At 47.7% G+C, this 71807-nt stretch overlaps 1 protein-coding gene, 1 long non-coding RNA gene and 1 other non-coding gene across 3 annotated transcripts; 2 read left to right on the top strand and 1 right to left on the bottom strand.

The window, feature by feature from the left end:
- On the bottom strand, nt 29431-37807 carry TRIB1 (tribbles pseudokinase 1). The gene is made up of 3 exons (XM_018058560.1): nt 36729-37807; nt 34225-34517; nt 29431-31766 (listed from the first exon to the last, which is right to left on the bottom strand). The coding sequence occupies exons 1-3, from the start codon at nt 37086-37088 to the stop codon at nt 31301-31303; spliced, it is 1119 nt and encodes a 372-aa protein (XP_017914049.1). The 5' UTR covers nt 37089-37807; the 3' UTR covers nt 29431-31300.
- Nucleotides 38115-38532, top strand: LOC108637499. The gene is made up of 2 exons (XR_001919104.1): nt 38115-38345; nt 38460-38532. It is a non-coding gene; the product is annotated as an uncharacterized LOC108637499 (long non-coding RNA).
- TRNAC-ACA lies at nt 43091-43162 on the top strand. The gene has a single exon. It is a non-coding gene; the product is annotated as a tRNA-Cys (tRNA).

Here is a 71807-nt window from a genome sequence, read left to right as displayed (position 1 = left end):
TCAGTTGTGTCTGACTCTTCATGACCCTGTGGACTGCAGCACACCAGGCTTCCCTCTCCATCACCAACTCCCGGAGCTTGCTCAAATTCATGTCCATCAAGTCAGTGATGCCATCCAACCATCTCATCTTCTGTCGTCCCCTTCTCCTCCTGCCTTCAATCTTTCCCAGCATCAGGGTCTTTTCCAATGAGTCAGTTCTTTGCATCAGGTGGCCAAAGGATTGGAGCTTCAGTTTTAGCATCAGTGAATATTCAGGACTGATTTCCTTTACAATGGACTGGTTTGATCTCCTTGCAGTCCAAGGGACTCTTAGGAGTCTTCTCCAACACCGCAGTTCAAAGCATCAGTCCTTCGTCACTCAGCTTTCTTTATAGTCTGACTCCCACAACCATACATGACTACTGGAAAAACCATAGCTTTGACTAGACAGACTGTTGTCAGCAAAGTAATGTCTCTGCTTTTTAATATGCTGTCTAGTTTGGTCATATCTTTTCTTCCAAGGAACAAGTGTCTTTTAATTTCATGGCTGCAGTCACCATCTGCAGTGAATTTGGAGCTCAAGAAAATAGTCTTTCACTGTTTTCATTGTTTCCCCGTCTATTTGCCATGAAGTGATGGGACCAGATGCTATGATCTTCATTTTTTGAATGTTGAGTTTTAAGCCAGCTTTTTCACTCTCCTCTTTCATTTTCATCAAGAGGCTCTTTAGTTCCTCTTTGTTTTCTGCCATAAGAGTGGTGTCCTTTACATATCTGAGGTTATTGATACTTCTCCCGGCAATCTTGATTCCAGTTTGTCCTTCACCCAGCCCAGCATTTCGCATGATGTACTCTGCATATAAGTTAAATAAGCAAGGTGACAATAAACAGCCTTGACACACTCCTTTTCCAGTTTGGAACCAGTCCATTGTTCCATGCCCGGTTCTAACTGTTGCTTCATGACCTGCATATACATTTCTCAGAAGGCAGGGAAGGTGATCTGATATTCTCATCTCTTTAAGAATTTTCCACAGTTTGTTGTGACCTACACAAAGGCTTTAGTGTAGTCAATGAAGCAGAAGATTTTATGGAATTCTCTTGCTTTTTCTATGATCTAACTTGGATCATAAGGGTGGACACTATCTCCATTCCCCGCTGGAATCTGGGAAAGTCATGGGCCATCAAGGACAGCGGAACAGGAGGAGGAGCAGAGAATTTTGAGATCTGGGGAGAAAGCGCAATCGTTTGGGGATCTCATGTCTCTCTTGTCCTTTGCAAAGTACTTTCACTGGTATTATTTTAATTTTGGAAGGATTAGTTCCATTGTACAGAACTGGGAAACAGCTGGCTTATTCAAAATAACACAGTGGGGAGTGGCAGGGCTGGGATGGAGACCTCTATTTCTGTGATTCATGGTTCAATTCTCTCCCTACCAGGGTGCTTCTGAAATCACCCAAACATACATTTCTTAAGTACTCTTGTGTGCTAGGCACCACGTGAAGGCATTGACAATGAATTTCATGAGTGGCAGATGTGTTAGTTGTTTGCCCAACACCCACTCCACACTCTTTGTTGCTACTGAACTCTGATTTAATTTGAGGTATCAACATGTATTTGACTGGACCAAACAGTGCACGACGATCCTACTTCTCAGTTTCCTTGCAGCTTAAGGGTGTAAAGTGACCCATTTCTGGCTAACAAGGTATTAGGAGAAATCCCCCAGGCGGGGTTTCTGAGAAGACCATATGTTAAAAATTTTTTTTGGCCATCTTAGTTCTCTGACTAGGGATTGAACTCAGGACACAGCAGTGAAACCACTGAGTCAGTGCTGGACAGCCAGGGAACTCGCCTCTACTTTCTTGAGAAAAAGGGACAGGCTCAGCTGTGTCCCCCAGCTTCCTTCTGCTTCCCAGTCCCCTTTCCCCTGCCTCACTCTTGACACGAGGCCTCGGGATGTCAACCTTGCATCCTGTAACCATGAGACCACAACACCAGGTTGTGGAAGATGAAGAGAAGAATTCATACCTCTGGCAGCATTGTTGAACAGCTGAACCAATACCTGCGTCCCCCACAAAACCTTTATTTACTCTAGCCATTGGTGCTAGACTTCCTATTACCTGCAGATGAATGTATTATAATTGAAAAACAGGCCCACTCAGTGAGGCAGGCCCCAAAACCGATAATCCAACTGGATTCTACTCCATTCTATTTATTTGTGTGTTTACAGATACCAGGTGCCATGGTCGATTTTCACCTTGACTGGATCACAGATACTTAGTCAAACGTCAATCTGGTTGTTTCTGTGAAGATGTTTTTGGATAGGATTAACATTTAAATTTGGAAGACTGGGTAAAACAGATTGCTCTGCCTAATGCTGGTAGGCCTAATCCAATCAGTTGAAGGCCTGACTAGCTCAATACCTTGACTATTCCCCCAATGAAAGGGAATTCCTCCTGCTTGACAAGCAAGGACATTGAGGGGTTTTTTTTTTTTTTTTTTTTTTTTTTTCCTGCCTTCAGGCTCAAACAGAAACATCAACTTTCCTGGGTCTCCAGTTTGCCAGCTGCAGATCTGGGAACTTGAGAGCCTAGATAATTATGTGAGCCAATTTCAATAAATAAATAATAGATAGGTAGATAGACAGATAAATCCTATTGGCTCTGTTTCTCTGAAGGACCTTGAATAATACATCAGCTGTCTTTTTTTTTTCCCCTACAAACACTTGTATCTAGAGAGTCAGAGCAGTTATTTTCACAATAACCCAGAAATGGAAATAGCTCATGTGTCTATCAACAGGAGAATGGACAAACAAACTGTGATATATCCATACAATGGAATACTGCTAAGCAATAAAAAGGAACCACTATTGTACATGCAAAATCATGGAAGCATCTCAAAAGCATTACGCCCAGGAAACAAAGCCAGACCTAGAAGACCACATACTATACGGCTTCATTTATATGAAATTCTAGGAAAAGGTGACTCTGATATATAGTGGTTATAAGCAGATGAGTAGTAGCCAGGATCAGGTACAAGGCAACTTTGGCATCATAGAAATATATTCCCTATCGTTATTATAGTGGTGGTTACATGAGTGTATACACTTGTCAAACTCATTAAACTTTAGTTAAAATGGATGTACTTTATGTATATAAATTTTACCTCATTAAATTTGATAATGAAAAACAACATTTTTTAAATTTGTGGTGGGTCTCATAGATAGAGATAATCCAAATACATATAAATAAAGAAGTAGAGGAAAGAAACACTGAATGTCAGATAAAACCAGGGAGAAAATCACTTCACAAAATATATACATATCATTCACTTATCCAGGTGCAGCTGAAAGTTGGGATTTGAGCTTCCCAGAAGCCAAAGCAGAAAAAGAAATATTCACAAGCTTTCATATGTCCATAAGAGAAAATCATAGTGTGCATAAGATACAGCATGCTTGGAGCTGGTGCATGGGGATGACCCAGAGAGATGTTATGGGGAGGGAGGTGGGAGGGGGGTTCATGTTTGGGAACGCATGTAAGAATTAAAGATTTTAAAATTTAAAAAATAAAAAAATAAATAAAATTAAAAGAAATTTAAAAAATAAAAAAAAATAAATAAATAAATAAAATAAAATAGAAGTGGATCACAGATGGGGACTTTGCTGATAGTTCAGTGGCTAAGACTTGGATCTTCCAACGTAGGGGACCCAGGTTCGATCCCTGGTCAGGGAACTAGATGCCTCATGACGCAGCTAAGAGTTGGCGTGCCGCAATGAAGATCCCACTTGCCACAGCTGAGACTCGGCACAGCCAAATAAGTAAATAAATTCTTTTACAAAAGTTGGACCATAGAGATACGGTGGCTTCTGCGTATGACAAGAACACAGAGAAGGAAGTGACCAACTCTGTTTGGGAAAACCAGGAAATGCTGCAGAAATGAGGGTAGGGGGGAAAAACAGCTAATGCTGACTATTCAGGGAGCATGGATGTGAGACGGGTGGGACTGGACTTCTGCATGGGAAACAATCAGCCTAACTCATTTCCTAGATGTCCTTCAACTCTGAAGTGCTGGGATCAGAGGTCACATTCTCAGGAAGCAGGAAGAAGGCTGGGGCCTCAGGAAGGAACCGTTCCCCCCGCAGCCAGGAGGGGCATGTAATCTATTTACCCATGAGTGGGCCACAGACCCATCCAAAAGAGGCGCAGACCCCAGCCAGTCCTGGTCTGGAAGGCCTTTGTCAGGTCAGCACTCACCCTTTCGCAGCTGGATGGTGGGGTGGTGGGGGTCCCCAGGAAGGCTCAGAGCCTTGGGGGAGGCAAAGGAAGCGGCAGACCCTACAGAGCATTTTCGTATTTTAGCAGGCACTCCCTGCCCACACGGATGACCTCTCCTCCCTTCCACTGCCAGAGTCATGCCTGATTATCACCAGCTAATGAGAATTCCTGGGCTTGGTCAACGGCCCACATTCAGGAATTTGCTATTCATGAGAAATGTCAACTTTACGAAAATGCGCCCTGTGGGTCAGCTCTTTTTCCCACATTCAGGGTTTACAGCTGACGGGAGTTTGTTTCACATGATCTGCTGATGGGGGAAGAGGTCGTAATCCAGGAAACTGCTCTGGCAAATCACCCCTGAGCCAGCAGAGCCTTCTGGAACATTCTTTTTATGTTTCCCCTTAGAAACCACTTGGAAAGGGAAGCGTTGGGATTTAAACAAGGCTCCAGTGGAAGACGTGGTGCCCAAAGGGATAACAGAGCAGACACAGGAAGCCACCACAACCTGAACTCATTTTTCCCAGTGTGCACACAGAATGGCTGCTGGATTGAGAGGAATACTAGAAACTTCACAGGAACTGCAGGGTGATAAGACGAGAACTGGTATTCGGGAGTATAACGTTTCATGATATGACATTACTTTATTCATTGATAGGACTGAAAGTATTAAGTCCCCTTTGCATAAGTCAGACAGAGGAGAAATATATGGCATCGCTTATATGTGTAATCTAAAATAAAATGATATAAATGTGCTTATAAGACAGAAAGAGACTCACAGACTTAGAAAACTAACTCAGGGTTGCCAGGAGGAAGGGACAGTTAAGGACTTTGGGAGAGTCATGTACACACTGCTATATTTAAAATGGATAATCAACAAAAACCTATTGTATAGCACAGAGAACTCTGCTCAATGTTATGTGCCAACCTGGATGGGAGGCGGGTTTGGGAGAGAATGGATACATGTATATGTTTGGCTGAGTCCCTTCACTGTTCATCTGGAACTATCACAACACTGTTAGTCAGCTACACCCTAATACAAGATGGTTTGGGTGTTAAGAAATAAAATTAAAAATAAAAAATTCCACTTTGTATCACATGCACACTTTCTGGCCCTGAGTAAATGGCGGGACTCATTTCAACAAAGCACCCACCCCTTGGAGAGCACTGTCCTACGACTGGTCACTTGACTTAACTCTTCCGCTCATAAACTGACTTCTGGACCAACAGACGAATACCTGCGTAAAGATAACAGTGCCATCATACGGAGTCCAGCAGGGCCTGTCAGGGTATTTCTGAAGGTGAACTTTCTTTTGGGAGGAGACTCTGGATTTGGGGGGTTTGGCATAATAATTCTGGATGGAGCCACGCACAGGAAATACTAAAACGCTACAAGCTCTCTTGGAGAGAACAGGAAGTGCTGGGCTCCCACTGGCCCCTGCCCCGTTGCCCACACCCTTCCCCATCAAGCAGCGCTGGCTCTCCCCAAGGGCCCACCAGCCACTGCCAAGTTCCAAAGAACCGCAACAGCACAGAGTCAGCTAAATCCTAATGACTGGGTTTGTATGGCACCCCGAGGTTGACAAGGGCTCTCAACCAAGCCCTTGACAGCCCAACAAGGAAGGTTCAGAAGGCTTTACCAAGACTGGGAAACGGGGGCCCAGAGATGCGCCCCATATCACACAGCTAGTTGAGGGGGAAATCATCTAGTTATCAACACGTCGGTCTGTGCAGTCAGAGGAATCTCGCTGAAACCCTGGCTGGCTGCGCTCAGCTTATTACCTCACTCCCTGGAGCTGGTCTTCTCCCCTGCAAGAGGGCACCAGCTCCAGGAACAGAGTTTGGGGGCCACCCTGCCAGGGGGCTCAGCTCCATCATGTACCAGCTGTGTGATTGTAGGCAGATTACTTAACCTCTCTGTGCCTGAGTGTCCTCTATAAAGTGGGGATGATATTGGTACCCACAGCACACATAACACAGTAACTCTCACAAGCATATGTAGGGAGAAAGAAGCCAAACCCAGAGGGCCATGCTGTGTGATTCATTATATTTGATGATCAAAAATAAGCCAACTGCTTAATGAGCATAGGATTTCCTTGCAGAGTGTTGACAATGTTTTGGAACTACATAGAGCTGGTGGTTTCACAACCCCGTGAATGAACTAAACACCGCTGGATTGCGCATTTTAAGTGGGGATTTTTGCTATGTGAATTTCACCTTAATTAAAAACAATTTTTTTAATAGACCAAACTCATCTTCAGTGATGCATGTCAAAAGAGAGATCACTTGGGGATGGGGAGATGGTAAAAACTTGGAGAGGCCACAAGGGAGCCTGCTGGGAAATGTCCTGTATCTTAATGTGGGTGCTGGTGATAGCAGAGGTAAAAACCGATCGAGCTCCATGCTTGAGATGCATGCACTTAGAGGGCTGTTATAAAAATTAAATGAGGGCACCCTCAGCAAGCTCTTTAAACAGTTCTGGCACATAATAAATGCTCAATAATTTGTAACTCCCACTCGTAGCATTATCTCTTACTGTTAGAAGGACTGGATGATGCAATACACACAGGCATTTAGTATAGGAGCTGGCTTTTCATACAGCCCCCCGATAGAGGCAATTTTCACTCACTTAGAATTGAACCCAAACTTTCTGGCTTAAGATTCAGAGTGTTTTGCAAAGCACCATGCTGCTCACTCCTGGGGGTCGGTTTGACATTAGTTCTGTGGGGAAAAAAAGCCCAAGACTTAAGGACTAGGGGTTGGTACCACATAGCACTGCCTCTAGACAAACTAGGTTACTTCCCCCTGGCCCAGGTACAAAGCAAACCATTTGCCATCACACAGGCAGAACATGGAAAGGAAAGGCTTCTCCCATTCACCTGAAGGCCGATGGTATATGGGGAGAGACTGTCCTGGTTAAATCCTGCTTTCACTGGGCCCTGACGAGCAGAGCCTATCCAGCTTGTTAACATGCTCGTTCTGTTTGCCTCCTATGCTGCCGGGTTACATTTGATTGGCAAGCTTCACACAAACCTGAAAGCTTGACACCCTCCCTCCGTTGAGCCACTCAGTCTCAGGTGTCAATACATCCTCACCTCTCAGCCTTCATTCATTGTGTGTCTGGCCTTCCAAATTCAGCTCTCTGCAGACGTCAGTTCTGCTTTAGGGTTTGGTTGTCTTTTCAGCCCAAGAAGAGCTCCTGGAACTTAATAATAGTATCTTAAAAATGCCCAAGGAAGGAAGGGAGAGAGTCGGGGGCTTCCTGGCCAGGCAGACCTTTCAGAACAGAGTCATTTCCCTACCTTCTGATCCAAAGAAGATTTGTTCAGGAAGAAAACCCTGAAGCAGAAAGAGGCTGATCTCAGGTGCAAAAGGCAATGGCTTCCTGGTTCATTCTGAGTCCATTTAGAAAAAGTTATCAAGATTCAGAAATTGCAGTAATTTTTGCTTTGAGTGGGCGGGAAGTGGAGGGGAGGGTGCTTAGGTACAAAAACAGTTTGTGTAATTTTTTTGTTTGTGTAATGTTTTTGTTTTATTTTCACCCTTATCTCTTATCAGCATGATAATTTCACAAGCATAGAGTGTCAACCACAACACATTTTCATCTAAACTAACTGAATTTAGATCTTAAAAGTAAGTACAACCTCTTACTCCATGGTCTTCCTCCCCAAAACCCAGAACTCCAGAACTGAACATGAGAAAAGCATCAGGCAAATCCCAATTGAGGAACAGTCTAGAAAATATCAGACTGTTACTCCTCAAACCTCATTAAAAGGTCAAACTCAAAGGGTCATCAAAAGCAAAGAAAATTCTAGAAACTTTCATAGTCAAGAGGAGCCTTAGGAGACACTAAACTAAGTGTAATGTGTTATCATACATGGGATCCTGAAACAGGAAAAGGACATTCAATAAAAACTAAAGAAAGCTAAATAAACCAGATTTTTAATTATTAATATTGGTTCACTAGTTGTACAAAAAAGAAAAAAGTCCCATTCTAATATAAGATATTAATAATAGAGAAACCTGGGTGTAGAGATTATGAGAACTCTCTGAACTATCCTTACAATTGATCTGTAACTCTAAAACTATCCTACAAAAACTGAAGCTTATTAAAAATTTTTCCTCCACAGAGCATTGTCCAAAATGTCAGTAACCCAGTCCCACTCCCCACTCCCTTCCAAAATGTACCTGGTCGTCAAGACTTTAACACCTCAGAGATGTCACCTCTCTTGTGTTTCTAACCCCAAAGTGCCAGACCACCACTCACTTAAAGTCAAAGACAATTGGTGGGGTTGGGGGGTGGTGTAGGATGGGAAAACAACCACTGCCTGGACCCGCCATTCCTTCATTTCAAAAATTAAAATGAGTTTAATATGTATAGCTGCAAACTAACAATTTACTTATTCCAGGTGTCCAAACTTGACAATTTTATCATGTACAAGACATGGAAGCAACCTAGATGTCCATCAGCAGATAAATGGATAAGAAAGCTGTGGTACATATACACAATGGAGTATTACTCACCCATTAAAAAGAATACATTTGAATCAGTTCTAATGAGGTGGATGAAACTGGAGCCGATTATACAGAGTGAAGTAAGCCAGAAAGAAAAACACCAATACAGTATACTAAGGCATATATATGGAATTTAGAAAGATGGTAACAATAACCCTGTATGCAAGACAGCAAAAGAGACACAGATGTATAGAACAGTCTTTTGGACTCTGTGGGAGAGGGAGAGGGTGGGATGATTTGGGAGAACGGCATTGAAACATGTATAATATCATATAAGAAACGAATCGCCAGTCTAGGTTCGATGCAGGATACAGGATGCTTGGGGCTAGTGCACTGGGATGACCCAGACGGATGGTATGGGGAGGGAGGTGGGAGGGGGGTTCAGGATTGGGAACACATGTACACCCGTGGGGGATTCATGTTGATGTATGGCAAAACCAATACAATATTGTAAAGTAAAAAATAATAATAATAATAAAATAAAAATAAATGAAAGCTATTGTGACTTTATTGCATGCCAAGCATCAAGAAATATCCATGAGAAAGACAGACGCAGATTCTTCTCTCCTGGGACTGCAGGTTACATTCTAGGATGCATGATAGACATTTGGGCCAGGGAGGGGGTGAGGGTATGGTGGTGACCAAGAGACCTTCTGCTCAGGGTTTGCTTCAGGTGCAATGACAGGTGGTCAGGCACCATCTGCACCCTCTGCCCTGACCTCTCTTTGGACCAGAGATATGGTTGACTGAGGTTTGATACCGCCTACAGATTACAGATTTTATCAGCCCAATTGATTGGGGGCTGGAACTTGGCCCTGAAGGCAAGGAAAAACTTCTTCAGGTATCTCCATTACTTCAGCAAGTCATTAGCAACTTTTCATTAGACAAATACTCTTGAGTGTCCACTGAGCACCAGCCACTGCGCTAAGTGAGGGTGATCCTGCAAGGTAAGTCTCATGGAGATCCAAGTCTTAGCATGAGACACAAACCGGAAAACAGACTGGGAAGACGCGGCCTGAGGGTGCTGCACTATAGCAACAGAGACCTGCAAGCCTTCCCCAGGCCGGCACCCAGGAATAACGCTTTTTAAAAATCAACTTTAGGTACCTCCTTGGTGGTCCAGAGTTTAAGACTCCATCCTGCCAATTCAGGGGGCACGGATTTGACCCCAAATCAGGGATTCCATGCGCTGTGGGGTGTGGCAAAACAAATCAACGGGTGTCACTTACAAAAGTAAAATGCACACTTGAGTGAGTCGATGAGTCTGGCATATGTATAGGCCTGTGTAACCACCATCACAAGTATGATCTAGAGTCATTTTATCACCTTAAAAATGTCCTTTGTTAGTTCTAGAAGCCCTTTTGCAGATTACCTGTGAATAGGGCTTCCCTTGTGGCTCAGCTGGTAAAGAATCTACCTGCAATGCGGGAGACCTGGGTTCGATCCCTGGGTTGGAAGGATCCCCTGGAGAAGGGAAAGGCTACCCACTCCAGTACTCTGTCTTGGAGAATTCCATGGAATGTATAGTCTATCGGGTCACAATGAGTCAGACACAACTAATTGACTTTTACTTTCACTACCTGTAAATAAAGAGTTTTACTTCCTTCTTTTTCAAAAACAAATTTCCTTTGGGTATCTTTGTACTCATTCCCCGTCTCCCCCACCCCCAATCCCTAGAAACCACTGATCAGCTTTGCTATTATAGTTTCGCCTTTCCTAGTACTTCCTGGAATCACACAGTCTTTTGTTTCTGGCCCTTTTCATTTAGCCTCCTGCCTCTGAGAATCATCCACATTTTGGGGTATCAGTACAGTCCTTTTTGTTGCTAAGCAATGTTCTGCCTTATGGATGGACCACAGGTGTTTTATCCATTCACTAGCTGATGGACACTTGGGTTCTTCCAGTTTGCGGCTGTCGTAAGTAAAGCTACTACTGACCTCAGTCTTAAAGGACAGTGAGGGTTAGTCAAGAAAAAATATTCTAGAAAAGGAGGTCAGCAAAGGGAAGAAGATGAAGAAAGACTGCAGGAAGAGAGAGGAATGGCCACGGCAACAATGCTAAGGGAAGACATTGAGAAGACACGGCAGGATTTTCAGCAGGAGGTTTGCGGTTTGGAGTTTGCAGATTGGAGTCTGAAGATGACCTGTGAGGGTTGCACCTAGTTGTTTGTGATACCACCAGACATCCAGGAAGGCAGGTTTAATGAGAAAGGAGACTTAAGGAGAACTGTTGAGTACACAGTTGGCATACAATGGTTAAAGCCATGGGTGTTGGTGAGATCACCTAGGCAAGGAACATAGGGTGAGGAGTTATTTGAAGGCTCATCCATCTAACCCATGAGCACAGGCTGAGCACAGGACTGCGGTTAAGAACCTGGATTCAGGGCCCAGACTTCTGGGCTTCAAATGTCAGCTGTGTGACATGAGGCAAGTCGCTTGATTCTCATTTCCTTTTCTATAAAATAGTTTATAATATACCTACTCATAGGGTAGGTATAAAGATTAATAAAGATTAACTGATATTCATTCAAGCATAGTTCTTAGGACACCATTAGACACTTGCCCATGAGAGGTACTATATATTAGCTACTGTTAATACAAAAAAGAAATAAAAATAGGTTGTAGGTAGCAGGGAGAACTAAACTTAATGACATCTCCATGCATGGCAAGCTGAATGACACTGAGAAATTTAACATCTCTGAGCTGAAAGTCCCTTACCTGAAAAATGAGGATAACTTTTCCTACCTTGCAAATTTATTGAAGGCATAAGTACGAAGTCAAAAGTAGAAACCATCAGAGACTTCTCTCTACAGGGTTAATCTTTGTTCCCTCCTTGCCTCCTCTGTGTTCCCATGGAACACAATAATTTCCAGAACTTCCCGCTCCACTGCGATAGACTGTTTGCTGATGTATTAGTCAGCTTGAGCTGGGTTATGCTGCTGCGACAAGCTTCCCCCTGATTCTCGGTGCCTTGCAAGAACCCAGACCTACTTTTCACTCACCCTACGTGTCCAGCAAGGATTGCTTGCTCCTCTGGTCAGTTTCACTCTGGAACCCAACTGGACAGCACATCCCATTTTGGGAACATTGCTGGTCATCATGAGAAAGAGGAAAGAAAATCATGTTAAGTAAGGTACTGACTTTTTTTTTTTAAATATATTTATTTATTTATTTATTTAAAAATCTTTAATTCTTACATGTGTTCTCAAACATGAACCCCCCTCCCACCTCCCTCCCCATAACATCTCTCTGGGTCATCCCCATGCACCAGCCCCAAGCATGCTGTATCCTGCGGGTACTGACTTTTAATAAGGTATTTACTTCCACCCAGAAGTAATACACACTCAGCCTTTTCAATGACAATTGTTCAGAAAGAGTGAAACTGCCCCATGGGTGTTAAACATGGGCAATGATGTGCAATCTTCCTAAAGGGGGACAGGAACGCTCTATCCCAGCTGGTTGTATCTGCTGATAAACCAAGAGCCTCTGGAAGGCAAGGACCGGGCACAAGTCACAGCCACACTCCCAACCTGGCATCCTGCTCTCAAGGTTTGGTGAATTAAGTAAGACTGAGAGTTCTTTTGTTTGGCCTGGAGCATCTAGGTTTCCCCTCCTCCAATGGAAAGCCCTTCTCCAGTCACTGCTCCTGTAGAAAGGGAGACAGCCTGCTGTCAGTGGAGGGCAAAGCAGTCCCCCTTCCAGGTCACCAGAAGGCAGTGTGTCTGCTAGTGAGGAGCCTCCCTCAGCTGCCAGCGGAGCTGTACCAAGCCCCTTCAGTATGTGGGCACAAGACAATCACTCCTCAAGCACTTTGCAAGCATTGTTTCATTTGGCCTTCAACGCATGCTTGTGAACCCTCCGAGGCAGACAGGTGGCAGCATCCCCAGTGGGCGGATGAGGCCAGCAAGACAGTGGAAACCAGGACTTCTCTGGCGTCCAGTGGTTAAGACTGCACACTTTACTGCAGCGGGTGCAGGTTCAGACCCCTGGTTGGGGAACTAAGATCCCATGCACCGGGAGGGCTTTGTGGGCAGGAAAAAAAAAAAAAAGACAACAACAACAAAAAAGACAACGGAAACCCTTGTACACAGCTTCCTCCTCCCATCTGTCCATCCTCCGAGGAGATTGTCCTCTGCCTTGAAGCTATCTTCAGCCTGTCTGGCCCACAGGGGTCTGATCTCCAGGCCAGGGATGGCATTGGCATGGACACCACACAGCACGGCTTCCCAGGTGGCACTAGTGGTAAAGCATCTGCCTGCCAAAGCAGGAGACGTTAGAGACGCAGGTTCAATCCCTGGGTCAGTAAGATCCCCTAGAGAAGGAAACGGCAACCCTCTCCAGTATTCTTGCCTGGAAAATGCCATGGACAGAGGAGCTTGGTGGGCTACAGCCCATAGGGTCCCAAAGAGTCAGACACAATTGAAGCAATGTGGTACGCACACGCAGCACGACCTTTAATGCCACACTGCTGTTCTTCATGGTCTGAGCACGTGTCAGAGCTCAGCCGTTTCCGATTAGCCTGCAGCTGGGCAAGTCCCCTCTGCCACGGCTAGCCCTGCTGCAGGCTTGGTGCCCTCCAAAGTAAGGATGGCAGCCTCCCAAGCCACCACCCACCTACAACCTTTCCTCCTGTCATGCATTCCACAGCCTTCCACCAGAGTCATCTGCCTAAACACAGCTTGCTGACTTCATTCCCCTACCTCAAGGCCTCCTGAGCTCACCAAGGCAGCAGGACAAAGGCCAGATTCCCATGCCTGGCATGTGAACTCTGGGAGCCAGCCCCAGCCTCCCTTTTCAATCTGACCCTCCGCCCTGCTGCCCCCACAAATATGACACTCCTGGCTGACTTCACTTCCCCCTCCAGAGGCTGGGTTTCTACCTGCTCTATCATCTGCCAGCTGTGTGACCACAGGCAAGCTATTTAACCTTTCTGGCCTTCCGTGAAACAAAGATAATAAACATATCTGCCTCCTAGGACTGCTGTGAGGATTTAATGAGTTCAAACTCGCAAAGCATGACGGGTCTTGCCGTAGAATAATGTGCCCTTATGGTCCCCTCCGTGTTCTCTCCCTCCAGCGTCTGCTTCCCCAGCCCCACTCCGCAGAGCACAGGCTTCTGTCCTTCAGAACCCCTCTGACATGCCACCTCCTCCGCAAATGCTACCCACACCCCCCGGAGCCCCACGGCGCTGTCTACATTATCTCAACATCATAGTTAAATCTGCTCTCCCTTCACCAGATATCAAGGGCCTGTAGGTGACCCCAAGGCTCGTTCCACTCTGTGACCCCTACAAGCCGCAGCTTGGCACATAGTGTGGCAACATGATAAGTGAAAGTCCACAGGCTCTGGGGACTGACTGTCTTGGGTTCACACCCTGGCTCTGACACAACTAGCTGTGCAATCCTGGGTAAATGACTTAACTTCTCTGAGCCCCAGTTGTCACAACAGAAAATGAAGATGACCATCTCAGCCTCACAGAGTTACTGCAGGAATAAACCCAATAACCTTTGGACCCCCTGACACAGTGTCTGGTACAGAGGAGACCCTCAATGAAGGTCAGTCTCCTTTTCACCTTTAACCAGGTAAATTCACATCCTCCATGGTTTGAGTGTAAAAACCTAGAGGGCAGGGATCATATGTAGCCCCTACAAATGGGAGACTTTGGGAGCTCGAAGCAGATGCTTCCCAAACACTTGAGCATCAGATATCTGAGTGGTCTGATGAAGGGCAGCGTTGCGGGGACTGGGAGTGAAGGGCAGGATGCAAGCAGGACGACTGGAATGAATTTTTGTTTGTTGCTAACTTTCCTCTGGGCAAAGCCTCTGCATCATACCTCCTTCTTTCATTTTTAATAGATAATTTTAATAAGTCTATATTCATTTTGAAAACTGAGTCAATAGTCAAAACCTTCCAAAAAAGACATCACCAAGATCACTAGATGCTTTCACTAGTAAATTACACCAAACATTAAAGGAAGAAAGGATATAGATTCTCCACAATTTTTTCCAAAAAATAAAAGCAGAGGAGCACTTCTTAATTCATTATATGAGGCTAGTATTACTGCAGTAATAATCATATCAGGTTGACGGGCCGTTCTGTTTAGATCATCTCTGTCCTAATGATTTTCTGCCTGCTTGATCTATCAATCGGAGAGGGATGATAATGACTCCAACTATATTGGTCAATTTGTTCATTTCTCTTACATTTCTAAATGTTTTCCTCATCTCCTTAAAGTGGAATGAACTTCACGGCTGCCAAGGCCTTCCTGTCCCACTGTCACCTCCAGAAGCTGTGAGATACTGAAGCTCCAGAGAACAGCCAGATCCAGCAGAGGCTGCCTTGCGGCTGCAGGAAGGAGAGGGAACGCCGTCCCGTCTCGGCTGCAGCTCTATCTGACTTGCTGGGCATGGCCGTCCCTGCAGGCTGCATTCCGTGGCCCCATGCCAGGCTGGTGTGTAATACTCTCCAGTCACCCTCTTGTTACCTAACGCTTTCCTAATCTGCAGTTTACGCAAGACGAGTACAAATCTCTGAGAAACACCAAGAGAAACACGGACCAGGCACCTCCCCAGCTGGCCTGCACCCTCCTTTGGAGCTGGCAATTTCATCTTGAAGGTACTTGCTTTTCGTTACCATGTGGGCTACTTGGTACGTGGCTTGGAGCCCCACTTCTTACACAAGGCTCCCCCCAATCTGTACCTTCAGCCCTTCTCAGCCATCACTCACACTGGACTAAAAAGTATGCTACGTGGAACGGTGGGCAAAGTTTTATATCATTCAATCAGATCTTTCAATCAATGGTGCTGGAAAAATTGGCCGATCAAAATTTAAAAAAAAAAAAAAAAAAAAAAGCCTTAACCTTTAGTTCACTTCATGTATGAAAGTTTGCCCAATCTCAAGATGGATCATTGACCCAAATAGAAAACCTAAAACTATAAAACTTTTACTAGAAAATAAAAGTAGGATAAAATCTCTATAACATTGAGCTAGGCAAAACTTTTCTTAGAAAGTACATGAACCATAAGAGGAAAAAAGGGGGTAAATTGGGCTTTAAAAAAATGTAAAACTTCACCTCCTCAAAAAACATTCTTTAAGAACATGAAAAGACAAGTTATATTCAGAGAGGAACTATGTATTTACACAACATGTATTGGATAAAGAACTTGCATCTGGAATATGAAAAGAATTCCTACAAGTCAGTAAGTAAACAAACATCCCAACTGAAAAATAGGCAAAAGAGTTGAGCAGATAGTTCACCAAAGAAGAGATGGCAAATAAGCACTGGAAAAGATGCCAGGCCTCATTAGACATTAGGGAAGTGGAATTTAAAACCACAGTGAGCTACCCCTACCTGTCTACTAGGATGACTAACACATTAATTAACTGACTAATGAACTAGTTAGATGACAGTACAAAGTCTTGGTGAAGATGCAGAGCAACTGGAATGCTCATACTTTGCTAATGGGGATGCAAAATATTAAAGTATAGCCACTCTGGAAAGCAATTCAGTGATTCCTTATCAAGTGAAGCAAATGAGCCAACAGTTTCACTTCACAAAGACATATACATGAATATTGATGGCAGCTTTACTCCTAATAACCGCAAATTGGAAACAACCCAGGTGTCCTTCAACTGGCAAAGAGATAAACAAAAGGTTTCCATCCACACAATGGAATACTACTCAGCAATAAAAAAGAACGAACTAGGAAACATACAACAGAGTAAAGAAATCTCAGAAGCATTCTGCTAAGTGAAAGAAGGCAGACACAAAAGTTCACATCTACGTGATTCCGAATCTCTAGAGACAGAAATAGATTAACGATTGCTAGGGGCTATTGAGAAACAAAGCTTATTTAACTTATATACAGAGGACATTATGTGAAATGCTAAGCTGGATGAAGCACAAGATGGGGAAACAATGAAAATAGACTTTATTTTCTTGGGCTCCAAAATCACTGCAGATGGTGACTGCAGCCATGAAATTAAAAGATGCTTGCTCCTTGGAAGAAAAGCTACGACCAACCTAGACAGCATATTAAAAAACAGAGACATTACTTTGCTGACAAAGGTCCATCTAGTCAAAGTTATGGTTTTTTCAGTAGTCATGTATGAACAGGAGAGTTGGACCATAAAGAAGGCTGAGCGCTGAAGGATTGGTGCTTTTGAACTGTGATATTGGAGAAGACTCTTGAGAGTCCCTTTGACTGCAAGGAGATCAGACCAGTCAATCCTAAAGGAAATCAGTCCTGAATATTCATTGGAAGGACTGATGCTGAAGCTGCAATCCTTTGGCCACCTGATGTGAAGAACTGACTCTTCAGAAAAGACCCTGATGCTGGGGAAGATTGAAGGCAGGAGGAGAAGGGGATGACAGAGGATAAGATCACTGATTCAATGAGTTTGAGCAATCTCCAGGAGTTGGTGATGGACAGGGAAGCCTGGTGTGCTGCAGTCCATGGGGTGACAAAGAGCCGGATATGACTGAGCGACTGAACAACAACAATGGAAAAACACGGAGATTTGCTACAAAAGGCACAAGGGAATTTTTATGGTGACAGAAGTGTTCGAAATCCTGACTGTGGTGGGACTCATACAAGGGGAAGCATTTGTCAAATCTCATTCCTGTGTATACTAGACAAGGGTGAATTTTACTGTAGGGAAATTATACCTCAATGAATATGACTTTTTATTTTTTAATTTTATTTATTTGACTGCACCAAGTTTTAGTTGCAGCATGGGGGAATCTTTTAGTAGCTGCATGCAAACCCTTCGTTGCAGCACGTAGGATCCAGTTCCCTGACCAGGGATTGAACACAGTCCCCCTCTATTGGGAGCACAGAGTCTTAGCCACCAGACTACCAGGGAAGTCTCAAATATGACTTTTAAATAACAAACAGTAGAATAAAATAAAACATAAATCTGTTGAAACTTGTCCTCAGCATGAAGGTAAAATGACCGCAGTAATAGTAACAGCCAGTGTTTAGCATCCACTAGCCTACGAAATTTACGCCCATTGTCTTATTTAAGCCTGAAACAATCCTTGAAGGTCCTCAGACACACCAAGCACTTCTCTGTCTCAAGGCCTTTGCATTTGCTATTCTCTTTATCTGAAAGGTTCTTCTACTAGGCGACTCCATCTCCCATATCCCTTGGGTCTCTATTCAAAGTCAGCTCCTCAGGAGAGACCTTCTGTCCCCATTCTGTCTAGAAGAGTCCCTCAACCTATCACTCTGTATCTCCTACCTAGTTTGATTTTCTTCCCAGAGCTTAGACCACCTGCAATGACACTGTATATGTTTTGTTTCTATCTCTCCATAAGTATCTCATTTTCCATTCACTTTTTCTTCCATTCCAACACCCACTGTGTGCCTACCCTGGAGTGTGTGCAGGCAAAGTGAAGTTGCTAGAGGCGGAAACTTCCCATAAAACCAAGATAGTATGGAGTGGCCCTGTCTCCCTCCAGCACGCCCTCTCATAATCTGGGACAGGGTTTCTCCAAGAGCCTTGCCTTTTAAGACTCTCAGAAGTTGCAGCATGAAAAGAGCACTGGTCTTGAAGTTAAGACCCCCTTTACACCAGCCTAGGAGACCCTGACCCAGGCACTTCATGTGACAAGGTCTCAACTTCCCCAGTTGTAAAATGAATAGAAGCGTGTTCTTTGGACATTAGCATGAATAGGAATCCACCAAGAAACCGACTTAAATGCATGCCCTGGGACTTCCCTAGTGGTCCAGGGTTAAGAATCTTTCTGCCAATGCAGGGGACACGACTTCAATCCTGTTTCGGGAAGATTCCACATGCTGTGGGGCAACCAAGCCCATGTGCTACAATTACTGAGCCCGTGAGCCTAGAGCCCTTGCCGTGCAACAAGAGAAGCCCCCACAGTGAGAAGCCCGAGCACCCAAAAATGCACAAATAAATGAACAATACAGTCGCTTTATTAAATAAATAATAAGATAAAATGCATGACCTTGCCCAAGAAAATGCAACTCAGCCAATCATTGGTAGAGTCAGGAAATCAGCACTCTTAACCCTCACCCAGGACAACTGAACAGTTCAGGGACAAAATTTTGAATACTGATGATTTCAAATAATTTTTCAGCTGCAAAAATCTTATTCCAAATATAATCTTCTGTAGAAAATCATATATCCAGCACATAAATCAGAGAGGCTCTGGGCAGGAAAGAGGAACAGAATGAGGCTGACTTCTCCTCCATCAGCTGTTTCTCCCTCACACTCCCTCCACCTCACCATGCAGAGGCCCCAGGCACCCCAGGGTTCCTTAGAACACAGTTGGAAAACCACCACTCTAGACGCTTTCTGATTCAACATTGTACAGCTATTCATGAGCATTCACCATTCTAGGCATTCTTCCAGGTACCGGTATCCAACAATAAAAACAAGTCCCATTTCATATTTTAGGGAGATGCATGCTTAGAACTGCCATGTGCCAGTTCTAAGGGCTATTTGTGTATTAATTCAAGCAGTTCTCACCACATCCTTACCAGACAACTACTGCCACTAGACCCATTTTACAGAAAAGGAAACGGAGGCTCAGGGAGATTAAATAAATCGCCCAACATCATATACTAGAAAGTGGAAGAGCCAGGATTTTGAACCTGGAGATTTTAGCTCTGGCCAACACGTCCTTCTGAAAACCTGCCCAGTTCTCAGAACCTCTGCTCTATGAGCTCAGGAGGTATGTGTGAGCCTTCCTGAGGCATGTAGATTTCTCTGCCTGTCTCTCCACTTATGTTGTTGTTTACTCGCTCAGTCTTGTCTGACTCTTTGTGACCCCATGGACTGCAGCCCACCAGCTGCTTCTTTCCATGGGGTTCTCCAGGCAAGAATACTGGCGTGGGTTGCCTTTCCCTTTTCAAGGCGATCTTCCTGACCCACGGATCGAACCTGGGTCTCCTGCATCGGCAGGCAGTTTCTTTACCACTGAGCCACCAGGGAAGCCCTCCCCACCTACAGGTTCAAACAAATCCCTTTCGCACCCAGGCCCTGCAGGGTTAAGACACCAAGACTGGGCTCCAAGATGAAATTGGACTCTGCAGGGCTTCTAGTTGATGCAAGCGGCCTTCTCTACCTGAGGAACGCTGAAAGGCTCATCTCTGGGAGTGTGGAAGAATGTTCTTTGGCCCAGGTGCGGAGTTATTCTGGTCACCGCTGCACTGCTTGGCTGGCTGTTAGGAAGATGAGTGGCCCCAGCAGCTCTGTGGTGTTCCCAACTTGACAGGGTGACATGGATACGTCAGTAAGCAGAGCATCAGCACCAAATTAGGAAGCTGCGTGGGGACACAGCCAAGTGAGTGCTGAGTAAGAGTAGAGAGCACACGGACCGGGAAACTCTTCCAGCAGGAGGCTGGGGAGGGAACTCAGAGGACATTTACACCCAGGCCACTCATTCTGCCAGCCAGGAAACCGAGGGCCTGTTGCAGCTATGTTCTTAGGCTCCAGCTGTGGCCTCTGAGGTCGAGAAAGGAGATGGGATTGAAGGTAAGCAGACAAGTCCATATCTCAGTCCTGTCCTTTACTGGGCTCTGTGGCCCTGAGCACATGACATCTGAGTCTCTGTTCCCCATCCAGAAAAAAAGGACATGATATTATCCCTCAGATACACTGTGAGGGTTGCAAGAGATAATTCATTCAACACATCCAATGCCAAGCAGCTACTCAATAATATTTGTTCCTCTCCACTCCCCTCTCCTGGATTGGGTTTCCCAGGTAGCACTAGTGGTAAAGAACCCACCTGAAAATGCAGGAGACGTAAGAGACGAAGTTCTATTCATGGGTCAGGAAGATCCCCTGGAGGAGGGCACAGCAACCCACTCCAGTATTCTTGCTTGGAGAATCCCATTGACAGAGGAGCCTGGTGGGCTACCATTCATGGGGTCGCAAAGAGTCGGACATGACTGAAGTGACTTAGCACACTCATATACTCGTTTTCTGGAATAGGCTCATTTAATTGAGACCTAACAGGCCTCTGTTTGGAAATGGGTTCCAATCTCATGTTTCTCTAATTGGCCAACAGCATCAACTTCACCCAGAAACTGGTCGAAAATGCAGACTCTCAGGTCCCACTCAGCCCAATGAACAGAATCTGCATCTTAACAAGATCCCTGCCCCCACACATGAGAAGCACCATTAAGCATATTTTTAAATGAATAGGCTTATCTTCCCTGGTGGCTCAGAGGTTAAAGCATCTGCCTCCAATACAGGAGACCCGGGTTTGATCCCTGGGTCGGGAAGATGCCCTGGAGAAGGAAATGGTAACCCACTCCAGTATTCTTGCCTGGAGAGTCCCATGGACAGAGAAGCCTGGTAGGCTAAAGTCCACGGGGTCGCAAGAGTCGGACACGACTAAGTGACTTCACTTACTTACTTACTTACTGCTCTTGGCCATCGTTGATCCCATTTATCAAACTGCAGTGTTGGAGAAGACTCTTGAGAGTCCCTTGGACTGCAAGGAGATCAAACCAGTCAATCCTAAAGGAAATCAATCCTGAATATTCATTTGAAGAACTGATGCTGAAGCTGAAGCTCCAATACTTTGGCCACCTGATGTGAACAGCCAACTCATTGGAAAAGACTCTGATGCTGAGGAAGACTGAAGGCAGGAGGAGAAGGGGACAACAGAGGATAAGATGGTTGGAGGGCATCACCAGTGCGGCAGACATAAGTTTGAGGAAGCTCTGGGTGTTGGTGATGGACAGAGAGGTCTGGTGTGCTGCAGTCCATGAGGTTGCAAAAAGTTGGACACAACTGAGCAACTGAACAACAAGAACAATGGATAGCCTACATTTGCTGAGACTCTGTTGCATGTCAGGCATGTGGGAAATGTTTTACAGGCATGGTCTTATCGATGCACAATCTCAGGAGGTGAGAATTCTCTCCAACCCCATTTCACAGATAAGGCAACTGAGGCTGAGATGGGTGAGTTCCCTTCATGGGTAAATTCTAGAGCCACACTGCAAACCCTGGGCCACTGGGACCCTGGTTTCCTCACTTTGCCACCCTGCTAGTTGGGACTAAGCTTACCCCTGCCTCTGTACAAACTGGCCATGGGTTAATTTGTTTACTCCTTGCTCTCCTCTTGTGGGATCCCAGTGAGGTCTCTTAGGAATCTGTGAAATGGCAGTTTCAAGTCCTCCCTGGCCCCCAAGGTGAATTTCTGAGACCCTGGAGGAGCTGGTCGGTTGAACCAAGTCAGAGAAGTCAAATGGCTCTCTGCTCACCTGCACTGACTAATACCAAGGTCAGCAACCCCCAGGCAGCAAGAAGTGGGTAGGTACAGATGGTCTGGGTCCTGGCCTGCTCCCTGCGACTGGCCCTCCCCTCCAAACTGTCCCCTAGAAGAGTCAACACTTTGACCTGGTGAGCCTGCAACCCAGAAGGAAAAGAATGTGTACGAAAAAGGAAAGAGGAGTTCATGCATGCACTCCCATGACAAAGGGAACACTAATCTTGACTGAAACCCCAGGCCAGGCTCTACGTGTTTTTATCGCCCATCCTGCCTGCAACCCAGCAACTCCTCAAAACACTGCAATCTTGTAGTTCCATTGAGCACCGCCACCCTGGCATTTCTGCAGCCCTGGAAAACACTTATTTTTGTATCCATTATATACATCAGGAAATGATGGCTCAGAGAGACCTTGCAACTTGCTAAAGGTCACAGAGCAAGTTGTTATTATTGTTTAGTCGCTAAGTCATGTCTGAGTCTTTGTGACGCTATGGACTGTAGCCCACCAGGCTCCTCTGTCCATGGGATCCTCCAGAAAAGAATCCTGGAGTGGGTTGCCATTTCCTTCTTCAGGGGATCTTCCCAACCCAGGGATCGAACATGTGTCTCCTGCATTGGCAGGTGGATTCTTTACTACTGAGCCACCAGGGAAAGCCTGTAAGGAAGGAGCAAGGCTGGGATCCAAATCCAAGTCTATCTGACTTCCCAGCATGGGTTCTTTTCACACAGGTGGCACCTTGAACCAGGCTCTGAATAGGCTTACCTCATGTAATCCTCACCACCCCACCCTTGGGGGCAGATGGCATTATCAATGCAACTGAGGCAGAGAGCAATCATAGGAACTGTCTGGGTTATACAGCTAGTTAGCTACAGAGCTGGGTTTCGCTACCAGGTTTCTCTCACCCTGTAGTTCAAACTCTTTCTCCTGCCAGCCCTGGGAAGTATCAAATCTAAAAAGCTTTCTCCAAGTTTCCCCAGGAGGGTACAGGGTTTACTGACATGATAGAACTCTGTATTTATTTGTGCGAATAAATATAAAAGATGAACATCTGCCAAAACGGGGGAGCGGATGAGCCACACATCAAGAGCATGTTCTTTAGAGTGAGCCTCCCTGGGTTGAGAGCTCATATTCTAGCTGTGTGACTAGAACAAGTTACTCACTCTCTCTGGGCTTTCACATACCCATCTGTAAAACAGGACCAATAAGAATCCCTTACACACAGAGCTGTTATATGAATGAAATGAGGGGGCTTCCCTGGTGGTCCAGTGGTTAAGAATCTGCCTTCCAGCGCAGAGGGTATAGGTTTGAACCCCGGTCAGGAAACTAAGATCCCACATGCCAAGGAATAACTAAGTCCACCAATCTCCAGAGCCCATTCACCACAACTGGAGAGTCATAAATAAATAAATATTGAAAAAAAAAAAATGGAACGAGGCTGTGCCTATAAAGTGCTAAGGCAGTGTTGGGGAAATACAGAGTACTCAGCCCGCCTGGGTCCCTATCTCCACTGTCATTTGAATTCCTCTCTTCCTGCACCCATAATTTGCCCAGGGTATCCAGCAGTGAGTCAAAGACAAAGTGAGGAGTGTTTGAGGCTACCTGTGAAATGTAATCCCCAAATTCACTTCCCCAGTGAAGAAGTGAGAATGATACCGATCAGTGGGAACCTGGAAACCAACTCTAACTGCAGCTATCGAGAAAGAAAACCTCAGATACAAGATGAGCGTTGGCTGTGAATTGGCTGTTCTTTCCCCTCTCAGCCTTGGCTTCTTCCCCAACCATAAAATGAGGGGCTGGAGGGTGGGCGAACCTAGCCCCTGGCTGCTGAGGGCTACGGCTCCACAGGCAGCAGGTTTGGTGGCTCTTCACCTCCCAGAGGCCAGACAACCCCTTGACGTGGAGCAGGGATGCGAAAGCTGTTTGACGTGCACTTGAACCCTGACCCCACAGGCTCTCCCCTTCGGGCTGAGGCCAAGTCCTCTCAGCAATGCTCACTGCAGCCTGCTTCTGCCGCCTTCTAGCTCACGGTGTGGCCTTGAGGTCATCACTGAGGGGCACGGCCACGGGCCCGGCTCAGCTGGCTGTGCTGACGGAGGGTGACGGCCACATGAGAAACTGCTGGGGACACTTTCAGTCACCGCCCCAAAGGCCAGACCTCAGAACCTATTTCTTCAAAATGCCACGTCCTGCCTCCAAAATGTTTCTGGCACTTTCCATGGAAGTGCCTGACATTCACCTCATTTGGCTCCAGACACCTTCCAGAAGGTCACGCACAGCAACCAGCCAGCACCCAGGATGCTGAGCCGTGGGTGGCAGGCCTGACGGTGGCAGCTGGGTCGAGAGTGGCCTTTTGACGGAGGCTTCCCCAGTCTCAGCCTTGGTGCCCCACCAAAATGAGAGAAGTGTGGACTAAATCTTGCTTTAGTTTTGACGTTGGAATAACTTGAGATTCACAGAAAAGTTGCAAAGATAGTACCGATCGCTGGTTTCCCCCAGTGATACCATTTTACATCTCCACGGTACTCTAGTCTCAACTAAGAAGCCAGCAGTGGCACATTATTACTGATTGAATTCCAGACTTTATTTGGATTTCACTCATTTTCTCACAAATGTCCTTTTGTCTGTTCCAAGATACCACACTGCATTTAGGACTAAATCATTTGCAAAGTCTCCCGGTTCTGAAAACAAAGAGGCAGGAAGCCTTCATGTTTAAGGACTCCAGATGAATGCTGTGCTGGGTGACTTCGGGTAAATCCCTCATTCTCTCTGAACCCCGGTCTCTTTTTGTATAAAAAGGGAATGATACCAGTACTTCTTTATAGGGATACTATGAGGTAATTATTTGTTAATTCATGTGAAGCACTTAGCCAGGCTCATAGTACACCATCAGCACTCTATTGATAAATCTCAGTGCATAGAAATCCTAGACCAAAACCAGGATTAACCTCAAATACTATACACCTCCAGGCAAAACATCTCCCAGCACAAGAGCTGCTCCGAAAAGAAGAAATTGTGCTGCTGGTCTAGTATATCAAACACAAAGCGGACAGCACAAGACTGGAAAAGGCAAAGATCTGGAGCCACACGGGCCCAGCTTAGGGCCCAGTCCACTCACTCTGTGAACTTGGACTCACTATTCAACCACACTGTTCAGCCACACTGTTCCACATCTGTTAAATGGGAACAGATGGTTCACTTCACAGGGTCCTTGAAACAAAGTGAGATGTGTACTGTAAAGCTTCTAGCAGGACTGAGCTGTGAAATTTGGCTGCATTTTCTTGGGCGCAGATGGTGACTGCAGCCATGAAATTAAAAGATGCTTGCTCCTTGGAAGAAAAGCTATGACCAACCTAGACAGCATATTAAAAAGCAGAGACATTGCTTTGCTTACAACAGTCCATCTGGTCATATCTACCATTTTTCCAGTAGTCATGTATGGATGTGAGAATTGGACCATAATGAAGGCTGAGAGCCGAAGAATTAATGCTTTTGAACTGTGATGTTAGAGAAGACTCTTGAGAGTCCTTTGGACTGCAAGGAGATCAGACCAGTCAATCCTAAAGGAAATCAGTCCTGAATATTCATTGGAAGGACTGATGCAGAAGCTGAAGTTCCAATACATTGGCCACTTGATGGGAAGAACTGACTCACTGGAAAAGACCCTGATGCTGGGAAAGATCAAAGGCAGGAGGAGAGGGGAACATCAGAGGATAAGATGGTTTGATGGCATCACTGACTCAATGGACATGAGTTTGAGCAAGCTCCAGGAGTTGGTGATGGACAGGGAAGCCTGGCATGCTGCAGTCCATGGGGTGGCAAAGTGTCAGACATGACTTAGTGACTGAACTAAACTTGTCTTTTCCTGGGCTTTCCTGGCGGCTCAGATGGTAAAGAATCCACCTGCAATGCAGCAGACACTGGTTCAATTCCTCGGTCAAAAGATCCCCTGGAGAAGGGAATGGCTACCCACTCCAGCATCCTTGCCTATTCCATGGACAGAGAAGCCTGGTGGGCTATAGCCCAGGGGATCACAAAGAGCCAGACACCACTGAGCAACTAGCACTTTCCCTTTTCCTGCCTCTGCTAGGAACTGCTAAGTCATTGACTGCTACCAGGATTTTCAAAGAATCCACTGGACTCTGATGTGGGCAGCTCCCAGGGGCCGGTGACAAAATTCCTTGTTTCTTCTGGTATTTTTTTTTTCTTTTGAGAGAAGGACCATGATTAATCAAATTACCCTCCCTCCCCTAGCCAAAGTTATGTTGAAAAACCATTTCCATAATCTTCATTGCTACAATGTCTTTCTCATCCAGAATGAAATTTTTATCCTAATTTCATGCTGCCTGTGCCTAGTTTTAAAAGGAAGTGTAAAGCTATCCTGGTGGTCCCTCTGACGAAGATTGGCTTAGGGGCCTGTTTTCACAGAATCACAGAATCAGTCTGTTTTTACAGAAGAGCAGCTGGAGGGGCTGAAGAAATCAAAGAGCTTTACTCCTATTTCAGTCAGTTCAATAGCTCAGTTGTGTCCGACCCTTTGACTCTTTGCGATCACATGGACTGCAGCACACCAGACTTCCCTGTCCATTACCAGCTCCCAGAGCTTGCTCCTGTTTAAAGATGAGCAAATGAGAACAAGGGTCGCAGATCTGTTTGTTGAAGGTCAAATAGTGAAGGGGCTTCAGAACTAGGAAGAGACCCCAATCACAAGATTCCTGCTTCTGTATTCTTGGCTCTCTGACTTGGAGGCCCAATAGGCTCTGAGCTGCTGGAGGACATCCCTCCACTCACTCATCCACACACCCATCCATTCGCTGACCCATCCAATGATCCACTCTCCCACCCACCCACCTCCCACTCATCCATCCTCTCACCCACCCACCCACCTCCCACTCATCCATCCACTCACCTACCCACTCACCCATCTACTCACCCACTCACCCACTCATCCATCCAATGACCCACCCAGCCACCCATCACCCACCCATCCACCCACTCACTCATCCACCCAGTCATCCACTCACCCACTCATTCATCCATCCATGTTGCCATTGGACACCTTCCTGTGATAGACATTGAGCTGAGTACCAGAAGCCAGGGAGATGAAGACAGTCACAGTCCCCGACTTCACGGAGTTTTCTATTTGGGGGCAAGGACTGCGTCTTGGTCACGTTTCCCAACGATCTACCACAGTGCCTGCCACATGGCAGGAGACCAGTATATGTTTTTTGAATAATGGATCTCTCATCTTCAGTAATGCTCCCACCTTTATAACTGAGATACTGAGTTGTTTTGAAGACTCTGATGGGGCTGAAGTCTCAGCATTTGTCCTGAACCATCTTCTCCAATCGTCATTCTTACCAGAAGTTAAACGGCCATGTGCAGACACAGTCACATTAGACAAGGAGTACAAAGACCCAAGATCAGGTCCCAGCCCTTAGCCGCTTACTCCTAAGCAGCTGCTGAAAGACACTTGAGACTGTTTTCTCATCTGTAAAATGGAGCAAATATTATTTGACTTGTCTGTTTCACTTGGCTGCTGTGACTATTAGAGGGGAGAGAGAGAGAGAGAGGAGAGGGAGAGGGAGAAGGAACAGGGGAGAGAGAAACTTCTAGTATGATATGAAAAAACAGTTACTGAAATGTCACTTGAGTGATTTACATTAAGGATGTAAAGGAAAATAAAAGCGATCAGCTTTTTAACCATTGCGTGGCACACTCTCCTTCCAATCTTCTATAATGTATTGATAACTGGCTATGATTGCCCCAGATTTGTTTCAATCTTTGGAGAGATTAAATTTCTGGATTTGTGGCATCACATGTCATCCCAGCTAATCCTGATCCATATTTCCCTCCACTTGGTTCATGTAACAACAGTACAAAGAGGTGTTGTAACCTTAATTGCTTGCAAAGTGTTTCAAAATCCTTAGATTAAAAAGCCTGGTGAACTCCAAAGTGTTAGCCTTCTGTGTGCCCAAGGAGTCGTGCTGATCCTCGCCTGGGTTTGTCAGGGCAGGGAGAAGTTGCACTGTATGTTCTGAGGATCCACAAACTTCGGGGTTTAAGGATCTTATTCATGGAATGACCCTAGTTCAACTCCCAGCTTCCTCGTTTTTTAACTACTCAGGCATTTGCCTGTTCTTTGCTTCGTGCTTTTTCCATTTCTCAAGTTCCTGGGTCATGAGGCCTGAGTTGCAACTTTGGTGTCATAGGTCTCCTTTCCTGGGTGATCTCAGCCTGAGTCCTAGGAAAAGGCAGTTGTGTCATCTGTAATTTCTGTTTGCCTTTTCGTTTAAGCCCAGAGTGTATGGCTTAATGGTTATTCTAACTTTTACCATTAGAATCTGGAATTTAATTTCTGTCCCATAGCTTCCCTGATGGCTCAGATGGTAAGAATCCACCTGCAATGTAGGAGACCCAGGTTCAATCCCTGGGTTAGGAAGATTCCCCTGGAGAAGGGAATGGCTACTCCCTGCAGTATTCTTACCTGGAGAACCCCATGGACAGAGGAGCCTGGCTGGCTACCGTCCATGGGGTTGTAGGGTCAGACGTAACACATTCACTTTCATGGTGGTATCCCCTGGAGGGATGCCAGGTGGGACTGAAGTGGGTAGGAGGGAGATTCTGGGGTCCTAGCCATGTTTCTTTTTTCTTGACCTGACTCAGGTTAGACCAGTATGTTTGGTTTGTGAAAATTCAGAGCCACCCACTCCTGTGTTTTCTGTATATGTGTTACACTTTACAAACTTTTAAAAAATCACTCTGGATGCCAACTGACTTCATTTAGACTAGATTTTGTTGTCATAGTGAAGTTTTATACCTAATCAACTCCAATTTCTGTATTTGTGATTCAAAATAATGTTGCTTTTAGCTTTCCTATTAGTTCCACTTTTACATTTACAGAAAAAAAAAAAAAGGCCTCAACTAATTTAATTAAGTCTAATGGGGGAGGAAAGGGTGGAGTTGGGCTCTCAACAGGAGGCCTGGTGATACCTTCAGGGATGGATGTGGACCTCTGAAATTACAACAGAATTCTGTTGGATACACATGGATGTTTTTCTGAGAAGCGTCCATAGTTTTCATCAAATTCTCAAGGGTCTGTGAAAGACCATAAGCCAGAGGGATTCTTACAACTCAAGACTTTTTCATCTATGTGCCTCTTCAAATGTTTCTCAACTCTTAAATTCAACTCATAGCCCTCATCAGCCTGATTCACCAAATTGGTCTCACCCATCAAAATGAATTTGTCTACTTCAATGGAAAAAGTGAATGGGTTCAGCTTTGTCAAAGGTCATATATAATCATCAGCTGTTTACTTCTTCATCTCCCCATTGAGATTCCAGGCCCGAAGCCAGCGACCTTTGCATCCACAGCATGAAACTACACCAGGTAACGGGGGACTGGACTCCAAAGAAGTCACTGCGCCTATTTACGAAACCAGATTTATTAAAATCTCTCTACAAGTCAGAAATGGCCGTCTCAACATATATACACATGTACAGGAAGGGTCTAGTGTTTCCAAGCCCCAGCAAACCCAGAGTCCTTAGCCGGGTCATGTATCACAGATACAACATTCAAGCAACCACGAGAGCGTTAGTGCGACAGAGGTCTCTGTCCTCCTTCTCCAAGTCCCATGATTCTGTCAAGGTAATATTGCCAATGATCATTCACATTTCACGTGGTCTTAGACACGCAGGTTATTCAGACAGACACAGAACGACGAACAAGTGTCAGAGTGAAAACGACATTGAATGTAGAAAAGGTACGTTGTATGTACAGAGCACACAGTACGTGAGGTATACACGGTATTCTCACAATGCATGTTAGTAGTTTGCCTAAGGCGTAGCCCTTAAAGGTGACTGCCTGCTTTTGTGCCATTTCTCAGAATACAGTATGTTTGGTTTACCCGTTTAACCACCGGATTTCAGTACTGTCTGAGACATTTACTGATATTTCATCTGTTTTTTTAATGCAAGTGGCAGTTTCTAAGTTCTATCTTCCGTAGGTAGTGAGTTCCCATCTCTGGAAGCATTCAAACAGAGGCTGGAGTCCCACCTGTGAAAGAATTTGGGGGGTACGGTGGGGTACGGGGATTTCTACATTGGGAGGTGGTAGAGAAAGGAAAGAAGTTGGACTAGATGCCTTTTAAAGTCCCTTCCGACCTTAAAGATTTGGGGCTTGCTATTTCACTCCATATACCGATGAAACAGATGCATTCATAAACCACACCACAGATGAAATATTAACAACCTGTCATGCAAAACTGCAGACCAGACCCATGGGGGTGGTTAAAGACTAATTCTGGAAGTTAGTCTGAGAGCCGTCTAAGACTATCCAAAATTTACTTTCTCTGAAGCACAAAAACTTGCTCTTGGGAGAGAGGAATCTTCTTTTCTTTCTCCTCCTAGACAAAATGCTCCACCCTGAGATGGTCTTGGGGGAAAAAAGGAAAGGATAAATGCTAACATATTTGAGGGGAACCAAAACAGCTAATGGTTTCCAAGTGCTCAAATTCTTTTTAAAAGTCTCCAGTCTCTCTGTCTGAGCTCAGAGTTCTGAAACAGCCAGGAGCTTGAATCTTTTGTGATACTCTTCCACCATTAGCTGGTAAGTGCTTTTATAGTGAAAGGGGAAGGGGCTCATTTCAAGGTCAGAAAGAAGGCTTTAGTGCAAATGGGGTCTTGGCAGGACACAGAGGAGAGATGATTCTGGGTTCATGGTTCAGGCAAGTTTCTATGCCCCTGAAAACAGTCTGCTCCAAAAACATGAAGAAAGGGCGAGTGTTAAACCAAACCAGGAAAAAACAATTTTCCAATCAGAGAAGCTGGGGGTAGCGAAAGCCTGGCTACCAAGGACCAGTTTGAAGATGGCAGGTTTATTGGCCCAGGTAATCTGTCACCCTGTTAAAAATATAGTTATTGCCCAAAATGCCATTGTGTGATTCATTTCCTCTCCCTTTAGAGTGTTCAAGTTCATTTCACTCCATCACACGCTGCAGGATATTCATACTCCGTGCCACCCAGAAAAGAGGTGGAACCCCCCAAATCCAACAAAGGGATAGTTGGCGAAGGTTCACTGAGGAAAACAACTCTGTAGGGCAGCCAATCAGAGTGTACGCTGCTCACCTCCTCAGTCACGCATCCGGAAGGTGAGAAAGAAGGGGCGCCATGCTGAATTCAGCACCCACAGTCTCCACGCCATCACCTGTCTGGTTGGCCTCACGCCGAAAGGCCTGTCCATCTTTAGAAATGGAAAATGCCATGTGTGAGAATTATGAGGTTTCTGAGGTTTGGGGATTAGCAGAAGAAGGAACTGATGTCACTGTCCTCCTGGTACTCTGGAACAATCTGGTCGGAAGTTCCTACTTCTGAGTCGACGTACCCAGGTTCCAAGACAGACTCAAACCAGGGATGGAGTAAGATCTCTGGGGCAGTGAGTCTCTCCGAAGGCTCCCGTCTCAGGAGGCTGCGAATGAGGCACCTGGCTTTGGGAGAAATGTGGTCAGGAATGCAGAACTGTCCACGTCGGATTTTGGAGAAAAGGGCACTGGGGTCTGAGTCATGGAAGGGGTAGCGCCCCACCAAAAGGGTGTAGAGCATCACCCCAAGGCTCCAAACGTCCGCTGCCTTTCCGGAGTAGGTCCCCGTGGTGTTCAGAATCTCAGGGCTCACATAGGCTGGGCAGCCGTGTTTGTCTGACAAAGCATCATCTTCTCCCTTGATTATGTGTGTATCTTCAAGACTTTCCAGTCTGAGCTGGGTTCTGTAGAAGACATGAAACAAGCCATTACTTCCAGATCCAGCTGCTATGAAAAACAAGGCCTTCCTTCCCAATAATAGGGCCCACAGGCACTCAACACAAAGGCCCAAGGAATGCCAGTTACCCCTTCATCCAGTAAGCACTGCCTTGCAACCTACCCAGGAGGACTCCAGATTTCACAAACCAATACAAACTGCAATAAAAATTAGCAAACTATTGAGAGAGCACCTGGGGTGGAGGGTATGATGCAAAGCCCCAAATACTATTCATGATGCTAGAGCTTAGAAGAAATATCCTAATAGAGGTTACACAATCTACTAAGTGCACGTTGCAGCAGTGGGAGTCTGTGTCAGGAGAATGCTGACATTTCTCCAAAAGCTGCCAGGGAAGAACAGTTTATCCTACTGCTTCAGGGAGAGCCAGAGCATCCTACAAGCCGATCTTATCTCTTATCATGCCAACTGACTGCCAGGGTCACTAGGACTGATGCTTGGCAATACAGAACATTACAGAACCTGGAGCCCAAGGTCACTGATATTGTACACGGATTGTCAGCACTCCTGTCCACACTGATACACACACACACAGAGAATTCTGTCCACCTGAGCCCAAGCCCACAATGGCCTAGACTCAGGAAAAGTATGAGGAATGTTAATTACGTATATTGGGATATTTAATTGCAAAGAATGCCAAGACAAGAAGACAAAGAAAGCAGCTGGTGGGTTTGAAAGATGCAGGATGCCTAAAATGCCCATGTACATGTATACATGCACACACACACAAATACACAAACACACACACACCCCCTAGGATGGCATAGCACCACCTGAGCTCGTTTACCCAGATAGAGATTCATGTGTTCAGGTAACAACCAATCTGAAACATCTTCAGTCAAGGCTCTCAGGTGAAGCTGCAGGCACCTCCCTGTTCAGATCCAGCCACTCAAGCCTCCTGGGCTCCCCCAAAGCCCAGAGCCACGTGGGGAGCCTCCAATATCTGGTGGCCACTGTGTCCCCCCGCCCCAAGTTTCTCTGAACTAGCCCTGTTTCAGTAAATCGTTGGTTGAGAAGGATGCAATTATTTGGTACAGGCTACTGGGTCAATTCCTTTTCCTCTTAAAGGTCTAGTTGTTTTTTTTTTTTTTTTCCTTCCTGCCTTCCTGTTCCCTGGAGTGTAGTATACATGTGCTAACTTCAGTATGTCCTCAGCCTGACCTCCCTCGTCGTTATGTAAAATACCCATTGGTTCTGTAAACGGAAAATATGACTCAACCCACACCGCCTGTCGCTGATTGGTTCCTGTAGTACTAAAACCCTGCACCTGTGCTGCTTACAGGGCTAGCGTCAGCCTGCCATTGCTTAACCCTCGGGTTGCCAAACTCCACGCACATGACATTCGCCTGTGCAATGGTGGATTTCAAAAGTAAGCAAGGAGGTGTGTAAGGCATGTTTCAGAAAATACATCACCATATCAAAGGAGAGTGTTCCAGGAACTGGAAACTTCTTCATTGCCAACACTTTGCTTTTCTTTGCTAATCAGTATGTTCCAATAACTCTTGCAAGGTCAGACACAAAGCCAGGTTTTCTGGCAACAACCGTGTACATTTCATAGGATCTGGAGTTAAGGCTAAAATGGCACAGCTACAGCAGGAGAGTGCACACCCACCTGTGCAACTGGACAGTGGTACTGCTCTTAATCTTTCCACAAGGGATGTGGCCCACCTCCTAAAACCAGGTAAGGTTTACCTTCTGCAGCTTCCTGACTTCTCTTGTCTGAAACCTCAACTCTGAATCTTAATGTCTCATTATTGTCTTATCAGGCTCATCTTGTTCTTTTATGAGGTAAGCCATGATCTATATTTAGCAACCAATTCCATCTGGCTTCCATTTCTTATTCAACAGTGGCTATTTTCTGAAGATGTATCCAAACAAAACGCCTAAAAAGTCACTTGACAAAGTGGAGAAAATATTGGGGGCCAAGCATGACACAGAATAGAAGTGTGGGGTGAAGGAAAGGGAGAGGTTTCTGCAAATACGACAGTCTGACCAGTTCTGTGACACTTCCTAGGTACCAAAAAAAAGGCACTCAGTATAAACAAGGATTTTAAAATGTCCTCTAGGAATCGATGCTGTGAAGGGCAGGCTGACATTTGTACCGGAGAAGAACTGACCTTTCTGACAACAATGGGGAATAAACCTGATCCCGGGGTGGAAGTGGGGAGGGTAACCTGTCCTCACGTGACATCCCACAAATGCACCGAGGTGTCCCCAGGCCACATCCACAAGAGTGCAGGAAACCCAGCTGTGGCCTTGGCTCCTGAGGCGAGAGGACTTCTCAAGACTGACTCTGGGACAACTGAGCCCTTGATGTTGTTCTGAGCCAACACACCACCCCTAACTGCTCAACCTGCACCCTCGTTTCGGCTCCAAAAGGCACAGGAGAGGTTGTGGAGGCCGCTCACCTCTCTTCGGTGGAGAAGACAAACTTCCTAAGCTTCAGGTCCCCCAGCACAATGGCTGACTGGTGGCAGTGGGCGACGGCAGAGACAATCTGCTTGAAGAGCCGGGCGGCCTCCTCTTCCCGCAACCTCTTCCGGCTGCGCACATAGGAGTGCATGTCCCCAAAGTCCCTCTCAAAGAAGACGTAGGCCTTTGTTTCCCCAAGGATCACCTCCACGATGCCCGTGATATTCCTATGTGATGGCAGCTGGATGTAAGGCCGGATTTTGTCCTGGTAGTGTTTAATGGGAAACACCTGCAGAGAGAAGTGGACCCACTTAGGAGGCTAGAGAAGCAGAGACTGCCTTCCAGCAGCTGGGCTGCAATTCTCAATGTGGGAACTCTGGTTGACATGGGACTTCCCAGGTGGTACTAATGGTAAAGAACCCTTCTGTCAACGCAGGAGACATAAGTGATGGGGGTCTATCCCTGGGTCGGGAAGATCCCCTGAAGGAGGACAAGGCAACCCGCTCCAGTATTCTTGCCTGGGAAATCCCATGGACAGAGGAGTCTGGCGGGCTACAGTCCAGGGGATTGCAAAGAGCCGGACATGACTGAAGTGACTTAGCATGCATGCACACACCCCCATTAGCTCTTCAACTCCACTTTATGCAGTTGCAGCTACCCCTAACACCCCCAAACCAGAAGCATCTAGGGCTCTGGGCTAGCAAATATCCAAAGAGCCACCATATGGATGGTTTCTCTGTATAGCCTTCCACAAGCTCCAGAGCTAAGCCCTGAAGTCTCCACCCTCTGTGGCCTTGCTCACTGGCGGGTGCGAAGGGGCTGATGGAGGTCCCTCTGTTATCTGCAGGAGCAGTCCCTGGAAAGACATGACCTCCTGCAGACCAGGAAGGGCAGAGAAGATGGTGACTATGCAGCTTCCAAGTGGAAGCAAGGGGCTGGAGAACACGCAGCTCTGTCATTACCGGGAAGGAACAAATGACTCCAAGTCTGTCAACACAGCCCTAAGCAACCTGCCTGGGCTGACTCAGGTATAAGCAGTCTTGAGGTAACATTCCCACAGGAGGGATTCGTTTATTTATCTCCCTCCCCGCCCCCCCCACCCGCACCCCCCGACACATTCCCACCCCCACCTTCACCCAGGACACCAGTAGCATCTCCTCTAAGAAGCTGACTGGTCTCTTTAAGGGCCTTTTGTTTAGTCCGGTTACTCATATCCTAGACTCAACTGGAAACGGTGACACACGTACTGTCACCATCTGGATTCGGCTATTATCTGCTCAGAGGAACTGGAAGGGGTTGCACAATGACCAGACCCACCCCACCTCTGAGGCCTGGCTGCTCTGTCACCAGCTCGAAGAAATCTCTCCACTGCCCCCCTCCTCCCACCCCTAGCCCACACTCTTACTCCTCCCAAAAGAGCTCTTAGCCCCAGCGACCCAGAAGAAAAGAATTTCCCCCCCTTTAAAACTGGGCTTGATCATGCATCTGAGTTTTCATTCGGGCCGGCCAGTAGATGGCAGCAGCGAGCCCAGGGAAGTTGGGGGGTCAGGTGAGTTGCAGAAAACCCAAGAGTGACTTTAACTGAAGGGTGAACCTATCTTTCAGGTGAAAAGGAGCAGCCCAGGGGATTATCAGAAATGTCTGAGACCGGGGTGTCCAGCTTGCAAAAGGTAGATGGACTGTGGGAATGTTCTGCGTCTACTGGCGCAGGAGGAGAGCGCGGGGAATCCTGTTTCTAGTCGTTCCTCCAATTGGATGGCATCCCTTATGTTCAAAGGAAAATCGCTGGCCGGAAAATCAAGACATGAATGGAAGCGAGGGTTCCTAGCCGGCGCGGGCTTTCCAACATTTCCATTCCGGCCAAATCTCCCAGCCCTGGCTGGAAGACCCCCCACACCCCCCACCCCAGACTGCTCTCTGGGAAAGACAGAGTTCCGGTTCCAGCGCGGGTTCCAGCCGGAATCCCCAAGATCTGCGCCCGACACGGACCTCCCGCCCCCTGACCACCCACAACTGAGCCCGGGTGCCTCGCAGCCCCGGCGAGAAAGCTGCCAGCTGCTCCAAGCTCCAAGCAGGCACCCACTGCAGGGCGCCCTTCCAGAACGAGGGGCGGGGGGACCGAGGAGAATGAGAAAAGGAGAATGGCACGGCCCTGGGATCCATTTCAATTCCACAACTTATATGGAGCGCCACGCACTAAACTGGGCGCTAAGAAAATAATATCTAATAGATATAAAGCAATTAAGCACCGCACTTCCTCTTGACCGCCGAGTTCGAATTATACCACTTCATCCGAACCTCACAATTCCCAGTAAGGAGATCCTGGTCAAATGCTGCCTTCCCGGGCTCAAATCCACTTAACCGCCTTGCCTCAAGCCCAAACGCTGGCGGCACCTTCGGCTCCCGGGCGCTGGCGGGCGAGACCTCAAACACTTTTGCCTGCCACCGTGTGCCCCCTCACCCGCGACCTCCGCCGGGTCCCGGCCCCCCGGTTGCGTACCTTGCAGCGCAGCTCGCGGCCGGTGTGGATGCACAGTGCCCGGGACACATGCTCGCGCTCAGCCAGGGGTAGCAGCAGGTAGTCAGCGATGCGGCTGGGCCCCGGCGCGCTCCCGGAGCCGCCGCCGGCCCCTGGAGCGGCGGGCGGAGGCTGCGGGCTGCAGGGAGAGCCAGGGGGGCTGAGGTAGTCCGGGGGGCTCGAACACTCGGAGAGACGTGGGCACTTGGCCGCCACGGCCGCCGCGTCGTCCGCGTCCAGCAGGCGTTTGGCCGGGGTGCCCCGGCCGGCGGCGAGCAACAAGGCCGGAGTGCGGGGCTGCGAGACGCCGTTCATGGCAGAGCGCACGGGACCGACCCGCATCCCGACCCGGGCCGGGGCGGCCCCTGCTTTATAAGTCCTCGGATCCGCCCGGAAAGGCGCGACGGGCGCCGCGACTTACTCCAGCCCGGGGGATGGAGTTTGCAGACGGAGCTTGGTTCTGCCCCCACTAGGGGCAAAGCTGGAGCCGCTCCTGGTGCACGCGGGGATCACGCTGGCAGCGCGTCAGCGGCGCGGAGGCCGGCTCCAGTCTCCGGATCCTCGCGGGTACCTGCTCCCGGCGCCTCGCAGAACGGCGGCAGCCGCCGCTATTGTTGTCGAAGCTGCCGACAGTCGGGGAGGGAGAGGCGGCCGGCCTTCCCGAGGTTCAGAGCGGCGAGCACAGGATTCCGCAGGCTCGCTGGAGCCACGGAGCAAACACACTTCCCAGAGCAAGAAGTCTCGTAGCGAAAGCCAAAGCAACTTTTCCGCGGCGCTCGGAATCCGGCGCGCTCTTGGGCTCCCGGCGTGAGTGTGCGCGAGCGAGACGCTCTCGGAGAGAGTGACTGAGTGTGAGTGAGTGTGTGCGCCGCACCGATCCCGGCCAGTGCACTCCTCCTTCTCCTTTTCCTCCACCTCCTCCGCCTCCCGGTGACTCACGCTGTATACACACACACTCACAGGCCGGGCTGTGTAAACAGTTGGGAAGCCGGGTTGTGCAATGAGGTGGCTGCGACGACTCCGGCCCTGCCGCCGGGCGAGCAGTCACCGAAGTGGAGGGGGAGGACAGGGGCGGGGGGGCGGCGGGAAGGGGAGGTGGAGCTGGGTCGGCGGGGGCGAGGGGGGTGGCCCGAGGGCTGGGATGCTCGGGGCTGAGCGCGCTCCGGCGCAGGTGGTGAGTTCTGAGCCCGCTAGGGCGCGCGCGCACATTCCCCCCAGCTCCCCCCAAACCCTCAACAGGCTGGTCTAGGCAGGAGGCGGCGCGCGCCCTCCCGCAGGCCGTGGACTCAGCGCTGGAAGCCGGGGGAGGAGGCGGAGGAAAAGTTCCCGTGACGTCAGGGTCCCGGGGAAGTGGGCGGGAGGGGAGGGGCCGCGGGAGGTGAAGCGACCGGTGATTGGTGCGCGCTCCTCATTCACTCGGAGCACAATGGACCGCGGGCGCGCGCACCAGTTCTCCAGCACCCGCCGCTCAGTGCCGCCGCGGGGTGACTCCTTTTGCCCCGGGGGATCCCCTCGCCGCCCCGCGCCTGGAGACCTCGGGTTGGAGCTGTAGGCGTCGCCGAGACCCGGCGGTAGCCGGAGGAAGGGAGGAAAGAGAAGGTGATGAATTCCAGAATCACTCATTCACCCCCACGCGGTAGTTCCGGGGAAGACCTATGCGTGGTAGTGTATGTGACGGTTTTTTTTTTTTTTCCTTTTCCTGCCCCCTCCCAGCTCTAATCCCCAGCGTCTGTTCGCTTCCACAAATAGAACCTTCTGTTGGATGAAATAAAAGCAAACACTAGGCCTTCTGCTCTCCTCCACCTCCACGCCCCTCCCGCGCCTGCCGCCCGCCCGGATTGCACGGAAATAGCTTCTCCCGGCTCCCCGGCCGCCCCTTCGCGGTGACTCGCAGAAAGAGCTTCCTGAGCCGCGGCCGGTGGGAAACAAAGGATGTGGGGAGAGGGCGGAAGGGGCCCACGTGGCCGTCCCCGAATTCCTGTCCCCTCCCCGTGCCTCCTCCGCAGCCTCCACACGCGCAGCAGGGTCTAGAGCCCCGGGGCTAACCCGGTTCCTTGGTGACCGGGTAGATAGTGATACTGCCTACACCCAAGCAGTCCTGCCGGGGCGTGTGCGTGCACTCGTGCAACCTGATTTGCGTGAGCGCGAGATGTGTCAGACCCTGCACAGAGCTCCATGAAAAAATAACCTAGACGCTGTCGCTTTTCTTTCGAGAACCAGTCAATTCGGAGTCCCTGGACACAGAACATAGATAACTGATCAGAGTCCCTTCTGTACTTCTGCTAAATGCTTTATTTTCTAAAACCAGATCGAGCCCTAAGGATAAGTCCTTTTCCATATTGTCTCCATTCATTCAGCAAGCACTAATGAAGCATCTCCTAAGCTAGAGGCTGAGGATTAAGAAGATGAAAATTAACAATAGCTAACACTAATTGAACTCTGTAACGTGGCAGGCGCTGTTCTTAGCGCTTGACACACTGATGTTTTACAACTACCCAGTAGAGTTAATTTTTGTCCCATTTCACAGAGAAGCCTGCAAAGATTAAGTTACTTGCTGTGGTCAAATTCGCTACTGAATGCATTCAAGCTCTTAAAGCATTTGTGGGGACTCAAAGTAGAGATTACAATTTGTAGAGTAAGGTAGGATTCCATCTAGAAAGCATTTGACCTGGGGGGATATTTGAGATTGTAAAAGATTTGCATGGAGTGAGGGGGTGGGGAGGTGGGAGGGTGGGCGGGGCAGGTAAGACAGGATGTGGCGAAGGATCAGGTTGAAGAGGCGAGGTTGGCTATAAGGGTGGAGCTGAACCTGCAGAAATCATCGGAGAAAATCTCCAATGCCTGCTCAGAAGGCTGCACTTGATCTTGTAAGCAAGAGAGAGTCCACCTGAGGTTTTCCTTCTTTCAAGTTCATTTTGTGCCAGTTATTTAAGATCCACTGAGCTGCCCACTGATGCTGAAGCTGAAATTCCAATACTTTGGCCATCTGATATAAAGAACTGACTCATTGGAAAAGACCCTGATGCTGGGAAAGATGAAGGCAAGAGAAGGGGACAACAGAGGATAAGATGGCTGGATAGCATCAGGACTTGATAAGCATGAGTTTGCACAAGCTCCAGAAGTTGGTGATGGACAGGGAAGCCTGGCTTGCTGCAGTCCATGGGGTCGCAAAGAGTCAGACACAACTGAGCAACTAAACTGAAACTGACTGAGTTGCCCACTGGGCATCATCACTTGGATGGCAAACTCAGCAAAGGCCATCAGCCTCTTTGTCCAAGGTGCGCACCTGCTTCACTGCCTCTTCTAAAAGAAAGGCATTGCCACCATCATGCCTGGGGACAGAATCCCTGGCAGTCATTTCCCCTTGAATCCACCTTTTTTTCTGTCCCCTACTGGGTCATCACTGGGTCCAGTCCTAGTCCTGCTTGCTCTCAGAGACATCCCCTGGCCATCCCTGCTCAGCTCCCTGGGGCTGCCCCGCACAGACTTTTTCTCATGCTCCCTTGCCCACTGGCTTCCAGCCCATTCTGCCCAGAATGAGGCCCTGGAGGAAGATGGGAAGGTGCTGCTCTGGGCCCTGGCTGCACCTCCTCTGTGGCCCAGCCACCCCCACCTGCCTTCAGCCAGCCCCTGTGTGTGGCTCTCACCAGGTGCTGCCAAGATCTCCCTACAGGACTGAAGGATTTATCCACCCATGCCCACTCCACCCTCTACGCTGGGGGCGCTGAGAGTGCCTTTTGGGAGTTTTGGAAATTGCCTTGACTAAGTAGGGCTACCTTGCTCAAGTTCACACTCCATTCCCAGGAGGTCCAATGACAGGTGATTGTAGAGTAAACAGGTCCAGCCTCCTTGCCCAAATTTGAGCCAACTCTGAAGGGCATCCCAGTTTCAGCCCACCCATTTAGGGTCCACTGAGTTCGTCCCTGAGATTGCCTCCAGCCTGGCTCTTCTCTCCATCCTGCCCTATTCCTTCCTTCCCCTTCCAAAGGCGTTTCCATAATAAACCTCCTGCATTCTAATCTCTGTCTGAGTCTGCCTCCTGGGGGGACCCAACTGTGGTGCCCTCTGCCTCTTCGTGGTCCTAGCTTACTCTAGGCACTCTGCTCCTGGGAATCAAAAGACACCAATTTCCTCCCTCCAGCCCTAGAGTGAAAGCTGCTTCATGATGTGTTGCTCATCTCCGGGCTGCCCACCATACCCTGTTTTGTTCTATTTTTGTTTCTGTTTATCTAATACCTTTATAACTAGTTCCACAATTTAATTTTTTCCACTGAACTTCCTGGCCTAGGTTTCATTTTCCTGTCTGATACAAACCCTGTACCTCTCCCATGTCAATCCACTCCTTGCCATTCTCATGATCTGAGTTCAGGACCTTCTCCTGGCTTTCTGCACTAGGCTGCTAACTGGGTCACTCATTCATCCTTTCAGCATACAAAAGCACCTACTCTGCCAGTGCATCTACTAGATGCTGGAGTTACAATGGTGCACAAAACCAAATGTGGCCTTGAGCTCTTTAATCCATTCCCCACACAGCTATCAGAGTACTTTTTCTTAAATTTAAATTTGATCACATCAGGCCCTGGCCTAAAAACTTGGCAGAGGCCATCAGAAGATAAAATCAAAATACCCTCTTTTCTGGCCCTACTTCCCTTTCCAGCCTTATCTATCTTATCTCCTCACCAGCACCCTACCTATGCCAGATCCTGGTAGGAACCTAAGCACATCTTGCTAATTCACACATCTGCATTTTTGCCTGTGATGTTTTCTCCTAATTCCCCCCTCCCCCCTGCCAATAGGATGAACTCCTATTCATCCTTCAAAACCCCACCCAGATTTCTCCTGCACTGCTGTCAGATGTCAATGTCATCTCAAGCACTGTTGAGTCTTCCGTCTAGCTTTTTTTCATGGCATTGTCCACTCAGCTATGTCCCAGAGGGCAGGAACCGTGTCTTATTTAGCTGTGTATCTCCTGTCCCCAGCCCAGTGTCTGTTATAAAGGGAGGGCTTACTAAGTGACAACCAAATAAATGTACTCAAGGGCAGAGGGTTATCCAAAAGGAGGACCTGAAATGCTGGACAGGGCATCTGGGCCAAGGCAGGGGCATGGGGAACAGGGCACAGAGTTAAGAGTTGAATGTCTAGCCCTAGAAGGAAACAGGATATGGGGAAAAAAAGGGGGGGTGTGCGGAAGTTTTAGGGGCCTCCAGCCTGGATGTCTGGAAGGACAGACTTGTCCCTTTGGCATGCAATCAAGAGAGCCAAGGGGACAAGTGAGCTAAAATTGTCATCACTTCATTGCTGGGCTTTTCCTGCTGGCCAAGTCTGGACTGAACTTCCATCAGACTTTTCAGATACTGATTTGAGGAAGCCTGTTGCTTTTTTAAATTTTATTTTATTTATATTTATTTATTTTTGGCTGTGCGGGCTTTTCTATAGTTGCAGCAAGTGAGGACTACTCTAGTTGCGATACACGGGCTCAGTAGTTGCTGCCTGCGGGCTCTAGATCACAGGTTCAATAGTTGCCCCCACGGCATTGGCAGGCAGATTCTTTACCACTGAGCCACGAGGGAAGCCTGCCAGTTGCTCTTTATAGGCTTAAATTGTCTCACCTGTGAGATGGGCTGCTTTTCCTCCCCAGCAAGGTTCTCATGGGAACAAATAGCTGCAAATATGCAAAAAGTCCTTATGAGTTATCTACCCGTACACAGATGTGATGATCAAATATGAGTATGCCTTGATTTCAAACTATGCGCATTTAGTCAACAAATATTCATTATCAGCTTGCCACATTCCAGAGTCAGAAAAGGCCTTTACCATGAAAATCCAAATTGACAGATACAAATATACAAGTAAACAGGATGTGGACTAGGTCATATTCTTCCTGTGTTAAAAGGGTTCTTTGCCTTATAAAAGGGTCTCCCACATGATGCCATTAGCAAGCTCCTTTGGCACGTTTATGGTGTGGTTTGGTAGAATGTAGGTGCCTTGAAAGCAAGATCATGTGTGTGTGGTATGTGTCCCCTTTGGAGCCTCAGTACAATACTGAGCTGACACCAGAAGTGCACCAGATGACAAGCTGAACTGGGGGAAAAAAAAATTGATTTACCTCCAACTTCTCAGGAAAGCACATACTGCGTTACGTAATATGGGGAAATCTGTATTGATTTTGGGGGATAAAGTTAGGCCACTGATGAGCTCAGGCTTGACTCATTTTCATTCATGCCCAGGTAGGTGCCTGGCAACACCATTAGCAAGATTCTGAGTGCCTTTTGCATGCATGCTCAGTTGCTTAGTAGACTCTTTGCCACCCTATGGATTGACCCTATGGATTGACCCTATTGACTTCCCTGGTAGCTCAGATGGTAAAGCGTCTGCCTACAATGCGGAAGACCCAGGTTCAAACCCTGGGTTGGGAAGATCCCCTGCAGAAGGAAATGGCAATCCACTCCAGTACTATTGCCTGGAAAATCCCATGGACAGAGGAGCCTGGTAGGGCTCCTCTATGGGGTCTATGGGGTCGAAAAGAGTCGGACATGACTGAGCAACTTCACTTTCACTGTGGATTGTAGCCTGCCAGTTTCCTATGTCCATGGGATTTTCCTGGCAAGAATACTAGAGTGGGTTGCCATGCCCTCCTGCAGGGTATCTTCCCAACCCAGGGATTGAACCCTCATCTCCTATGTCTCCTGCATTGGCAGGTGGGTTCTTTAACACTAGTGTCACCTGGGAAGCCCTACCCATTCCAAAATGCAGGAAAATTCTCAGAGCAGCCAGGACTCCAGATTCCACCATTTGGCTTCAGGGTACACAGGGCTTTGCAGCCACACATGACATGTGTTATGCTCCCCAACTCCAAATTCTAAACCAGTAAACACACCCAAAGAAAATCAGTCCTGAATATTCATTGGAAGGATTGATGCTGAAGCTGAAACTCCAATATTTTGGCCACCCGATGAGAAGAACTGACTCACTGGAAAAGACCCTGATGCTGGGAAAGATTGAAGGTGGGAGGAGAAGGGGATGACCGAGGATGAGATGGTTGGATGGCATCACTGACTCAATGGACATGAGTTTGAGCAAGCTCCGAGAGTTGGTGAAGGACAGAGAAGCCTGGCTAGGTGCAGTCCGTGGGGTCACAAAGAGTCAGACACGACTGATCAACTCAACTGAATTGAACTGAAACACAACAACAACAACAAAAATCAGGACATATTTAAGAAAAATAATACTAGTATTTACAATAAGGTTCCAAATACTGGGAAAGAGTTGAACATTTACTGAGTTCCTCCCATATAATAGAACTTTATATCTAGTCTCTTGTTTAACATTCAGAATTATCTCATAAACTAAATACCACCATTTTCCAGATTCCCAAGAAGGCTCAGAGACGTTAATTAGCTTGTCTAAGGTCACACAGCTGGAAGGTGGCCAGTTAGAATGAGAACCCTCTTCCGGTTGACCTCAAACCTGGATCTTTCAGCTTTATATGCCACCCAAATTCCCAATGAAGAGGAAGATTATCCAAACATTTCTTCCCTTTAATTTTTTTTTAAGTTCAGTAAAAATCTTAACCTTTTAAGAACTTACCCTCCCCCAGCAAACATTTGCATACACAGGCACACACATATGCAGATACATAATTAAGATTCGTGACAGAGCCTCAAATCTGACTTTGCCTGATGATTTAATCAATTCAAAAGGAAATCAGTCCTGAATATTCATTGGAAGGACTGATGCTGAAGCTGAAGCTCCAATCCTTTGGCCACCTGGTGCAAAGAACTGACTCGTTGGAAAAGACCCTGATGCTAGGAAAGATTGAGGGCAGGAGGAGAAGGGGATGACAGAGGATGAGATGGTTGGATGGCATCACCAGCTCGATGGACATCAGTTTGAACGAGCTCCAGGAGTTGGTGATGGACAGGGAAGCTTGGGGTGCTGCAGTCCATGGGATCTCAAAGTCAGACATGACTGAGGGACTGAACTTCTAAAAAAAAAATTTATTGAGGTAAACAATAAAGGTGTAAATATCTATACAATCTGATGACTTTGGAGATAAGTATATATTGTGAAACCATCACCACTATCTATGCCATTAGCATATCCATCACCTCCAAAAGTTTCCTCCTACACCTTTTTTTTTTTTAAACGATTAATTTTAAGAGCGCAGGAAGCCTCAGATCCTCATGGTCCTCCGCCTGACGTCTGTGGAGGCCTGGATGGATGTGACAATGAGTCTGTGACCTGACGTCCCTTCTCTGCCACTCCCTCTGCCCCAGCTCCTGTCCTCCCGCCATGGTCTGCAGGACACGGCCCAGCCGTGCCAACATCCACATATGTGGTGCTGCCCTTGGTCTTTTGTTGACCACCCACAGTTCTGGAGGTACATACAACAGATCTTGTTGGGAAAACACCCAGGAAAGTGACTCTTGGACCCAAGAAGCAGGTTTGGGGCATTGGGGCAGAGGATTCCCCTGTTCTGGTACCTGGAATTTGGTCTAGGCCAGTAGGTGCAGGCGCTATATACGGCACACCCCCTTGGCTGTGTGGGGATGGATGCAGCTGGCAGAAGGCCAGGGCAGGGTCACATCCCCTGCGGTCTAAGAGAGAGGCACTGGTCCCAGTGACGGATTCCTGGGAGCTCCACGAAGACCTTCTCTCCCACCTCCTCACATACTCACTGTTGCCTCTGGCCTAAACCTAAAAGGCTCTTCCGGGGACTTCCCTGGTGGTCCAGTGGTTAAGAATCTGCCTTGCAATATAAAGGACATAGGTTTGATCCCTGGGCGGGAACAAAGATCCCGCACACCACAGCTACTGAGCCCGCGTGCTGTAACTAGAGAGTCCATGTGCCGTGGCGAAAGATCCCATATAACACAATGAAGACTGCACGTGCTGCAGCTGAGACCCACGCACACAAGTAAACAAATAGATATTTAAATGCTCTTCCAATGACCTGATCTATAATCAGAATTATCCCTGAGCCTCAGGAATGAGCCTGAGTGGAAAAGGCAGAATAAACAGAAATATAAGCAAACGACTGCAGTCCAGTGCAGAAGGGAGTCTGTCAGGGAGAGGAATGAAGGATCAGGGCAGACTTCACGGAAGAGGTGGCCTCAGAAGGCCACACGCGCTATGTGCATGCTGCATGCTAAGTCACTTCAGTTGTCCCCGACTCTTCATGACTCCATGCACTGTATGTAGCCCGCCAGGCTCCTCGGTCCATGGGATTCTCCAGGCAAGAATACTGGACTGGATTGCCATTTCCTACTCCAGGGGATCTTCCCAACTCAGGGATCAAATCTGTGTCTCCTATGTCTCCTGCACTGCAGGTCAATTCTTTACCACTGAGCCACCAGGGAAGACTGCTGACAATCTATTACTGGTCTCCACGGGTGGCTTCTCCAGGGTTTAAATGCAGTTGTCAGGGTGATGGACTGGAAGTTTCCTGGATCCCGGGATAAGCACAGCTCCACAGCTGCCTTAGATGGAACAGAGAAACACTCCTCACTTTCTTCTGAGTTATTTGCTGCACCTTTCATCTGTGTCAGGCTCAGGACTGCTTTGGCCAATCACATACAACAAAAGTGCCACTCTGAGGCCTCCACAGTTGTGTCATAAAAGGCCGTGCTGCTTGCCTTTTTCTGCAGGACACTTGCAGTTGGAACCTGGTGGCGCTAGTGGTAAAGAACCCACCTGCCAGTGTAGGAGACATCAGAGACCCGGGGTCAGAAGAGCTCCTGGAGAAGGAGAGAGCAACCCACTCCAGTTTTCTTGCCTGGAGAATCCCACGGACAGAGGAGCCTGGAGGGTTACAGACCATGGGGGTCCCACAGGGTCGAACACAACAAAGCAACTGAGCACACGCACACACGGCCGGCTAAGAAGTCCGTCTTGGAGAAGGCAATGGCACCCACTCCAGTACCCTTGCCTGGAAAATCCCACGGATGGAGAAGCCTGATATGCTACAGTCCATGGGGTTGCAAAGAGTTGGACACGACTGAGTGACTTCACTTTCCTTTCCTTTCTCTACTCTCAGAAAGCTGTACATGCAGACTGAGTAGGATCTGGAACAGAAGATGGATATGTACAGAACGTTGTTCAGTGAGAATAAAAGGAATAAATGGAGAATTCATTAAAAAAAAAAAAGAAGTCCATCTGCCTTGAGGACACTGTGCTGGAGAAGCCACAGCTAGACCCTCCAAGTGAAAGACCCAGCTGAGCCTGCCCTGCAGCCGTCTCAGCCCAGACAGCTGAGTCAGAAAGCCATAATGGGAGCAAATCCTCCAACCTGAGCCACCTGCTGCTTCCCAGCTGAGGTCCCAGACACCTCGGCGTGGACAAGAGCCACGCTTACTTTGGCTGTCCTGAATTCCCGACCCACAGAATCGTATACCCTCTAAGTTTTAGGGTGGTTTTGTTACACAGCAATGGATGACCAGGATAACATTCTGAAACTGTTCTGGATAAATCAGGAGGTCTGACAGACAGGACCTCACCAGCCCATAGGACACCTCCAGATGCTGACTAAGAAACACAGCTGCATCCTTGAAGGAGGACCCATCCTACGCCTGGCACAGGCCTTGGCCTGCAGAATCCAGGCTGGATCTCACAGCCAGGTAGCTCTGATTACCAGAGACACTTTCTTCTCTTCTGCTGGCATCCGCAGGAGCCGAGCTGACAGGAAGGAAGGCATTTTCTCAAAACTCAGATAATTGCCCCATAGTCTCCTTGAGCATCTCCCAGGATTTGGGGAAGCCCCCTGTCCTCAGACCTTGCTAGCTCTGCCTCACAGTGAGTCATCTCAACATGTAAAAATTCATCACACATACACACGCCTCCTTTGGGCTGCCTTTTCCCTTTTCTCATTAAAAAAATAAAAACTCCACCCTACCCTGATCTGATCTGAGATCTTCAGGCTATCTTGAGGTAATTCATCTTGCCTCTTCAAACATTCTCCCTCACTCTGGTGGCAGCCAGTGAAGCCCATCTCCCTTCATTCTCAAAGGAAGCCTGGCCCCGAGCAGAGGACTGTTTGGTTTCTGAGATTTTCATTAAAAAAAAAAAAAGCCTCTTCTGCAGTGTTTCTGAGGAAGGCTGCAGGCAAGAACTGAAGGGCGGAGGGAGCTGGGTGCAGATCACATTGGGTCACGGAACTGCAGGGGGTGGGAGCGCTATTTCAGATAGAAAGGCCCGCAGCTCTGGACTCCTGGCTCTCAGTGAGGAGGTCGTTCCCCTTTGGTCTAACTGGCAGCTGCAAGTTCAGTACGGGCAGCTGTCAAGGGGTCTGCAGACTTTATACCTCACCTTATGCAAACCTGGTAGACAAGAGTCAGGCTTTCTGTGGAAGATTGCGGAGGGGTGGTCATCCATACAGCCTGTGGATTCAGACAACCTCCTTCACCGGGACGCTGTCAGTTAAAGGTGATTTGCCTTTCTCGAGGAAGGAGACCCACCTCTCCTGAATCCCCACTCTGTGTGCTCTGCATATGTTGGATCATTTATCCTCACAACAGCGCTACAGATTGGTGAGATCACCTCCACTTGTCAGCTGAGGCAAGAGAGGCCCAGAGAGGCTAAGTAACTTGCCCAAAGTCACACAGCTAGAGACATTGGGAGCCAAGGTTCAATCCAAGGTCGGACCACCTCCAGGCATTTGTCCCTCCCTTGTTCCTTTGCCCCTCCATCTCTCTCTCTCCCTTCCTCCCTCACACACTCTCTCTCTCCACTTCCCTTGAAGAAACCATAGAGTAAGTACTTCTGCTTAACCTATATAGGGGTGAGACTACTACGGTTTCACCTGTGGGTTCGAGGGAGAGCTTATCTAGTGCGTGGAAAACACAATCCAACTTAAAACTTGTTTAAAGAGCCTTGGAGAATATTCCTGTTTGGGGCCTTGAACCTGGACTGGGGCTCAGGAAGGGACCTTTGTTCTTGGTCAGAGTCAGTCTTCATTCAGCCCATCCTTACTGAGCTGCTGGGCAGCAGGCATCACGTTAGACACCCGCAGTGGAGCACAATTCAGTCCTCCGGGAGCTCCCAGTGGGAGGAATGGGGAGGAAGGCGGCGGCACGGAGACCGCTGTCTGAGCGGAATGAAACAGATACCAGAAGAGGGACACAGAGGAAGGAGAGGTCAGTCCTGCCAGAAAGCTCCTCACGGACCAGGCTGGAACCTGACGTTGTCCTGGGCAGGGTCTGAATACACGTCAGAGGCAGATTCACTCGGACCGGCTTCCGGGAACTTGATACGTAATGAGAACCACGTTGATAAAAGCAGGCATCCGGCAGGACAGTACTCATCAGCAAATCAATGAAAGCATTCCCTTTGCCTGACAATGCGCCCACAGGAAGCCACGTTATCAGAAAGTTACTTGCACAAATGGATTCCACAAAGGGGCCTTGGCGGATATTAAGACGTCTATTTCAGCCCGGGTAGCTCGAAGCCATCTCTGACCCTAAAAGGAAAGTCTTCTGCAGGAAACATTCGCCCTCACCTTTGCTCTGGTAAAACTCTCTCCATCCTTAGAATAAAGATGAGGTATTATTATTAAAGCAAATCTCTACTGCTCTACCAAGGATCGCCAGAAAACCGCAGCATGAAGAACACATTGACTGCCTGTCTCCCCTCTGACTTTCCAAGGTGACCATTCTGGACTGACAGATTTTAGGGGCCCAGGTTCCCTCCATGTTGGGGCTCTAGCACGTCATCCACGTGATCAAGGCCAGGTCTCAGCCACGCCAGGTCCCCTCTGGCTGGCAGGGGAGGAGCCGGTAAGGAGCCAAACCCCTTCAGCCTGGAGATGGCAGGTGTCCTGTGCTCATATTTATTCACATTCCTTTTGGTAGAACTTGATCACACGATCCCACCCAACTCCAAGGGAAGCCAGGAAATGACATATGTCCCACGGTGAGCGCAGGGAGGTGGAGAGAGGAGGCGGAGGTGGAACCCTAACTATCTGCTTCAGATGGTAGTTAGAGTGTTTCCAGGTGTAACCAAAACCTTAACTTAAACCATCTTGAACCCACAGGACAACTTTGGGCTGACTCCAAGGCTGGCTTATACACCACCTCAGCCCTGGAGGGTTCCCAGTACCCACCCTGGGTACCCCCCCCCCCAAGGCCTGGGTATCACATTCTAACGTGACAGTTTTCAAAGGAAGAAGAGAGCATCTCTCCCTGTGTTCTGCCTTAGGTGAGAAGAGAGTTTTCCCAGAGAATCCACTCCACCTCCAGCAAGTATCCATTCGTATACTATTGACTTGAATTGGGCCACGTGCCCATTTCCGAACAACGACCGCTGTTACAGGCTAAACTGTAGCCTCCCACCCACCCCCATTCACATATTGAAGTCCTCAATCCCCAGCACCTAAGACTGTAAACACATTTGGAGATGGGGCCTTAAAAAAGGCAATATTTACTTTTATTTATTAACTGGCCACACTGAGTCTCCACTGCTGCATGAGGGGCTCTTTGCAGATGCAGTGAGTGGGGCTGCTCTCTAGCTGTGCTGCAGGGGTTTTCACTGCCGTGACTTCTCCTGGTGCAGAGCGCAGGCTCCAGTAGTTGCGGCTCACAGGCTTAGTTGCTCCTCGGCGTGTGGAATCTTTCCAGACCAGGGATTGACCTTCTGTCCTTTGCATTGGAAGGTGAATTCTTAACCACTGGACCACTAGCAAAGTCCTTAAAAGAGGTAATTAAGTGAAAATGAGGTTCTGTGGGTGGGCCCTAATCCAATAAGCCTGATGTCCTTTTAAGAAAAGATTAGGACACAGATAACACACATTCCAAGGGATGACCATATGCAGACATGGTGGCCATCCGCAGGACAAGGAGAAAGGTCTCAAAACAAACCAAGCTTGCCAACACCTTGAACTTGGACTCTGAACTCCAGAACACTGAGAAAATAAGATTCTGTCATTTAAACTACCTGGTCTGTGGTGTTTTGTCAAGTAGCCCTAGCTAGCTGGTACAGATGGCAATCAGAATGGATCAATCTGGTCCACTCCTGGGATGCAGTTGGTGTGAGACGCAAACCATGAGAGAGGGAGGTCTGGGTTCTGCAGAAGAAAGCCGATGGGAGGATGCTGGGCGATCGCGGGACAATGCCTGTGATGGACGGCAAGGTTGCCCTCCACCCCCGAGGCTGTGGCTTGACCCCTCTTTTCAGACCAGCTCCCTTTCTGTGCACACCAGCCCCCTGCCGATTTTCTCCGACAGACATCAGTACAACCGTCTCATTAGACTTCTGCTTCCCCCTTATCATCAGTTCTCTTTCTAAAACTACTGCAGTCGATTTTGCTAGGAGTCTGGGCCAGGCTGGGGTGGGGAGGGTGTCTCCCAGCTCTTCTCCTACATCGCTATGGTCTGCCACCTGGTTTCCTCCACTGAAGACCAGTCCTGCTTTTACTCTGCAACAGCCTCCTGTCCCAGTTGTTGGGGGACACAGGGATGCTGGTGAGTGTTTAACAACCTGTTTAGTGTTGCTATATTTGCCAATTTCCGTGGTGTAAATACCCACCGTGGTCCATTCTAAAGGACCCACAAGAGGCCACTGAGCACAGACTTGGGAAGAGATGGCGCACAGTGGCAACCCCAGGCCAGTGGTGCCCAGGGAGACATCCCTGTCACCTTCAGGGGGGACAACAAGGAGTCCTGGTATCATCCGAGTGTCCACTCCCTGATGACTGGAAAACATCTCCTGGGGCAGGAGAGGGTTAAAAACGTTTTAGGAGCCCCGATGGGAACCTGTGAGCGTGAGGAGGGCCTGAGAAAGTCCTGGGGGTGCCTGGTTCTGCGTCCTGCAGGGGCTCCGTCCCTCGGTGTTCCCAGGCTTCGAGGATGAATGCCACCGTAGAGAATAGAGTGGAAGTAGGGCTCAGCCAGGCTCAAGCGGCCCAGGACTGTCACTGCCCGCCCCCGGGGAGGCCCCTTCCCCCACTCACCTCTGTACAATTGCTGCCTCTGTTCCCCAGCTCCACTTCCCTCAGGGTCCCATGCAAACCAGACTCGTGATAAAAGCCGCCATTGATGGGCACTTCCTCTGCACCAGGCACTGGGCCGGGCCCTCCAGACCCATTTTCTCACTGAATTCACAGCACCACCCCCACAGACTTGGTGGGTGTAGTCTTGTCCCCAAAATGAGGTTCACAGAGGTCAGAGGAATGGTCTCAGGGTCATGGCAGCAGAGCCGAGGTGACTGAAAAGTGGTGGGTTTTCCATGGTGCTTCTGGGGTCAAGCAGGCCAGGCCGAGTCATAGAGTAATACTGACAACGACGATGGCTAGAGCTTACTGAGGACTTCATTTAAAGAGTGCATCTACGCACTGACTTCACTGTGCGATCGAGGTGAATTATAGCTCCCATTCTGCAGATAAGGAACCCAAGGCCCAGAGAGGGTGTGCGGCTTGCCCTGTGTCACAGCTGGTTAGTGGCTGGGCAGGACTTTGGACTCTTTGGAGTAGGGTGGGGCGGGGGCTGCCGCCCAGTCCATCTGTGTTCCCTGCTCCCCAGGCCAGCTTTGGTTCTCATGATATCCCTCCCATAGGACCAGCATTTTCCTGGGGGTATTTGGCTTGATCCAAGGTCTGGCAGGCACCGTCTGGGTCGGGGGAAAGGAAATACCTATCCTTCCCCCTGGTGTCTGACCTCCAGCTGGCTGAGCCAGCACCTGGGCGGGGAAGAGGGTAGAATGGTGCTATTCAGAGAGTTTTCCTGATGCAATAACTGATTGCAAAACCTTTGCCATCCCTGAGCATTTTATGAAGGGTGGTAATTTTGCACAGCAGCAGGAAACCCCAAACTCATCCAGCTGCCAGAACAAGGCACTGCAGGTCAAATGCCAGTCCAGGAGTACAGTTACCCCGAGACTGGGGTGTTAAAAACACCAACCAGAACACCACCAATAACCGCACCATGGATCCAATTCTTCCAGCACTCCTAATCATGTTTGATCAACAAAGTTCGCTCAGGTGGGTGGGGCAAACCCAAGTCTCAATTTACTGCCAACAATATGGGTTCTCTCAAGGTCAGCAGATGTGGACAGGACAGAAGTAAGGCTCAGACCTGACCTCCAGACTCTAGCTCTAGTGCTCATTTCCCCATAGCTGGGGACGATGGGTGATGCTCTCAGGAGAGTTCAGAGGCAAACGGAGGTGTCAGGGTGAGAGCAAGTACGGGAAGCTGTAGCCAGACTGACCCAAGTGCAAATCATGGCTCTGCAAAGCAGGCAGATTACTTGACCTCTCTGAGCCTTACTTTCCTCCTCTGTGGGTGAGAGAGGGTTGTAGTTAAGGGTTTGACTTAACTGTGGAGTCAGAGTGCCTGGATTTTAATCCTGGTTGCGCTACTTATGACTTCCCTGGTGGCTCAGATGGTAAAGCATCTGCCTACAATGCGGGAGACCCAGGTTCAAACCCTGGGTTGGGAAGATCCTGGAGAAGGAAATAGCAACCGACTCCAGTACTGTTGCCTGGAAAATCCCATGGACAGAGGAGCCTGGTAGGCTGCAGTCCATGGGGTTGCAAAGAGTCAGACACAACTGAGTGTAACCTGTGTGACTTTGGACAAGTCACTTAACCTCTCTGTGTTCATTTCCTTGTCTGTCAAATGAACATTTTTAAACCCACCTATAGGCTTGAGGATTTGCTTAGCTAATACTAGTGAGGCTCTTAGCACAGGCCCAGATTATGGTAAGCAGTCAAAAATAATGAGCCATTATTGTTATCTACAAGATGGAGAAGAAAATAGCTTTTGGGATGAAAGGAGATAACCCATTCCTGGTATATATGTGTGTGGTATGTGTGTGGGGAGGTGTTTGAAAGGAAGTGCATTCTTCACAAATGGAATTGGGACCTTCTAGAAAGGAAGAAGAATGGGACCTGGGCTGGCCCTGGGCCTGCTTTGAGATGTTTCCTACTGAACAACCACCTGGCCTTCACCTCTGTGTTTCATCGACTCTTTGCTATGAATCAAGTGCAGCCTCTTTCCAGCCACTCCCCAGTCCCAGCAACAATTCCTTTGAGAGAACAACCTCAGGCCGGAAATCTTCCTGCCCAGAGCAGTGAAAGGGCCCAAATGTAAATACATGCAGGCCTCAGAGTTTCACAACTGCCCTGAGTCACTTCTCTTCGCAGAGAACAGAGCCAAGGCGTAAGAGTTCCAAATCTTACCAGTGAGGCTGAATCCCGGTGTCTTTCAGACTTTTTTCATTTGGTCTTTCCAAGTTCTCTCTATTGGAAGGAGGTTCTCTGCGTGTTTATGCTGATGGCAGAAAAGGAAATAGAACACAGCTGGGACCCAGGTTTCAAATTTCCCCCATGAAACATGATTTCTGTCTTAATGCTTAATTATCTCTGACCCTTTCCCAGCTGCCTCAGAGGCCTGGCACCTTGCCATGTATTAGTGAGATGCTCTTTCGTTTGCAAGTAGCTAGAATTATAGTATTGCATAAATAGGAGGAGTTATTTTCTCACATAAAAAGAAATTCAAAACTGAATAAGGACTGTTGTTATTTTGACAGCTCAGTGATGTCAAAGCCATACACACTGCTGGTCTTTTCCTCAAGTTGCAAGATGGTTGCTGTAGCTCCAGATGTCACGTCTGCCCTCAAGGCTGAAAAAGGAGGGAAGAGCACAAAATAGTGGCACTACTGGTGTTGACTATTTCTTTATCAGTCGTTTATTGTTGCTTAAAATACCGTCATAAAAAAAAAACCGTCGTAAAACTTAGTGGCTCAAAACAACAATTATTTATTAGTTCATGTTTCTCGGCATCGGAGTTTGGGCTGGGATCAGCTGGCAGTTCTGCTGGTCTAATGGGTTCACTCAGTGACAGGAGTTGGTGGCTCAGTAGGGGCTATATTGTCCAAGAGAGCCTTAGTTGTGTACCACGTATCTGGTATTTGCTGCTGGCTCTTAAGATGTGATGACCAAAGCAGAGGTCAGGATGATGCCATTGCTAGAAGGGGACCACTACCCAAGGAATGTAGGTGGCCTCTGCCAGCTGGAAAAGGCAAGAAGTGGACTCCTTCCCTGAAAGCTCCAGAAAGATCAAACTCTGCCAACACCTTGATTTTACCCCAGTAAGACCAGTTTTGGACTTCAGACCTCAGGAACTATAAGAGAATAAATATGCTATGTCACTTATTACAGCAGCAATAAGAAACCATCTCGCTCCATTGCTCTCTCATTCTCTGAGGTAGAGGTTAGCCAACTATGGCCTCATTGCCTGATTTTGTAAATAACTTGTATTGGAACACATGTCCTTCCCTATTAGCCATGTCTGCAGCAGCACAGGAACTGTGACAGAGACTGAATGGCCCACAAAGTCTAAAATATTTACTCTCTGGCCCTTTGCAAGAATAGCTTGCCAGCCCTGCCTGCTCTAAGAGGCTAGCTGAGGCTTCCTTGCATGGTGGCTTCAGGATAGCAAGAGTACAAGAATTTGCTTCCAAGTCCTGGGAAAGAGCCAACAGTTTCAGAGCCTCCTTTTATCAGGAAAGCAAAGCCTTCCCACAGATTCCCAACCAGACATCCTTTCAATCTCATTGGCTAGAACCCAGTCACATGGCCACTCCCAGCCACTGGGGGAGCTGGGAAAGCAGGAACAGGATTCTCATGATTGGCTTAGGCTACTGGTGATCTGGTGTCATATCTTTTTGCATTTTCATACTGGCATGGGGAAAAAGTGAAAACAGTGACACTATTTTGGAGGGCTCCAAAATCACTGCAGATGGTGACTGCAGCCATGAAATTAAAAGACACTTGCTCCTTGGAAGAAGACCTATGACAAACCTAGACAGTGAATTAAAAAGCAGAGTCATCCCTTTGCCAACAAAAGTCTGTACAGTCAAAGCTATGGTTTTTCCAGTGGTCATGTATGGATGTGAGTTGGACCATAAAAAAAGCTGAGTGCCAAAGAATTGATGCTTTTGAACTGCGGTGCTGGAGAAGACTCTTGAGTCTCTGAAAGGAGATCAAACTGGTCAATCCTAAAGGAAATCAGTCCTGAATATTCATTGGAAGGGCTGATGCTGAAGCTGAAGCTCCAGTACTTTGGCCACCTGATACAAAGAGCCAACTCATCGGAAAAGATCCTGATGCTGGGAAAGATTGAGGGCAGGAGAAGGGGCTGACAGAGGATGAGATGGTTGAATGGCATCACCGATTCAGTGAACATAAGTTTGAGCAAGCTCTGGGAGACAGTGAAGGACAGGAAAGACTGCATGCTGCAATCCATGGGGTCTCAAAGAGTTGAATATGGCTTAGTGACCGAACAACATCAAGAATGGCAATCTTCTACTTGGTGGGTGTGTTCCATTAGCAAGGAAAGGAGAAGGGATTTAAAGAGACAGCTGGCAAAGTTTGCCCTTGGTGTGTTGTCTGGGTGGCTCTGAACTTCTTGAATTTATTCATTCAACAAATAAACATCCAAATATCAAAATCAGCTATGTGCCCATTTCTGGACAAGGTTGGGGGAGGGAAGGGCTATAATCTCTGTCCTCAAGGAGGCTGCAAGACCCTGGAGAAACTCTTCTCAATAAACAAGAGAAGGTGCGTATAAAGATTTTTCACTAGAGCCCTATTTTCAAAGGGAGTTAGTAGAAGCAAGAGTGCCTCCATCAGGAGTGGATAAAGAAACTCTAGTTATATGATGGGCATGTTTATAGCAACTAAAATAAATGAACTAAGTCTTCACACATCAACCCAAATAATTCACCAACACATCTTGTTAAGTAAAAAAATAGCAAAATGCAAAGTAATGTGTGCTCAATTCATTGATGTGAATTGCAAAACATAAAACAATGGTATAAATTGCTTACAGATAAATACTGTCTTTTCATACTGTTCATGGGGTTCTCCAGGCAAGAATACTGAAGTGGTTTGCCATTCCCTTCTCCAGAAGACCAAGTTTTGTCAGAACTCTCCATCATGACCCGTCCATCTTGGGTGGCCCTACATGGCATGGCCTATAGTTTTATTTAAGTTATTTTCATGAGTTTGAGTAATCTTCCGGAGTTGGTGATGGACAGAGAGGCCTGGCGTGCTGGGATCTCAAAGAGTCAGACATGACTGAGCGACTGAACTGAACTGAAATACTGTCTAGTAAAAGAAGATAAACATAGGGGAAGAGAGAAGGGGTATCTACCTGAAACTCTAATAATTTATTTCTTTAAAGAATAGATAAAAGATTAAAACAAACAATAAATTTAAATAACAAGGCAAAATAAAATCTGAAAAGGTTTTTTAAAAAAGTAGAAAGACATACAGGTGGCAAACAGGAACATGAAAAGATGCTCAGCATCACTAATGATCAGGGAAATGCAAATCAAAACCACAATGAGATACCACCCCACACCTGTCAGAATGACGACTATCAAAAGAGCAGCAAATAACAAGTGCTGGGGCACATGTGGGGAAAGGGAACCCTAGTAATGCAATGTGGGAAGGTAAGTTGGTGTAGCTGCAATGAAAAACAGTATGGAGATTCCTCAAAAATTTAAAAATAAAACTACTGTACAATCCAGCAATTCCACCTTTGGGTATTTATCTGAAGAAAATGAAAACACTAATTCCTAAAGATATGTGCACCCCTATATTCATTGCAGCATTCTTTATAATAGCCAAGATATGAGGGCAACCTAGATAGGTCTGTCAATAGATAAATGGATAAAGAGGATGTTGTATGTACAAGCAATGGAATAGCGACCATAAAAAAGAATAACATCTTGCCATTAATGACAACATAGTTTGACCTTGAGGATATTATGTTGAGTGAAATAAGTAAAGATAAATACTATATGATTTCACTTACACATGAAATCTGAAAAACAAAACTTATGAACAAACATAATTACACAGAAACAGTCATAGACACTGAGAACACATAGGTGGTTTCCAGATGAGTGTGGGATGGGGGGAGTGAGAAATAGGTGAGGGAGATTAGAAGGTACCAACTTTCAGTTACAAAATAAATGAGTCACAGATATGAAATGTACAGTGGGGGATTATATTCAATAATAATGTAAGATTTTGTATGGTGACAGATGACAACTAGACTTAACTGTGGTGATAATTTTGAAATGTATAGAAATATTGAATCACTGCGCTGTGTACCAGGAGCTAACATAGTGTCCTTGGTCAGTTGTACTACAAAAACAAACAAACTCAGTTACACAAAGAAAAAAATACCAGACTTGTCGCTACTGGAGGCGAAAGGTTGGGGAGGGGGAATTGGATGAAGGTGGTCAAAAGGGATAAACTTGCAGCTGTAAGATAAATAAGAACTAGGGATATTATGTACAACCTGATAAATATAATTAACACTGCTCTACATTATAACTGAAAACTGTTGAGGGAGTAAATCCTAAGAGTTCTCATCACAAGGAAAAAAATCTTTTCTCTTTATTTGATGTTAAATGTATATGAGATGATAGGTGTTCACTAAACCCATTATAATAATTATTCCTTGATATATGTCAGTAAAATCATTATATTATAGGCCTCAGACTTATACATTGCTATATGTCAATGATGTCTCAATAAAACAGGAAGAAAAAAATAAAATTTTAAATTTTTTAAAGAAAATTAAAAAAATAAAAACCTAAATTATGTAAGAAAAAAAATTACCAGGATTTCAAAGGGATAGCTCCAATGAATATGAGGGTTTCTGGGTTTTGGCTTTTTAATTTTCTTTGGTTTTTTTCTGTCATTTCATTGAAGATTGAAGCTGGAGTTCAATTTCTCCATCAACACTAGAATAGGGAAAATCAGAGGCCAGCCGAAATTCTGTCACTGGTGCAAATCCTTCTAAGCCTCAATTTCCTCTTCTGTAAAATGGGCTTGTGGCAGAGCTGTCTAAATGACCAACTGGACACAATAAACATTTTTTATAGAGCTGCTCAAATGCCCACCTTCTTGCCAATTTCTCTTTCCCTCTCCACGCCCCAAGCCTATAGTCAGGGACAGGGAACCCTGAGGTAGAACAAGGCATCTCCTGTCTTCATGCAAAATATACCCTCTGAAGTGAGAGTCAACTATCATTGCCCCAGGGAGGGAATAAGCGACATCACCAGGGCCAGCAGGTGCTTTGGTGGGAACTGGGGGAGTCTGTGGACGCCCTGGGTAGATGGCAGAGGAGGCACCCCTGCACTTTCTCTTTTGGGGCTACAGCAGGGATTTCCCTCGAGAAGAGCCTCCTTCCTCCTTGCCTTCTGACCAGCCCAAGGAGTCCACTTGCCTGGTGTTTCACATCCCCTGGGCGGGTTCTATCCCTTCCAAGGAAGGTACCCAGGGCGCCCAAGTCACCTCCCCCAGAGCAGCCATTGTTTCCATGGTGACCCCTGAGCCTGTGCAGAAACTAGATGAGGGACAGAACATGCCCCGCCGTCCCTCGGGCATCTGGTGGCCTCCCACGTCCACAGGGCATGGCCCCAAGACCATCATCATCGTCGTTTGCATTGTCATCATCCTTGCCAATGTCTGCACGGCCTTCCTGTCCTGAGTGCCCTGGATGCGGCAGGTCCTTTGTGGGCGTGAAGACATGTAGATCTCACTGAGCCCCGTGAGCTGGACTCAGTGGTCCCTCCTTCCAGAGCAGCCGCACAGTAGTGAAGCTAAGCAGCCCAGCTCACACAGCTGGTCGGTAACAGAGTTAGAACTTTCCCTGAAAGTGAAAGTGAAAGTTGCTCAGTCGTGTCCGACTCTTTGTGATCCCAAAGACTATACAGTCCATGGAATTCTCCAGGCCAGAATACTGGAGTGGGTAGCTTTTCCCTTCTCCAGGAGATCTTCCCAACCCAGGGATCGAACCCAGTCTCCCACATTGCAGGTGGATTTTTTACCAGCTGAGCCACAAGGGAAGCCCAGGAATACTGGAGTGGGTAGCCTATCCCTGAGCTATGAGGGAAGCCCAGAACTTGGCCTGCGGTGTTAGTATTCATGTGGCTGCAAAGCCCAAGCTTTTACTTCTTATAGTCCCTGTACCCTGTTGCCTCTCTTCCCAGGGAGAGGCAGGATGTGGGATCTGAATGTGCTCCCCCCATCCATCCCCTGCGAGGCAGCAGGGGAGGCTGAGCATTCTCTGGAATTGCCCTGAGGATGACTCACGGCCCTCAGCCATCTCCTCTCAGGAAACACTAGGTTAATTGTGGTCCACTGTTTCTCTCCCCGCACACATGTGAGTGAGTGTGAGTGACTGTGGAACAGGGAGGAGGCAGTTCCTGGTCAGGGGGCACAGAGAGAGGAGGGGGGATTCTTGGGAACATGAGTTGTCCCTTTCCAGACAGGGGCAGGGAGAAGAAGAGAGTCGGGGACCTCTGCCCAGCTCTCAAGGATGCCCTGCAAATTGTATTACCAACCGCCCTCCATGTGCCAGGCATGGGGAGACGGTGCAAAAGTGGGAGAATGGGGCGGAGATGATTTAGAAGCCTGACGGGCAGAAGAGAGATTTGAAATCGCTTCTCTGGGCAAAAGAGAGCAGACTTGGGAAACCGAGGAGTTTGCCGGGCAGGGTTGAGAAGCAGGTGTGATGGAGACTGCAGATCTCTGGGGCAAGGGAGGGCCTGTGGGGATGGATGTATGTACTGGGGAAGGAAGGAATGATTCCAGATTTACAGGTGTTCCCAACACCCTGTCAGCCCACCCCCACAAGGCGGGAACTTGTGTGAGTGGCCACCAGGATTAAATGAGGCGGCCTAGGTTCCAGTGCCGGAGAAGGCAATGGCACCCCACTCCAGTACTCCTGCCTGAAAGATCCCATGGACGGAGGAGCCTGGAGGGCTGCAGTCCATGGGGTCGCTGAGGGTCGGACACGACAGAGCAACTTCGCTTTCACTTTTCACCTTCATGCATTTGAGAAGGAAATGGCAACCCACTCCAGTGTTCTTGCCTGGAGAATCCCAGGGACGGGGCAGCCTTGTGGGCTGCCGTCTATGGGGTCGCACAGAGTCAGACACGACTGAAGCGACTTAGCAACAGTAGCAGCAGCAGGTTCCAGTGTGAAGAACTGACTCATTTGAAAAGACCCTGATGCTGGGAAAGATTGAAGGCGGGAGAAGAAGGGGACAACAGAGGATGAGATGGTTGGATGGCACCACCGACTCAACGGACATGAGTTTGAGCAAGCTCCGGGAGTTGGTGACGGACAGGGGAGCCTGGCGTGCTGCAGTCCATGGGTTTGCAGAGTCAGACACGACTGAGTGATCGAACTGAGCTGAGGTTTCAGTGCAGGGGCTGCCACTTGCCAGGAGTGGGAGAAGTTGAATGAGTCGGTGCACCCTCTGTAGGCACAGAACGCACAGACATCAAGGGCGGCACACTGGGCTGGATCCCCGTGGCTGGGTCCATGGCTCAGAGTGAAGCCAGGGGGAGGGACAGTGATGGTCAGTGGGTTGGCCCAATGCTACTTTCTAGAACATCCACCAAATGTGTAAGATCTTTGTCAAGCATAACAAAGTCCACTGTTTTGTAGACGTCTTTCCACTTGAATAAGTGTAGATCTACGTAACTAAAAAATAAAACGAAATACAAAGCCTTCCCTAACAGTCCAGTGGCCAAGACTCCGGGCTCCCATTGCAGGGGCCACGAGTTCCATCCCTCATCAGGAAACTAAGGTCCCCACGTGCCACGCAGTGCAGCCAAAAAATTAATAAATAACATTTTAAAATAAAATAAAACACAAATAATAAAAATTAATCTCCCTGGTTTCTTTGTACTTTTAACAGTATGTTGCCTATTGAATTTAAAATTACACACATACCGGAGTCTAAAAAATGATATAAATGAACTTATTAACCAAACAGAAACAGACTCATAGAAGTAGGCATAGAAAACAAACTTATGGTTACCAAAGGGGAAAGGAAGGGGTGAGGGAGGGATAAATTAGGAGTTTGGGATTAACAGGCTTCCCTGGTGGCTCAGACGGTAAAGAGTCTACCTGTAAAGCAAGAGACCTGGGTTCAATCCCTGGGTGAGGAAGGTACCCTGGAGAAGGAATGGCTAACCCACTCCAGAAATTCTTGCCTGGAGAATTCCATGGACAAAGGAGCCCGGTGGGCTACAGTCCATGGGGTCGCAAGAGTTGGACACAACTGAGCGACTAACAGACACACGCTGCTGCTGCTGCTGCTAAGTTGCTTCAGTCGTGTCCGACCCTGTGCAACTCCACAGAGGGCAGCCCCCAGGCTCCTCTGTCCCTGGGATTCTCCAGACAAGAATACTGGAGTGGGCTGCCATTTCCTTCTCCAATGCACGCGCGCATTCCGTCGTGTCCGACTCTGTGCGACCGTATGGACAGCAGCCCACCAAGGCTCCTCTGTCCACAGGATTCTCTAGGCAAGAATACTGGAGTGGGCTGCCATTTCCTTCTCCAACAGATACAACTACTATATATAAAATAGATAACCAACAAGGACCTACCATTTAGCACAGGGAACTATATTCACTATCTTGTAATAAACTGCAGTGGAAAATAATCTGAAAAGGAATATCTATATCCATGTCTATATCTATGTCTCTCTATATATATATGTATGTATATAACTGATTCACTTCCATATGTATATATATAACTGTATACCTGATAATAACATAACATTGTAAGTCAACGATACTTCACTTAAAAAAAGGAAACCCCCAAAATAAAATAAAATTACATGCACACTCACATCTGTGGCTTGTCTGTCACTTCCTTTGGAAATGCTGGTCTAGTTGACTCCTTAGGTCTTGTCCCACTTAGATTAGAAGATGGAATGACCGCCCATCCCTCCTCATTTAAAAGTCCTTCCTCAGGGCAGAGGCAGCTGCATTAATTAGGCTTTTGTTGCATAGCAAACCACCCCAAAATGTAGCAGCTTCAAACAAGTGTTTATTTAGCTAACAGTTCTGTGAGTCTGCAGCTTGGGCCAGGCTCAGCTGGTCCATTCTTCTCTCAGTCTTGGCTGGCTATACTCAGTGTTCACAGTGTGTTCACAGTCAGTCCGGCAGCTCTGATTCCGGGGTTTGGCTGGCCGTGGCCAGGGTGACAGAGAAACCAAGTCTGTGTCCCTTGTCGCCCACCAGGCAAGCCCAGGATCATTCACACGGTGGTCCTGAGACTCCAAAAGCTGAAGAATGCAAGCTGCAGGACGTTTGGCAGCCTTGCTCAGAGCTCAGCCCTGGGCACCAGAGGCATAGCTGTTGTCCAAAGCTAGTGTGAGGCTCAGCCTAAACTCAAGGGCTGGGGAAGCAGACTGCCTCTGTAGTGAGAAGCCTTGCCAAGAACTGGGGCCATTTTTGCAATCCACTTTCACCAGCTGAGTGGCCCCAAACAAGGAAAGGACTCACCTTGTTCCCCAGTCCCCGCTCTCTGTCAGGACCTCACTGGTGACTTTCATGGGCCTTACTCACTTGGCCCCCATGGGCTTCTTCCTCCATAAAATGAATGAATATTTGAATAAAAGCTGGGACTTTCCTGGTGGTCTAGTGACTAAGATGCAGAGGGGCTGGGTTTGATTCCTGGTCAGGGAATCAGATCCCACATGCAATAACTGAAGATCCTGCATGCCGCAGCTAAGACCTTATGCAGCCAAATTAATTAATTTTTAAAAAAATTAAAAATTACTAAATAAAATTTATATTTTATGACTACATTTATATAATGATGAACATATTCATTTTTTTCCTTCAGACTTTTAAAAGAAAAGAAAATTGAACCATTTTCATGGGCCCCTAGAAGTCTCCTGGGCCCGAGGTATTGGGTGTCCTGTGCCAGGCAGACGAGTTGGTCCTGCTCTTGGTGGCTGCATGGGCACAGGGCACCCCAACCCTGAGTGGCTCAGAGGCCCAGCAATTGCTCAGCCACCTGGGAGTCATTCAGGGTGCCAAAGGGTGGGGCAGGTGTCCTCTGACTGAGTTACATATTTCCACAATTAACTGTGTTTCTAATACTCTATGAGAACCTCAGTGCTTTGTCCTCCATTTAAGCGATGAACCATTGTTAGACTCCCAGGGAACCTCCCGGAAGCCAGGTGAAACCAGGAAGTGCATTCAGAGCTTCAGAGGGTGATACTGACATCAATGCCCTTCCCCTTTGTCCATCACTTTCCATCTGCCAAGGGCTTTGCCACGCTTCCCTGCCTTTGAACCTCACACCCACTGTTTGAGGTGGATGCAACAGATGGTCCTACCCCCCTTTTCACAGATGCAGAAACTGAGGCTTGGAGATGTCACAGGACCTACCAGTTTAGAGGCAGAGCCACCAAGGAGCCCCGGTTCCAAGAGAGGAAGTGCTGGGCTTCCACATGCCGGGTGACGTGGCCCTCGCGGTCACTGGTGTGGCCGCCGGCCCTGGAAACCGGAGCCTCCTCTTACACCTGAAGGAAGCCGGCCACAGAGTGCAGGCCCTGAATGGCCTGTGTGGAGATTTCCTGACGGGCCAGAGGTGTAGGCCACATGAATTTGGGGTGGGGTGGGGTGGGGTGGGGTGTGCTGGGTGGTTCTTTCAGCTTCTTGAGGAAGTAATTTATGGCAGCTCTTCAGTATTCTTGCCTGGAAAATCCCATGGATGGAGGAACCTGGTAGGCTACAGTCCATGGGGTTGCAAAGAGTCGGACAAAACTGAGCGACTTTACTTTCTTTCAGTTTTTTCAAAATCAAAGCCTGCTTTTTGCTTCTTCTCAGCTATGCATACTAGTCTGTTGTTTTTTGACAAGGCTATATTACCACGAGTCCTATTTATTTTAAAAGCCTATTAAAAACTAAAACTAGAGCTACCGTATGAGCCTATAATCCCACTCTTGTGTGTATATCCAGAGAAAAATGTGGTCCAAAAGGATACATGTGCCCCAGAGTTCAGAGCAGCACTATCTACAATAGCCAAGACAGGAAAGCAACCTTGGGCTTCCCTGGGGGCTCAGACAGTAAAGCCTGCAGCGCGGGAGACCCAGTTTCAATCCCTGGGTGGAGAAGATCCCCTGGAGAAGGAAATGGCAACCTACTCCAGTACTCTTGCCTGGAAAATCCCACGGACAGAGGAGCCTGGTAGGTACAGTCCATGGAGTTGCAAAGAGTCGGACATGACTGAGTGATTTTACTTTCCTTTCCTGCCCACAGTGCAGGAGACCCAGATTTGATTTCTGGGTCGGGAAGGTTCCCTGGAGAAGGAAATAGCAACCCACTCCAGTATTTTTGCCTGGAAAATCCCGCGGACAGAGGAGCCTGGCAGGGCTACAGTCCATGGGGTTGCAAAGAGTTGGACACGACTTAGTGACTAAACCACCGCCATAGGAAGCAACCTAAATGTCCGTCAACAGAGGAATGGATAAAGAAGCTGTGTTACATGTATATCATGAAATGCTAATCAGCCATTGGAAAGAATGAAATAATGCCATTTGCAGCAACATGGATGGGCCTAGAGATTTTCATACTGAGTGAAGTAAATCAGACAGAGGAGAAATATCGTATGCCATCCCTTATGTGAGGAATATAAACAGAAATTATACAAACGAACTTACAGAATAGAAAGACTCACAGTCTTAGAGAGGGAACTTTTGGTTGCCTGTGGGAAGGGATAGTTAGGGAGTTTGGATAGACATGTATACACTCCTGTATTTAAAACGGATAACCAACAAGGACCTACTGTGTATCACAGGGAACTCTGCTCAATGTTATGTGGCAGCCTGGATGGCAGTGGGGTTTGGGAGAGAATGGATACATGTATATGTTGGCTGACTCTCTTTACTGTTCACCCGAAACTATCACAGCATTGTTAATTGGCTATAACCCAATACAAAATAAAGTTTTTTAAAAAGAAAAAAAAAACATAGTAAAAAGGACAGAACTCAAAGTCAAGTGGCCCTGTCTTTTCTGCCATCTTCCATCAGGGCAGCGGACCTAACTTCTCTGACCCAGCCTCCTGAATCTGAAATGATCAGCCAACACCTGGAGCTCCTTTGTGAGGTTTAAGGAAGAAGGATGCAGCGAGTCCCTAGCCCAGAGCTCAGAGGCCAGCTCCAGGCCTCCTGGAAGCACTCATGGTCAGGACTCACCAGTCGCTGTTTAATTTGCCCAAGGCCTTGCGTCCAGCATCTATAGGGGCAGAGAGGACCCCGCCCCTCGCCAGGCAGTCTTAAAACCCCTGCCGGCTGCCCTGTTCCTGACCATTCCCATGCAGCCTCTGTGGATAAAACATGCAGTTCATCACCACGGACCACAGTAGAATAAATACTCTAAGCATTATGGACATTTTTCTGTGACAACATGAAAAATCGGTACTCTTAGCCCTCACAGTGCCTGTCAGGGGGGTGTGGGGTCCAGCCCTGCCTGCCCCCCCAGAGCCAGACCGGTGTAAACTGAGATGCAAGGGGGTGGTGGGGGGAAGCCTGGAGCCTGCATACCAGTCATATTTCCCACGTGCGCCTGCCTGCCCAAAGCCATTCCAGTTAGCTAGCTGCTAAGGATTCCCTCCCTGCTGGCCCTGAGAAACCACCCTGTGCCTGGCTGGCCCCTGTGTCCCTTAGGCGGTGGTGACAACATGTTTCCAGTTCTAGCTTTGGAGCCCTACATAAGGTCAGATCCCAGAGCAGAGGAGAGGGCTTCAGCTCTCAATTCAGTGCTGCCGCGGACATGCCGGACTCAACATGCCAGACTTGGGGCATAGAGACAGACTGGACAGCCAGGCTGCCTGGAGTCATTTGCTGATGAGTTCAGTGGACTGTGGAGAGGAGCAGGGGGCCCTGAAGGTACAGAGCCGGGGGTATCTAATAAACCCAGCTGAGATGGGTCTAGGAAAGGTGAGATCAGGGGAGGGTTCCTGGAGAAGGTGATAGCTGATCTGTATTCTGGATATCACAAAGAGATGGGAAGGGCATGCCAGGCAAAGGGCTCAGTCTGGGCAGAGGCTTGGAGGAACATGAGCCTGGTGACGGGGAGGGGATTAGGTGAAAATGGGGACACCGCCACTTGGAGGGGCCTGGGTATAAGTTGTAGACTTTGTCACGGGGCCCTGGGGAGAAGGCCGGGAGGGAGGGATGGCCAGCTGTGATTCTAGGTCTAACTCTAGCTACCTCGCAGGAATGGACAATGGACAGAAAAGGGTAGGACTCTTGGAGGCAAAGAGGTCCCTTCGGAGCTGCTGCAGAGGCCAGCTAGGAGGGGAGGGCAAGGGTCCTGTGAAGACAGAGGCACTGGCAAGGTAGAAGTCAGAGAGGAGGGGACCCAGATTTGGGTGCCTCATGTGAGAAGGGGCGAGTGAGGAGCAGGGGGCCCAGGAGAGCACAGCTCCCAGCTTGCAGGGCCAAGAGCCTGGCCTCATAACAAGAGGACAAGCCCATTTTCCAAATTGTGTCAGGAGACAGAGGTGGAGATGAAAAATCTCAAGATACTTGCATACCTCAATCTCTTGCACTTTGTTTTATTGTCCTTTGCAGATACTATGTTTGTTTTTGTTTTTACAAATTGAAGGTTTGTGGCAGCTCTGCATCAAGCAAGTCTATCTGTGCTATTTTTCCAGCAGCATTTGCTCACTTCATGTCTGTGTCTCAGATTTTGGTTATTCTTGCAGTATTTCATCTTTTTCCTTGTTATGTCTGTCACGGTGATCTGTGATCAGTGATCTTTGATGTTACTATTGCAATTGTTTTGTTGTGGTTGTTTTGTATTTTTAATTAAGATATATACTTTTTTTTTTAGACACAGTGCTATTGTACATGTAATAGACCACAGTAGAGTGTAAACATAACTTTTATATGCACTGGGAAACCAAAAGCACGTGTGACCTGCCTTATTGCATGTTCATTTTACTGTGGCAGTCTAGACTCGAACCCACAATATCTTCAAGGTCTACGTGTGCTTGTGCAGGGCTGGGCCACTAGTTCCCAAGTGTCCACTGTGAGAGATAGAGCTCAGGAAAGCCTGGGTTATTGGATGTGAACAGCCATTGGAAAAGACCTTAATGCTGGGAAAGATTGAGGGCAGAAGGAGAAGAGGGCGCCAGAGGATGAGATGGCTGGATGGCATCACCAATGCAATGGACATGAACTTGGGCAAATTTGGGGAGATGACGAGGGACCGGGAGGCCTGGCATGTTGCAGTCCATGGGGTCGCAGAGACTTGGACAAGACTGGGCGGCTGAACAACAAAGACAAAGGGAAGTGAGAGGGAGGATCAATGTCATCAAGCCCTGATGAGGATGTGGGGCAGTGTAGACGAGCATCCATTGAAGACAAGGGGACAACTTAGGAAAGCCATCTGGCAGTATCCACTGATGTCAAGCTCATTTCAACATGTGGTGGATGCCCAGAAAATGGAGAGCTGGTGAATGAATGAAGAAGGCAAGGGGCAGCCATAGGGCAGACAGAGAGGGGAGATCAGAGAGGTGGGCCGGGGGCAGCCACACTCTGACGGGGGCGGGAAGATGCTGGGACAGTGACCATGCCGCAGGGGGCTTGCGGCTTAGACACCCTTTGGACGTATTGAACAATTTGCACCCCTTCTTTAATCCTCTTTTCCACAGGCATTCACGTTTTCTTTTCTTCCCAAATATTTCTGTATCACCCACTACTTGCCAGGCACCTTGCCAGACTGAACATTCGTTAGTGACCAAGAAAGACCCAGTCCTCACCCTCACAGAGCCTACAGACTGAACACGGAGATGCAGAAACAAATAGACAGGTACGTGGAACTGTCACATTTCCTGGGCACAGATGTCTTCCTGGGCGCTTCTCTGGGAGGTGGAGTCTTAGCAAAGATGGTAATTACAGGCTCTAAGGCCTTTTCACTCTGTGATCCCATCCGCTTGTGACCACCTTCCTGAGGGTTGAGGCAGCCACGACTATTCCCATTTTACAGATGAGAAAATGGAGAGGTGACCTGCCCAAGTTCTCACAGGCTCCACATTATAACCCAACCCTGGGCCCCTTACATAAACCTCGGGGGAAAAGTATGTTAGGAAACTGCAGGGGAGCAAGCCCTAGTTCTGTAGATTTGCTGATTCTGGACATTTTGAATGAATGGAATCCTATCATATGTCGTGGTCTTTTGTAGCTGGTTTCTCATACTTAGCCCAATGTTGTCAAGGTCCACCCGTGCTGTAGAATGTATCCATACCTCGTTTCTTCTCATTGCTGAGTAATATTCTGTTGTATGGACAGACTGTTCTGTTCATCCATTCACCCACTGATGCACATTTGTGTTGTTTCCACCTTTCACATGTTACAAACAATGCTGCTGGAAACATTCGTGTATGAGTTTTTGTGTGAACACATTTCTCATGGGTAAACACCTAGGAATTTCCGGGTCAGATATAATTCTGTGTTCACACTGCCACTGTTTTGCAGGAGGCAAAATCAGTCCCAATTTTCAGATAAGAAATAGAGACTCCAAAAAGTCCAGTGACCCTCCCAGTTGTATAGAGAAAGTGACCGAGGAGGTTTTCTGTATAGTATCAGTTCAGTTCAGTCGCTTAGTTGTGTCCGACTCTTTGCGACCCCATGAATCGCCGCACACCAGGCCTCCCTGTCCATCACCAACTCCTGGTTTTTACCCAAACTCAGGTCCACAGAGTCGGTGATGCCATCCAGTCATCTCATCCTCTGTCGTCCCCTTCTCTACCTGCCCCCAATCCCTCCCAGCATCAGAGTCTTTTCCAATGAGTCAACTCTTCCCATGAGGTGGCCAAAGTATTGGAGTTTCAGCTTCAGCATCAGTCCTTCCAATGAACACTCAGGACTGATCTCTGTTAAGATGGACTGGTTGGATCTTCCTGCAGTCCAAGGGACTTTCAAGAGTCTTCTCCAACACCACAGTTCAAAAGCATCAATTCTTCTGCACTCAGCTTTCTTCACAGTCCAACTCTCACATCCATACATGACCACTGGAAAAACCATAGCCTTGACTAGCCAGACCTTTGTTGGCAAAGTAATGTCTCTGCTTTTGAATATACTATCTAGGTTGGTCATAACTTTCCTTCCAAGGAGTAAGTGTCTTTTAATTTCATGGCTGCAATCACCATCTGCAGTGATTTTGGAGCCCCCAAAAATAAAGTCTGACACTGTTTCCACTGTTTCCCCATCTATTTCCCATGAGGTGATGGGACCAGATGCCATGATCTTCATTTTCTGAATGTTGAGCTTTAAGCCACCTTTATCGCTCTCCTCTTTCACTTTCATCAAGAGGTTTTTTAGCTCCTCTTCACTTTCTGCCATAAGGGTGGTGTCATCTGCATATCTGAGGTTATTGATACTTATCTCGGCAATCTTGATTCCAGCTTGTGCTTCTTCCATCCCAGCGTTTCTCGTGATGTACTCTTCATAGAAGTTAAATAAGCAGGGTGACAGTATATGTGATTTTAAAAGCCAAGATCTTTCAAGCCACTCTGCTGTGCCTTGTAGGGCTCAATTCCTATACCTTTTAAGATATATGGGTGGTGGTGGGCGGGGGGAGAAGATGCTGTCAGAATTAAACCAATGAGGTAAGCAGGGTCTCTGCCTTTGAGTGACTTACTATGTCACTCACAGGGTGAAACTTAGCCAGCGCCTGCTCTGTGCGAAGCTCCGTGCTGGGTAAAACTTAGCCAGTGCCTGCTCTGTGCGAAGCTCCGTGCTGGGTGAAACTTAGCCAGTGCCTGCTCTGTGCGAAGCTTCGTGCTGGGTGTGGCGGTGGCCGCAGAGGTAAAGGGAGTGCCCTTCCGACCCCCGAGGGGCTCTTGCTCGTGTGAGGGAGGCTGCGGGCATGTCAGTGGATGATGCTGGTGGGCGACAAGTGCTGCGGCCCAAAAGAGTGCTCAGGACACCTGGCGGGACTGAAGCAGGTCACCCCGAGGTTCTGGCTGGCCAGGTGAGCACTGAGCAATAAGCAAAAGCAAATGACATTTCACGGTGAGAGGACAGTTTGCCTAAAGGCATTGCAGTGTTAGTGGGTCAGAGTGGAAGGTACAATCAGAGACCTGGACAAGAAGCTGAGGGCTGGTCAGGCGTCTAGCACTGCACCGAGGAGACTGGCCTTGGCCTTTTGAAGTGTCTGAAACAAGAATAATACAGAATAATTGGAGGGTTAGAAAAATCCCCTGGAGCAATGGAGAGACGGAGAGGCAGAGGTGAAAATGGGACAGGTTAGAAATCCATTGCAGCTGCCTCAGCAATAGAAGAGAGAGCCCGGACAGGACAGCAATGTTGGAGCGGAGAGGAAGTGACTAATGAGAAACGCACCTAGCAAGGGCGGAAGCATCTGTGCCATTGATTGTCTCTGACAGAGGTGACCTCTGGGATGGAGTGGGTTGAATGGGGCCCCCAAAAAAACATTTGTCTACTGGGGACCTGCCTATGTTTCCTTACTAGGAAAAAGGGTCTTTAGAGATGTTATTAAACATCTTCAGATGAAATTGTCTTGGATTATTCCAATAGGTCCTAAATCCTATGACAGGAATCCTCATAAGTGACAGAGAAGAAGAGACACAGATGAACATATTTATAAAACAGAAACAGACTCACAGACACAGAAAAAAAATTCATCGTTACCAAAGGGGAAAGGTAGAGTGGGAGAGTGATAAATTAGAAGTTTGGGATTAACAGATACATACTGCATGCATGCGTACATGCTGAAGTCACTTCTGTCGTGTCCAGCTCTTTGTGATCCTATAGACTGTAGCCCACCAGGCTCCTCTGTCCATGGGATTTTCCAGGCAAATATACTGGAGTGGCTTGCCATGCCCTCCTCCAGGGGATCTTCCCCACCCATGTCAAACCCATGTCTCCTGCACCTCCTGCAGTGCAGGCAGGTTCTGTGTCACTGAGCCCCATGGAAGCCCAACAGATACATACTGCTGTATATAAAACAGATACCCAACATGCTCATACTGTACTGCATAGGGGACTATACTCAGTATCTTGTTATAACCTATAATGGAAAATAATCTGAAAAAGAATATATATATCTGAATACATATGTATCTATCTGAATCACTTGCTGTATACCTGGACCTAACACAACCTTGTAAATCAACTATACTTCAATAATAAAAAATAAATGGAAAATAAGACGAGAGAGAGAGAAATAAATAAATGGAAAATAAGAGAGAGAGCGAGAGGAGA

This window comes from Capra hircus, chromosome 14, assembly GCF_001704415.2.
Source record: "Capra hircus breed San Clemente chromosome 14, ASM170441v1, whole genome shotgun sequence".
NCBI classification, from domain to species: Eukaryota; Metazoa; Chordata; class Mammalia; order Artiodactyla; family Bovidae; genus Capra; species Capra hircus.
Note: the sequence above shows the minus strand (reverse complement) of the source record. Positions and strands in the feature narration are given on the sequence as shown.

Excerpts from the sequence above, each read along its gene's own strand:
- TRIB1 (XM_018058560.1), bottom strand. The coding sequence starts at position 37,088 with ATGCGGGTCGGTCCCGTGCGCTCTGCCATGAACGGCGTCTCGCAGCCC. Across the intron at positions 34,518-36,728 it reads GCCGCGAGCTGCGCTGCAAG|GTGTTTCCCATTAAACACTA; the intron begins GTACGCAACCGG and ends TTCTCTCTGCAG. Across the intron at positions 31,767-34,224 it reads GTCTTCTCCACCGAAGAGAG|AACCCAGCTCAGACTGGAAA; the intron begins GTGAGCGGCCTC and ends TGTCTTCTACAG.